The sequence below is a fragment of the Lupinus angustifolius genome, chromosome LG17 (assembly GCF_001865875.1).
Source record: "Lupinus angustifolius cultivar Tanjil chromosome LG17, LupAngTanjil_v1.0, whole genome shotgun sequence".
NCBI classification, from domain to species: domain Eukaryota; kingdom Viridiplantae; phylum Streptophyta; class Magnoliopsida; order Fabales; family Fabaceae; genus Lupinus; species Lupinus angustifolius.
The window spans coordinates 10,375,338-10,438,679 of NC_032025.1; the positions used below are offsets into that span (position 1 = coordinate 10,375,338).

General features: G+C 32.2%; 4 protein-coding genes and 1 long non-coding RNA gene across 7 annotated transcripts; 1 reads left to right on the plus strand and 4 right to left on the minus strand.

Annotated features, from left to right (window-relative positions):
* LOC109330545 (glycine cleavage system H protein 2, mitochondrial-like) lies at positions 9,094 to 12,276 on the plus strand. Of its 3 annotated transcripts, none has more exons than XM_019564770.1 (3): positions 9,094 to 9,258; positions 11,513 to 11,772; positions 11,961 to 12,276. In XM_019564770.1, the coding sequence occupies exons 1-3, from the start codon at positions 9,180 to 9,182 to the stop codon at positions 12,087 to 12,089; spliced, it is 468 nt and encodes a 155-aa protein (XP_019420315.1). In that variant the 5' UTR covers positions 9,094 to 9,179; the 3' UTR covers positions 12,090 to 12,276. The 3 variants fall into 3 exon arrangements, with proteins under 3 accessions (XP_019420315.1, XP_019420317.1, XP_019420316.1); XM_019564772.1 differs by lacking the exon at positions 9,094 to 9,258 and adding an exon at positions 10,951 to 10,975; XM_019564771.1 differs by lacking the exon at positions 9,094 to 9,258 and adding an exon at positions 11,233 to 11,305.
* LOC109331793 (DNA-directed RNA polymerases II, IV and V subunit 3-like) lies at positions 14,314 to 18,052 on the minus strand. The gene is made up of 3 exons (XM_019566511.1): positions 17,525 to 18,052; positions 16,452 to 16,689; positions 14,314 to 14,790 (listed from the first exon to the last, which is right to left on the minus strand). Exons 1-3 carry the CDS (start codon positions 17,977 to 17,979, stop codon positions 14,518 to 14,520), a joined length of 966 nt encoding a protein of 321 aa, XP_019422056.1. The 5' UTR covers positions 17,980 to 18,052; the 3' UTR covers positions 14,314 to 14,517.
* Positions 20,714 to 21,736, minus strand: LOC109331719. Its single transcript, XR_002105838.1, has 3 exons — positions 21,599 to 21,736; positions 21,099 to 21,192; positions 20,714 to 21,003 (listed from the first exon to the last, which is right to left on the minus strand). It is a non-coding gene; the product is annotated as an uncharacterized LOC109331719 (long non-coding RNA).
* On the minus strand, positions 23,530 to 28,160 carry LOC109331718 (probable arabinosyltransferase ARAD1). The gene is made up of 3 exons (XM_019566396.1): positions 27,223 to 28,160; positions 24,823 to 25,188; positions 23,530 to 23,912 (listed from the first exon to the last, which is right to left on the minus strand). The coding sequence occupies exons 1-3, from the start codon at positions 28,087 to 28,089 to the stop codon at positions 23,742 to 23,744; spliced, it is 1,404 nt and encodes a 467-aa protein (XP_019421941.1). The 5' UTR covers positions 28,090 to 28,160; the 3' UTR covers positions 23,530 to 23,741.
* Positions 29,499 to 31,411, minus strand: LOC109330613 (calcyclin-binding protein-like). The gene is made up of 5 exons (XM_019564862.1): positions 31,213 to 31,411; positions 30,595 to 30,735; positions 30,206 to 30,445; positions 29,910 to 29,969; positions 29,499 to 29,786 (listed from the first exon to the last, which is right to left on the minus strand). The coding sequence occupies exons 1-5, from the start codon at positions 31,321 to 31,323 to the stop codon at positions 29,682 to 29,684; spliced, it is 657 nt and encodes a 218-aa protein (XP_019420407.1). The 5' UTR covers positions 31,324 to 31,411; the 3' UTR covers positions 29,499 to 29,681.

Genomic DNA, 63,342 nt, shown 5'->3' on the forward strand with positions numbered 1-63,342 from the left:
CACTGCCCAAGGCCATTAACACCTACCACATGGTGCAAGGAACTAAGGAAATACGTCATAAGTCCCAGAGAGACGCCAAGCTACTCAAGATAAATCCATACGCCCAATAGGACAATCACCAGTTCATAAGCATCCATAACAGGCCTCACCCGATGCCCTGGCCAACTCAATCGACAACCTTTCAACCTCAGGGCGCCGAACCTCATGCGAACAGTCTGCCCTAGAGAAGGTACCGTCCTCCCACAAGCTCGCCCAACGAAGTCACCAACTGGGTCGCCAAAGCAGATCCCCCACCCAAATCAAAGGAAGCTCATATCAAGTCTCCCAGCATACTCGCTCAGCATCCTGACAGACTGGGGGCAAATGTTCCTACCCGACGAACTGAAGGGTCCCAAGCTTGGTCGTCGGGGTGGGCCCCACCCGTTGGGACCACCAGGGTTGACCCAAGGGACAGCATGCTTTCCGTACTCCACCAACCTACCTGCCAGCACATCAGACAGGTCACAGAACGGACACCCAACCAACCGCAGGCTAGAAGACAAGAATGGCACAGTGCACGATCCTAGCAGACCGCCTGACACGGGAAAAGCAACTCCCGACAACACCTTTGGTCGGCCACGCGTCGCACCACCAGCCAAGAGCTCAATGTCAGCTCTCCCTTCTATAAATAGGGACCTCCACCAACAGGAAGTATCTTAATCTCTTCACTCTCATATATTACTCATTCTATTGTTATTCCCTCTCTAGTTCATACACTGACTTGATCGTCGGAGAACCTTTTCAGGTACCTCCACCGGCGGGTCCAATTCTCCTACTTCCTCCTACTGCTTTGACGACTATCTTCTGCCCCTTCATCACCATCTGATCACCCATAGTCAGTATCTTTGTGTTCCAGTAAAGAACAATTATATAAGGCTACCCTTCCATTCCTTTAGTCAAATGCAGGACATTTCTCTTTAAAGCTAAATATTATGTAAAAAGTTGTCAATTATCTTGCTTTTTCCACGAGCTAAGTAGGTAAGTACCTTCAACTAAATCCCTTAGAGCTAATAGTGTATTTGTCCGCTATTGTGGATGCTCCCTCGGTAGTGTCGAATGCATTTCAGATATGGTTGCTCTTGTGAGGCACCATATGGACATCTTTCGAAGAATCATGTTTTGAATGGTCACATCAGGAAAACTAACAAGAACGTCAATGTTGCCGATGGTCGCAATAGCATTGTATGAACTTCTTTATTGGGAATCCTTCCTAATTGATGTGGAAGCAAAACTAATGAATTTTGGTAGATGAATCACTGAATAATTCAATGATGACTATTCCAAAGTCGTGGAATTACTCCTTGAGTCTTGAGATTATGAAGTCTAACGTAGAAAGTTGAAGTAGCACATTTTAAAGTATTTTGAAAAATATGACATCAATTAATCCTCCACTATGTCTTTATGATGGAGTCTTCCTCCCCTTCACTATATATATAGGGGACTTGTGAAGATGAGATACAACAAACAAGTGAGAAAAACATCATAGAGAGAAAGTGAGAGAGTTTATATCCACATAGTATGAGATTTGTTTTCCTAGTGAAATACTAGAGAGTTTGTATTTCCATCATTTTTGGGTGAGATTGAGTGTTATCTTCTTTGTAAGAGAGAGTCAAATATTGTAATCCTACTTTCTATAGTGGAGATATTTTTTAGACTAGGTCCCGTGGTTGTTTCCTTCTCACATTGAGGAGGTTTTTCCACGTTAAAATTATTGGTGTTATTGTTCTACTCTTCTTTAATTTCTTTATCCACTTGTCGCTTCTGCAAGTACCCATTTTGCATCACACAAAGGAGAAAATTTGGTTATGAATTTCCCAGTAATGGTATTAGAGCTCTCAGGTTCATTCGGGAAGCTTAGCCTGTATAGTCTAAGATGGAAGGAGCCGCTAATATCTCATTTGATGGAGATATGTTCAAGTTGATAGCTGACAACTATTCCTATTGGAAGCCCATGATGGAAGATCATTTATACTGCAAGGATATGCATGAGCCTATTTCTTACAAAGACAAGCCAAGAGATAAGGGTGACAAAGATTGGGAGGTTTCGAATCGAAAAGTTGTTGCAATGATTCAGAAGTATATTGATAGAAGTTTATTTGAGCATGTGTCTACATACACAAATGTTTATGAGTTGTGGTCGAAACTTGAATCTATGATTCAAAAGAAAACTTCTAGAAATAAAGCATATCTTGTTAGAAGGCTGGTGAAACTCAACTACAAAGATGGTCAGAGCATGATAGAGCACTTGAATTCATTCAAGGGTCTTGTCAATCAATTGACAAAGATGGATGATGAGTTGCAAGCATTTCTGCTACTAGTTCGTTACCTGAAAGTTGGGATACATTGGTGGTCACGCTCAACAACTCAGTCCATGATGGGAAGATCTCAATGGACACTGTTTCAGACAGTCTATTGAATGAAGAATCCAGAAGGAAAGAATAGAGTACATACTTCCACTCTGAAGCAAATATTGTGGAGAGACGTGGAAGAAGTGAAACTTATGGGAGGAATGAATCTCATGGAAGAAGCAAAAGTAAATTCAGAGGTCGCCCTCAATCTCGCATGATGTCAATAACATGCTATTATTGTAGTAAAGAAGGACATAAAAGATTTGAATGCAGGTCCTTAAAAAGAGACCATAAATCTGGAAATGTCCTTGAAGATGTAGTGGATCCAAGGAAAATGGCCATAAGTCTACCACAACCGTCGCCGCAGATGATGATGTTCTCTTTATTGGAGAAGACAATTACCTAAATGTTGCATATGGTGATTGACTTGGATCATTGGCTCCGGTGCTTCTGTCCATGTAAGTCTGCATGAAGGTTTCTTCTCAAACTACAAGAAAGGTGATTATGGTACTGTGAAAATGGGAAACCATGTTACTAGCAAAATTGCGGGAATTGGTATATTGTGCTGCTAACAGACACAAGAGGAAATCTTATACTGAAGGAGGTGAGACATGTCCCAGATATGCGTCTCAACCTTATCTCAACGGGTAAGTTGGATGATGCTGGTTTTGTAAGCCAATTTGGTGCTAGAAAATGGAAACTAGCATAAGGCAACCTTGTTATTGCTATAGGCTCAAAGGAAGGATCTTTGTACATTATGCAAGGAGGAATTTGTTCTGGAGAAGAAAATGTTGCTACCGACTCCAAAGATCTTGGGCATAGGCGATTGGAGCACATGAGTGAGAAGACACTTCAGATTCTCGCCAAAGACCACCTTCTAGGTATAAAAGGTCAAATTTTAGATTCATGTACTGATTGTCTTGTTGGTAAACAACATAGAGTCAATTTTCAGAGAACATACAATCCATCACGGAGAGATGAAGTACTTGAATTGGTGCATTCAGATGTTTGTGCACCACCTGAAAGATCTCTTAGAGGAGCCTACTACTTTGTCACATTCATAGACGATAACCCGAGAAGAGTATGGGTGTACTTGTTGAGAAGCAAAGATGAAGTACTATCAGTATTCAAATAGTTCCATGCACTAGTAGAACGTGAGACTGTGAATAAGTTGAAGTGTCTGAAAGCAAACAATGGTGGAGAGTATCATGGTCCATTTGAAGCCTATTGCAAGGCTTTTGGTATGAGACTGGAGAAGACACCACCAAAGACTCCTCAGTTGAATGGAGTAGCTGAGGGGATGAACCACACAATTGAAAAGAAGATCAGATGCATGTTGCACGATGCAAATCTCCCCAAGTCTTTCTGGGGTGAAGCAGTGAAGACTGCAGTGGATCTCATAAATCGAACACCTTCAAGACCCCTGAATGAAGAAATTCCAGAAGAAGTATGGTACAAGAAGAATACATACTTCAAGCACCTGAGAGTATTAGGATGCAGAGCCTTCATTCACATTCCAAAAGATGAGAGAAAGAAGTTGGATGCTTAGACCAAGGAGTGCATTTACCTTGGTCTCTAAAAGATGAATTTGGGTACAGACTGTGGGATCCAATAAACAAGAAAATTGTCAGAAGCAGAGATGTTGTGTTCTTTGAGAATCAGATGATCATAGATGTTCAGAAGAAAAGCTAGTGCAAGTCCAAAGTTTGCATTGATTCTGGGGGAGAGATTCCTCAACAAACAAATCCTGATCATCAGATAGATCCATATCAGATACATCAACAGGCAGATCCTACTCACACTGAACTTAACTAGATTAATGAAGAGTCAGATTATGATGAAGTGGTGGTTGACACACAAATGCATCAAGAATCCGAGCTAGTAGAGCATCAGATGCAAGTTGAATTAAGGCACTCCAGAAGAGGCAGAATACCTTCTTCAAAGTATCCTGAAGAATATTATATCACATTGACAGATAATGGTGAACCTGAAGACTTCCTAAAAGCTATGCAGACATATGATAAAGAGGATTGGATTAAAGACATGGAAGATGAGATAAACTCCTTACATGAGAACCATACTTATGATCTGGTGGAGTTGCCCAAAGGAAGAAAAACCTTGAAAAACAAATGGGTTTATAGGCTTAAAATTGAAGAAGGAAGCTCAAGACCAAGGTACAAAGCTCGGATTGTTGTGAAATGATGCAATCAGAAGAAATGAGATGATTTTAATGAGATATTCTCACCAGTGGTGAAGTATTCCTCCATAAGAGTAGCATTGGGTATAACAGCTAGCCTAGACTTAGAAGTTGAACAACTTGATGTCAAAATAACGAACTTTCTTATATGGAGACATCAAAGAAGAAATCTATATGGAACAACCATAAGATTATGAAAAACCAGGCAAGGAACATTTAGTGTGTCGTCTGAATAAGAGTTTATATGGTCTGAAACAAGCCCCGAGACAGTGGTACAAGAAGTTTGAATCCTTCATGACCAAATACAGTTTCAAGAAGACAATTGGTGATCATTGTGTATTCATTAAAAGGTATGAATATGGAAACTTTATTATCCTCCTCTTATATGTTGATTATATGTTAATCATTGGGCGTGACAAGACCAAGATTGTTGGTTTGAAGAATGCTTTAAGCAAGTCTTTTGCTATGAAAGACTTGGGTCCTGCAAAGCAGATCCTTGGAATAAGGATAATCAAAGATCGTTCCAAGAAGTTGTTATGGCTATCACAGGAGAAGTATATTGAGAAAGTTCTCAAGAGATTCAACATGGATAAGGAAAAGCATGTTAGTGTTCCACTTGCTGGACATTTCAAGTTAACAACAATGCAATGTCCAACTAGTGATGAATAAAGGAAAGAAATGAGCAAAATGCCTTATTCCTCTGTGGATAAGGAAAAGCATGTTAGTGTTCCACTTGCTGGACATTTCAAGTTAACAACAATGCAATGTCCAACTAGTGATGAATAAAGGAAAGAAATGAGCAAAATGCCTTATTCCTCTGTGGTAGGAAGCCTAATGTATGCTATTATTTGTACAAGACCAGATATTGCCCACACATTTGGAGTTGTGAGTCGGTTCTTGTCCAATTCCAACAAAGAGCATTTGAATACAGTAAAGTGGATATTGAGATATCTAAGGGGAACTACCAAAAGATGTTTATGCTTTGGTAATGAAGATCCTATGTTAGTTGGATACATAGATGCTGACATGGCTGGAGATGTAGATTCCAGAAAATCCACATCAAGTTACAAAGATGTGTTGCATTATCAACAATTAAAGTTGAATATATTGCAGCATCTGAAGCTGACAAGGAGATAAAATATATGAAAAACATCTTGCATGAGTTGGTCATGTTCAAGATAGATATGTTTTGGCACTGTGATAACCAAAGTGCAATTCACCTAGCTAAGAATCCTACGTTTTCGGACAAAGCACATTGATTATTGTTATCATTAGATACGAAATGCTTTGGAGGATGGTGAGTTGCAGTTAGAGAAAATTCATACATATAATAACTGGTCCGACATGATGACCAAGACAGTTTCACTCAAGAAGCTAACAGACTGTTACAGAGGTGCAGGACTGGTGATATCCATCAATTAATTCAGGAAGGGGGAGATTTGTTAGAAATCCTTCCTAATTGATGTGGAAGCAAGACCAATGAATCTTGGTAGATGAACCATTGAATAATTCAATGATGGTTATTCCAAGGTCTTGGAATTACTCCTTGAGTCTTGAGATTATGAAGTTTAACTTAGAAAGTTGGAGTAGCACTTTTCAAAGTGTCTTGAAAAATATGACATCAATTAATCCTCCATTATGTCTTTATGATGGAGCCTTCCTCCCCTTCACTATATATATAAGGGACTTGTGAGGAAGAGATACAACAAGCAAGTGAGAAAAATATCATAGAGAGAAAGTGAGAGAGTTTTTATCCACATAGTGTGAAATTTGGATTCCTAGTGAGATACTAGATATGTTGTATTTCCATCCTTTTTGGGAGAGATTGAGTGTTATCTTCTTTGTAAGAGAGAGTCAAATATTGTAATCCTACTTTCTATAGTGGAGATATTTTCTAGACTAGGTCTCGTGGTTATTTCCATCTCACATTGAGGAGGTTTTTCCACGTTAAAATTCTTGGTATTATTGTTCTACTTCTCTCTATTTTCTTTATCTATTTGTCGCTTCCGCAAGTGCCCATTTTGCATCACACAGAGGAGGGAAATTGGTTCTGAATTTCCCAATATTCTTACGATGAAAAGGAGGTTAATGAAGAGTATGGTGACATAAATTCAACATTTTCTATTCACTACTTTGTTGGTATTAATTTCATTGTGATGGAGATTAAGGTTATGGTCTTTTTCGTTTTTTTCGTATATTTTTTTAGGGCACATTATGGTTATTTTTGTTTGAGAGAACAAAAAAGGGAATGAGTGAAAGTTTTGCAATGGTAGTGCAATGGTAAAGAGTGTGTGAAGACAAGGAAAACTTGTCTCCTTTCAAATTCACCTATGTCATAATTTGTATCTTCGTAGTTTGAATTTCTAATTAGCCTTATCAAAGGTTGTAGAAAATACGAAGAAATTGATCTCCACTATGAAGATCATAAGCACTCCTCAATGATCTACCACAGGGATCAGATGAAACAGATCCATGCGAGAGAAGCTATGTAGTTGATACATAATCACTAGGGATGTTAATGTGTACGGGCGGACGCGAGCATTGCTTCCCCATTATCAAACCCCACAATATTTGAGGGTACTTACGCGGGTAGCGGACATTTGCGGGTACCCAAGGGTTTTTAATTTTAATTATATATTTTGTAATAATTAATATATAAAAATAATTATTACATGAATAATATGATAAATTTATAATCATAGTCAAATACGTGTAATTTATTATGAAATCATAATAAAGTATGTGATATATAATCTTAAAGGGCAAGGTTCAGAAGATGTTGCAACTGCAGTTTCGAATGCAGAAGAAAGAGGCGAGCGAGTAAACTGAAAGCTGAAATAAAGTCGGGAAAGGATCAGATGAAAGACATTTGATCGTTAAGGATGTGATCCAATGTCGGAGATGTTATAAATCTAGAGTAACTGGTGGCAATCTTCCGACTGGTGGAGAGCGGGTATTACATGTCGAATATATAGTATAGAAAACACTCATTACGTCGACAATTGATAGTGCTAGCACGGAACTAGCTTATCAACGCTGCTCTTACACTAGGAAGAGTCTCTAAGTTTATAAATTTGTGGATATCCACGGGGCATGTATCATAAAATTCATTTCCACCCGTAAGTTATTTTTGTAGGTATTTCTATGAGTACTCACATGTCGAGTTTTTTTGCCATATCTAATAATCATTCTTAATCTACACACCATAATATTTTAAATTTTATGTTAATCAAGAGTATTCACACCATATCAGTTGAAACATAATTTTTTTTTCCTATGTGACTACCATTCATAATAAGTATTGTTCATAGAAATTAAAAAATATTATATGACCTTGTATGATACTTAAAGATTCAACTAAGATTTACTCTAGTGAACCAACTTTCTACTCAAATAATGATATCTTAAATTTGGATTTAATATTTATGTATTATCATATAAAAGTTTATTATACTATTAAAGTATTATACAGTTTTCATTTCTATTACTTTTATTTAAGAATTAATAATAATTAATACATAATTGATGATTTCTCTACTCAAATAATGATATTTTAAGTTTATGGATTTAATTTTTATATATTATTTATGTAAAAGTTTGTTATACTATTATTAAGAGTAAATTATATCGACACCCCTGAGTTGTGGCAAAATTACACAAACTACCCTTCACTTTTCTACACCTACACAAATCCCCCTATTTTTTATACTTTCATTACACTAACCACCCCACATGAGAAATAAGTGTAATTTTTTAAACAAAAAATGTGATAAATGCAATTAAGTTAACAAAATATGGTATATTGTGAAGACAAGTCCAAATAATATATGAGTCGATACTTCTTTATTATTTTTGGTTTGTTATGATATGTATAAGCAATTTAAACAATACCTCTTTAAAATTGTTGATACATTTTATAACAAAAAATAATAAAGATACATTGATTTGTATATTATTTGGATTTTTCCTCAGAAATACCATATTTTGCTTAACATAATTGCATTTATCACATTTTTTTATTTAAAATATTATACTTATTTATCATGCGAGGGTAGTCAGTGTAATGAAAATATAAAAAACTACGGGAGATTTGTGTATGTGTAGATAAGTGGGGGTGATTTATACAATTTCATTAAAATATCAATATAATTAACTCTACTATTAAAATATTATATAGTTTTCATTTCTATTACTTTTATTAAGAATTAGTGATAATTAATACATAATTGATGATTTAGGGAGAGTGCATTTAACTATTACATTATCAATACACATATATTAAATTATAGATTTATATATAAATTCTATTTAAAATCAATTAAATTTATTTATGCTAAATCAAATTCTCACCAACTCGGGACTTCCACCTTTCTTTACTCCTGTGCATTTTCCCTATAGATTCGTTCTCACAAAAAACAACTGTAATTTACGTTACCACCAACATTAATAATTATTTTTCCTATTGATTTAAATCTAAAAAATGTTGAATATAAATAATAAAAAACGAAACTTTCACCAACCCTACACAAGTTCTGCTCAATAAAAAGCTCTGGAGCAAAACAAAGTGTTACTAAAACAGACCCAGAGAAAGAGTTATGGCTTGCAGACAATTGTGGGCTTCAAGAGCTGCTTCCTATCTCAGAATTTCTCTCTTCAACAGACCATTTTCTACGAGTAACCATTTTATTCCCTTCTTAATCTTATTCTCTATCTATGATCTCATAGTTTTTCATGTTTTATGTTTATGTTTTATTTTATTGATTATTTATAATCATGTTGTTTTCATATTATGATGTGGGTCTATTCTTGATCCATCTATTTATGATTAATCCTTCAATGTCTCTGGTATTGGTTATGGTCATGTTAATGGTGGTGGTAGGTTTTGAAGGGAGAAAGTGGCATCAGCAAAACCACCGTCACTAATGTCCAATATCAAATATTCTATGATTTCAAGTTTTAATGGGTTGCATTGGCATTGTAGTGGGTCCCGTTTGTTTGTATGGCTAGCCACGACGACAAGGGTAGGGACAAAATATTGGGTAGTGGCGTGAGGGTTTTGAACATTAACTATATTTAGATTAGCTGCAAAAAGTTAAGATTTTGAATAATGTGTTAGAGTTGAATCAGTCTTATAAAGATTTTGATATATTAAATCACAAAAAGAAAGTATGACATATTTCATTTAGGTTAAAAATATTTGTTTGTTAGTTCTGCAGAGGTTAGTGGGAAAATGGGATTGATTTTAAAATAGTCATTTGTTTTTTAATATTTTTTTAATTTTAAATAAGCTTCAAAATTCTCTAAAAACTGCATTTCCTTCGTTAAAATCACTTTTTCCTCATACTTTAATCAAGTTTTGAATCATGCTAGATTAAATGTGTATCTAAAATAATTTATGTGAACGATGTAGAATATATTCCCCAAAAGGCTAAACTTCTGCAATTGCATACATACATGAAATATGATATGGCCACCAGTCCACCACTTTGGTTTATTCCAGTTGTATTCGGAGTAAAACTATTCTCTGTCTTTAAACTGCTTGAACCACTTGTGCTGATAAAGTTGATACAAAATTGACACATTATTAATGCTCGTATATAAAATATGCTTAACATTTAAGCTGGATACTTGTGTAGAAGAATCTCTCTGCTGACTATGTCTAGGTTACACTCACAATTAAATAATGTTATAATGCTCTATCATGCATCATATTCATTGATAAAACATTAGTCTCTAAATCTTTTTATAATCCTTTCACTAATGATTTTTCTTGACCTTCTTCTACCTCCAGAGATTGGATTAACCTTCATTTAATCTTACTCTCCTTACTGGAGTTTCTAATGGTTTATACTAGACATGCCTAAACCATCTAAGGTGTGATTTTGTCATCTTTTCTATAATATAAAGTACCCTCACTTTGTTCCTAATGCATGCATTCTTAATCTTATCTTATCTAATTTATTCATTCATTCAATACAACATTCTCACCCTCATGCTTGGTTTGAATTCTTTATTGCTTATTTTGGTTTATAAACTTTTCTTTATAATCTAAGCTTGTTTGGTAACCAACTTGGTTTATAAAAAATTCCTATAAGCCTAGAAAAAGATAGATTTATTTATTTTTTTAGTTTATAATCTCATATATTATAATTTAGACAAAATAGAAAAATACAATCTATACCAAACACATGGTAGTCCCATAAAACATTGCGGTCTTATTATTGTGCGGTAAATTTTACCCTTAAGCTTGAGTCACACATTTATATGACACCAACATCTACTACACTCAGTCACTTTATCTACCCCGCTTCAATCTTATCATTTATATCTCCCTCAATTTCTTTGTTGTTTTGTATGGTTGACTCAAGATATGTAAATCTAATGACTTGTGGTATGATACGATCTCTAATATTTAACTCTAGAGTAGGGTTTGTATGCCTCTTTCTAAATTTACATTTCATATACTCTGTCATATTTCGACTTATATGAAAGATATCTACTTCCAAAGCTTGTGTCCACATTTATAGCTTCCTCTAACCGAGTCAGAGTAGTTTTGGCATGAATATGGCCTTTAGATTGTCCTAGTGTAGCTAACTTTTGAGCATCTGAAGTAGATATCCAAAGCAAGATAGAGATGGAAGAGGCTGTTATTCTTTTGATTATATGATTGATTTTTTCTTTTATTTAATCTATTTCTCTGTGATCTCTCTCACTCTACCATGTATGTATCAGTAAGGTTCTTCTAAAAGTATCTTGTTTTATCAAATTCTTATGCTGCACCTACAAGAGATCTCCTATTTGTCAAATGTTAACAATGATGCAAGAAAAAATTCCACTTGATTCATTTATTTGTTCAGAGATTTAGGAATAATGTCAATTATTGCCTTTTCTGATAAATCTGCCATTCCTTTCTCTGTTATACCTACAGTTTTGAAAGATCTGAAGTATGCTGATTCTCATGAGTGGGTCAAGGTGGACGGAAATTCTGCAACTGTTGGCATAACTGACCATGCCCAAGATCATTTAGGTGATGTTGTATATGTCGAATTGCCGGAAGTAGGAGCAACTGTAACACAAGGAGAAGGTTTTGGTGCAGTTGAAAGTGTGAAGGCTACTAGTGATATTAATTCTCCTGTTTCTGGAAAAGTGGTTGAAGTTAATGAAGAGCTTAGCAGCTCTCCTGCTTTGGTAAGTTTTATTGTCCAACTCTCAAAAGTTTTTACAACAAAGACAAGATAATGAAACTGTGTTTTCTGTGTATTTTTACAGTTTTTTGCTCCTTTTTACTACCCAAGTCTTGGACCACTAGGCTTGCATAATGTTTAAGTTTCATAGTGAATTTATTATATCAACTTGTGTTACTTTTGTTCTTATAGGTGAACTCAAGTCCTTACAAAGATGGGTGGATAATTAAAGTTGAATTGAGTGATAATGGTGAACTAAACAACTTGATGGATTCAGACAAGTACTCCAAGTTCTGTGAAGAAGAAGATTCCAATCACTGATATTGTTGCCAATTACGACCCATGATTTAGATAATGTTAAACTGGGAAGCTATGAATTGTTTGATTTCCTTTCTCATTTGGTCCATGGATATTGACTACTTTTATTTGTATTTCTCATGAGCTTCATATTTGTGGGATAATGATTTTCACTCTTTTGATTTTGAAGCTTTAAATGGATGATGTGGGAGATTTGACACCCAAAAAATAAATAAGATTTTCAAGTAGCCAATTTGATAGATGAATTTGAGTAACTTCTTGTTTGCAACTCTAACTACGATCTATCTGTAGTTGTCATGAATTTGAGATACAACAAGAGGTAGCTTCTGTGAATGACTGTATAGTTTTGGTGCATGTGATGTGTCACTTCAATTGTTGTGTGAAAACTGAAAAGTAGTGTTGTGAACGGTACTGGCTGGTCAAATCGGTTAGACCATGAATCACCAGACCCTTCAATTTCGTCCTCCTTCACCGTTTTGTTTGCTAGACAAGATTGTGCTGGATTAAACTTGGATTACCCCAGGACTGGTTATTATTATAAAGGCGGCTTAATATATTATGAGTGTTCCACGTAGTGAGTATAAGGGGAGTAGACGTATACCTTATCCTGGAATGAGACATATGTGACATCTTTGTCACTAAGATGTAGTATTACCATTCCGTTGAGACTAATCATAATAAGCTTATTATATCATAGACAAAATACTTTTGCTTCATAAGCTTCAATGTGATACTTCTAGTTCTGCTTTTCACGTTTGCTCATGTTTGTGGCCTTGTTTCATCAATTAATGTTTGCTACCAAGTTTGAAATCTTTCTGTCTTGGTGGTTGTTATTCTAATATTATAGCAAAGCTACGCTCACTTATTGTGTAATAATAAGTAAATTGAAGAACCATTATGAGAAAGAAAGGGTTACTAGTAAGAATCAAAACATAGAGGGAAAGAAGCTTTTTGACGAGCATAGTTCAAGTGAAGATGATGATTCTATTAATCAATGCGACCAAGATGCACAAGATGAAGAGGGACGTAAAAGGAGAACCATGAACATAGTCCTCTGGTAAATTCAATCAAATCATTATCCAAATTAAGGTCAATGGAAAGTAAAGGTCAAACAAAGACAAGGATTTATGTGATAGCTATAGAGAGTTATATATCTGCTTCAAGAACACCAAGGGCATCAAACAAATGTTGCTAAGCTGTAGCTTTATGGCATTTTTTAACACTGCCCTTTTTTCTTATTTAGGATCACTTAATATTAGTTATTACAATTATTAAGATTATGAATGCTTGTATATGATTCAACTTGATGGATTGTATATGCTAGTAAGCATTACAACAATCAATTCTAAATCTTATTAGATGAGCTTAGCTACATAGAACATAGATTGACAAACCAATGATATTCTAACATAAATCATGTTTATTGACAAAAGGTTGATATACAGATCTTTCCTAATTGTTTCGTCTTATGATATTTCATGGCCTCCCCCACCTCTAGAAATTGGACTAACCTCCATTTGTTCTACTCTCATTAATGAGGCTTCTAAATACATGTGAAACCACATAAGGCATGATTCTACCATTTTTTCTATAATAGGAGCTAGCCAAACTTTCAATCTAATACGTTCATTCATAATATCTTGTTTAATATTTCTACTCACCAAGAGTAATATTTTCATCTCTACTACTTTCATCTCTACTATGTTGAATTTATTCTTTTAATGACATATTACCATCCAACATTGTAACATTGTAAATTTTATAATTTTGTGGTAAAATTTTCACTTGCACAAGTCTAATACATGATCTCTTTCATTTTTGTTCCTCCATCAGGTAGATGCTTAACCACAGCACACTTGCTTGATTTTAACCCAGATTTTGCTTATGGAAAAGCAAACATAGATATGCATCAACTAAAACAATCACCGGTACCTATGTTTTTTTCTTTTCATTTTAGCTCTACAAAACATGTTTTATTTTATCAATGCCCAGTTTCATATAGGTTCTATTAACTGACAACTTCCACCAGTTCTAGCATTCCAAGCACTCACAAATAAAACCACCATTAAACACATTGTAAGTGGTGAAAATAAGCAGTTAGTCTCAATCACTAATGCTTTTCTATTTCTACCCTTTGCCACAGATGACAAAGATGCTTTTCTACCCTTATCTACTTAATAGTTGATGGAATGAAAGCATAACTGCTTCAAGTGTAAACATAAACATAACAAGAAAAAGAAAATAGATTACATTACATGGTAGCACTGTTTAACTGGCTTAAACTTGAAAGATAGTTTATATAAAAGGGATCATAATGATAATTAGCATCTTTGGTTCAATGAGGAAGCACATGCTGGCAGCTATTCAGTTAAACACAGCATGCAACAAACAAGTTCAGGAAAACAAGAGTAAATTCCTTATATCGACTTCATCATCCCCCACGCAAATGCGCACCTAGCTCACCAAACTGATCATCAGCCTCCACTGTATCTTCGGATAGCCGCACAGCATCCAGCTTCGTCTTGAGAATTTCTATGGCATTTAGTAGTAACTGAGAAGCTTTAACAGCACCAGTAGATTCGACTGTGAATATGAAGCTATCCTGTTTTGCATTGATTTCTACAAGCCCAGGTTTGCCCATTGCTTCTGCTTTCTTAATCACCTCATCATCATAGGTATATGCCTCAGGGTCAACCACTGTAACCTGATAAAAAGCTAAAATCTTAGCCACAATAAATGACCTCAAGACAAACAACCAAAGGATTGCAAACTTGTTTTAATAAGGATTAAATATGCTTTTTGGTCCATGCAGATTTACCAAATTTTGGTTTTAGTCCTTGTAATTTTACTTTTTTGTTTTATATTCCTAAATTTTGATTTTAGTTCCTAATGATAATGTAGCTAACACTCACACATGACACATGCCATATCAATAGATGACATGACCAATTGTGGTGTTGATGCATCACTAACGGAGTAACAGGGACTAAAACAAAAAATGATCAACTAAAGTAGAGACTTAAAACAAAAAAATAAATTCTATGACTAGAACCAAATTTTCCTATATTTGCAGGGGCTAAAAACATATTTAAGCCTTTTAATAATAATGCACAATACACCAAGAAGGATTCATAGTAGCAAATAACAAACAGAATCTTCAAATGTTTTTTTTATTTGATATAAGAAATATATTAAGACGGAACTGGGTATTCAGTAACATATCAACAATTGACAAAGACAAAAATGTATACAGCACAAAGTGGTTGAAATAGTTGAATAAATAAGACATCAATTTCAATAGCTTAATGCTTTGAAAAAAGTCTGAAAGTGTATCATATCTTCTCCAGAATCCAGATAATGCTCCTGGAGATGCTACAACAATCAGTTATGCTATAGCTGTATCACAAATCTTGATACCAACATCTTATTTAAAAAATTTGTTCAAAATCTTTTCAGGAATCAAGTTTGTTCACCTTCCAGAATGACACTGCATGAAGTTGCTCAATTTCCATAAGTTTTGAGTGAATAATTTTTCTATTACCCAGCCTCGACATTGGAAGTGATGGAAGCAACTTAAAACAAATCCCCTCTCATTCTGAAGGATTAATGGCAAAAGGAAGAAGAACAAATTGAGGGATGAATGAGGGCAAGATCAATGTTCATTTGAACAAAATCCTTACTGCTAAATGAACTTGAATTCTTACAGAAAAGTTATCATGTTAATGCTTATACTCCGGAGGGCAAATATATTATTTTCGAGATGGCAGCTAGCTTCATCAAAATATGGAGAATAATGGTCCCTCAGTCGCTGTGTATGCCTTCAATATGTGGTTCTGTAAGCTTACATTAGAGGTTGTCCCCATAAACAATTGAAAAAACAGTCTTGAAGTTGACTAACAAGCAAATTTTACTCTCAGGAAGCACCATGCAATCATTCCATACATCAAATAACAGGTGTTTATCATTGAATGCAGAAAAAAAATAAGCACGTCTAATTATACTTTCTTCCCTACTTCAACACAAACGGTCAGAGATAGTGATGCAGAAAAGTAATTGTTATCCAGCATACTTATCCTACCTAATTCTATATTCCCCATTCTATCTAGCCCTAAAATCTAAACAAGCCGCATCAGACAGTACATAGTGTACAAGACAAGTACACTATCACAGATTGCTCTGAAACAATTAGTGAGGTACCGAAAGTGCATGTCTTGAGATAATTTCAGAAAAGGAATATAAGCGACAAAACAAAGATTAAGCACCAGATAATTATCAGATAGATAACAGAAATACTAGCAGTAGTGTTGAAATTAGTGCAAAGTGCATAACCAAAATTTAAAGAAAACAAATCAGAAAAAACTCAACCTGTTGAGTAACGACGTCAATGTCAAACACATGGGTAGGACTACTTTCAACCCATTCTTTTTTCTCCTCAAGTGTCAGGGACTCCATCAAATCCTCGTTTATGTGGATTTCTGGTTCATACATGAAAGTGACAGTTGCCGCAGGCGACCATTTAGCATGATCTTTACCAATACCCTTCCTAGCTATTGCTCTAAGCTTCAGCTCTTGTCCTCTCCTTAACTTCACAATTATAATCCCCCTGAATTGGATACAACTCAAATTACAGAATTCTACTATGAAACCAAAAACTCACACTGCCATAGCATTCAGAAACACAACAAATATCAAAGAATGCCCAGTTTAAAACGAAGAAGAGCCATCTAAATTAGATTTAAAAAAACAATTATTTTGCCCAAAAATTGAGAGTGAGCCTTTGTGCAATGATAAGGTTGTTGCTACCATGTGACATGGATGTCACGGCCTCACAGGTTCAATAACCTCTCCCCTTGCAGGATAAGACTGCATATATCTACCATCGTCGTACCAACACCAGGTGGGTGCTTCGTACACTGAGCCGCCCTCTCTAGCCCCCAAAAACTAAACACTTACTCTGAGATTTAAACCAAAAATTATCTTGCCCTAAAATCCCAACAATTTATACTGTCACAGCATAAAGGAAAACAACAAACAAAATGCAAAATTGGATTGCCTAGTCCAGAAAAACAAATACCCAGTTTAAAATTTATATTGTCATATCATTAACGTAAACCAACAATATTTATGCCAGAATACCCATTAGAAAAGGGAGGAAGACTAATACCCATTTTGAAACAAGAAATACCCAGATGAAACTTGAAAACAAAGAACACTCATTTAAATAAATAAAAAAACAAATAACCAGATGAAAATGAAGGAAACATATAAAGGAAACAAAAATAAATTAAAACTCAAGCTTTAAGCCAGAAACAAATACCCAGTTGAAAACGAAAAAGACCCATTTAAATGAAATAGAAAGAAAAATAAAATACCCAGTTGAAAACAGAAACCCCTCTTAACGAAACCCTAAAAAAAGAACAAAAAAAAAAAAGAAATACCTATTAGTAATAGCATCAGAAGATTGAATAAGAGAAGAATCATTAAAATCAACCGGAGTAACAGTATGATCAGAACTTATGAGATCCTTGCTCGTCACATCTAGTGTCTGATCAGTCATACACTTCACTCTCAGATGAAACTCAACGGAACAAAACTCGCATTGTCCATCACCATCACACGCGTCACAGTCACGCGAGAATCGCATCGACATTGCTCTCTCACTCGTCAGAGGAATCAACCCTAACCGGTGCGCTAGGAACTCGTCGTTCAGCACCGACGAGTTAGTTTCGATTTCGACCAGGTCGATGGCGATTGTGGGTACTTCGGCGATCATCACGCGCCGGAGCGCGTTGGCGATGCTGGCATCGGTGTCGCGGAGCTCGAATTTGGCGTAGTCGTCTTTGAGTTCACGGATTTTGACTCTGGGCATGCGCGCGTATGATACACCTTCCATCGCTCTCTCACTGTTAACTCTCTGATAGTTATTCTAAACCTTAGAGAAGAAGAATAGAGATTTTGTAAAACCTCAACTTTGTACTTTTAGGGATAACATGGTCATTTAATTTTATTTGCAATTTGGACCTTTTGAAACATTATCGTTTAGTCCCAAAATTTGTTACTATTTATCTCTAGTTGAGTTCTTCAACTTATTAATCATTTATAATTTGGGAGTCCATGAAGTTCAATCACATATTTTGAACTTAAAAAATTATAATTGTAGACCAAGTAGTATATAGTATTTTTTAGGGTTTTTATATGTTTATAGGTTAATAAAATTACATTGGAATACAATAATAAAAAAGAAGTTGTTTGATGTTAAGTATATAAAATTGGACCCTTAGTATTGTCCTCTAACATGGTGGTAATATCTATAGTTTTGGCCCAATAAGAATAATTTTGACCCTTGTTGGGAAATATAAGTTATGATAAGTATATCCTATTTTTTTATTTAATTAAAAGTTCAAACTAGCATTACTCAATCCTTGGAGTGTTTGTGGTCCATTTAGAATAGTTTTTAGCAAAAAAAATGATACAATTTAAACACATAATTAATATGTGATATGTTTCGGTCTGGTTTGTTTATATTAAGATGTCCGATTTAATCTGGTCCAAATATTATATGCAGTTTTGGCTCAGTTTGCATCAGTTTTTTTTTATAAAATATCGAAATTGCACTTATATTCAAAACTCATAAAAATGACTAAATATTAAGCATAAAACAATAATAAAATATTGCTCAACAATATTAAAACAACGTTGCGATGTATGCAACAATAGTATAAGTAAATAACATCATAAAATAGTAATAAACAATAAGACAATAATAATAAAAACAAAAATGATAACAACAACAACAACAAGACATCAACAATAACAAGACAACAAAATGATAATATATCAATAACAATAATATGAACACTTGTAACATAATTTTAACATTTAGAGTGTTCTACTGTGATTAATAACAATAATATTTTCACAACGATAAAACACCTAATCAAAATCAATACTTGAATCATCTTCATTTGGTTGTGAGATTGGTTTAAGTTCTAAAAAATGTATCAAATATAATCAATATAATTTAAAACATAGCAACATATATATGTGTTATAGAATATAACAAATAAAATATGAGGAGAGATTCACTAGAGTAAGTTTTTTATACTTATTTTACATCTTGATCACCAATTCTAGGAAAATTCAATGATTTGAATTAATGGGTAGATCTAAACCATTAAATTTCTCTAGAATTGATGACTAAGATGAGTAGTAAGTTTAAAAAACTTACTTTTGGAGTACGTGGTTCTCACTCATAAAATATAGGTAAATTTTGGAGTTGTGACTTAAGATTAAGTTTGGAAGACACTTAAAAGCATTACACACTTAACTTCACATACTAATTCGGTCTGGATTAGTTTGGATCCAAGAGGTGAAACCAAAATCCGGACCAGATCAATGAGTCTTTAAAAAATAAGTCCAACATGATCCAAACACATTCTGTTTAGTTTATTTTGGATCGATTTTTGATTTTATTTTTGGACTGGACTGGATTTGAATACCCCTAGTCAATGCTAACTTTAGGTATATTAAACGAAATTTATTTTAATATGTGCAATCATAATATAATTGGTTATAATTAAGCCTATGTTATTATAAGACAAATTAGTACTATAAGAACATTGTTTAAATGTTCAAGAAATAAATGGTTTGAATTGAAAATGATCTTCTAAAGATAGTCACTAAATAATTCATCAAAATTTTAAATGATCACTACATTAGTCTTTCTAGAAACTTATTTGATGGTCACATGCATATTTTGAAAATTAAAATTTACAATCGTCAGATAATTATTTGAACTTTAGAGACTTATTTGATGACTATTTTTTATGAGTGTCTCAAAGTCAATTTTCTCAATGAATATCATGTATTAACATTCAAGAAATAAATGGTTTGAATTGAATATGAGTAAAACATAAATCATATTCTTCAAAAAATTACAATAGTGAGTGAGTTGGTCTTCGAAATGAGTCCTACTCCTTTCCAACAATATATATATATATATAGTAAAAACAAAATTTCAATGGTACAAATTTTTACGTTTTTTTTAAATTAAATAATTTTAAGAACTAACTTTCTCACATTCTCAATATTAGAGAGTCCAATAATAGAGGATAATCTATTTCCTTCCAAAGATAATCACTAAATAATTCATCAAAAATTTAAATGATCACCATATTAGTCTTTCTAGAAACTTATTTGGTGGTCAGGGGCATCTTTTGAAAATTAAAATTTACATCACATGGTAATTATTTAAACTTTAGAGACTTATTTGATGACTATTTTTTATGAGGGTCTCAAAGTCAATTTTCTAAATGAATATCACGTTTTAGTCAATTGAAAATCTGAACTTTGGATTTGGCGTGCCCTTATTGCATTGATTTATAGCATAGAAGTGCAGTTTTACTTATTTGAGTAGAATTTTATGATTGGGGAATTAAATTAATAATTTATCAAAGGGTTGCTATCACTTGCCTCTTAGAAAATTATAACAAGTGTAATGTAAAGGTTTTTGAAACTCCAAGTGTTAAGGTTAGATAAAACTCTATGATCTTTTTTCTCTCTTCCTTTTATTAAATTGTGTTTTTGAAAGAAACTCAGAATGGGAAGGAAGACAAAATAACACATTATCAATACAATAATAGTCACTCTTCAATGAATTTCAGAAAGCAATGATAGCTGCATAAATATGACTAGCATATAGAGAGTTGAGAGGGTAAATAGATTATGAGTGTTTAAATTCAGTACTATATTTGTTACACACTATAAAACACTACACCAATGAAATATTCCCCATAAGTATTCCACTGAAAACACTAGCTTCAGAAGCAAGTGGCTCCAATCTTAGAATGGATAAATTAATAAGCATATACCAACTCGGAATTATACAAGGTGATCAGATGTTTAGCATATATGATGCCTGCATGATTAGAAACCAAAATCAAAATCAATCAGCAGATATAACAAACCTATGTCACCTAATCTTATGTAAGAGTTAGCAACACATCAACTAACCTTAGAGTCTCTTTTGTGCCGCGGCGTATTTTACAACCAATGGTTGAGAGTCCAAGGCGCTGGTGAGCCTCATAGCAGTGACAGCCAGAAAAACCTGCAAACCAAAAGCAACATGTTGTGTTTCCATTGTAAGAACGCATGGATGGATCTTGGAACCAAATTAATCCTCTTTCTGATTCTAATTTTAACTTTTTAACACAAATCTTTTCTTATCCACTATATCTAAACAATGGATCAAAAATGAAGTTCTTTAAGTATTTGTCCTGCTCTTCGCAATAAAAACACGAAAATGGATTACTTTGTATACCCCAACTATGACGACTACAGAAAAGGAGAATGGGATGGCTGAAAAACAATATGCATTTTATATTCTTATTGGAGCAAGGTACAACAAGTACTTGAGATTTTTCCTAGTAAGTTTCCATGAAAGAAATAGATATTCCAACCATATGAGTACATTGAATTATTAGATTTCATGCATAATACAGAAAAGTGCATACCATAATAGACTCCATCGACCTCGAGAATATCAATCTGTATCACTTAAAAGGAACTCAAATCAGTAGCTGAGCATAGTGTTTTGGTGAATCAGAAATTTTCTTAATGAACAAAAGAGACTTGTAAGTTTTACATGCATAAACCACAAACTGAATCACTTTTTTGTACCATTTTCTAGCTGAACGTGACTTAAATGATATTTTTATGATATAAACTTTAAAAGCAAATGAATTCTATATAAGTTAAAGTAAGATGAAGAGTAAGTTTAGCAAGAAAGGAACAAATTTTATAATAAATGTAAAGATTGAAGATTATATCATATTACAAGTGGCTTGATTTAAGTATTTTGGATCAATCATATAAAATTATACGTGAAATTAAGGAAGATATGAACTTTATCATTTAAGTGGGTTGGATAAAATGGTGGGGTGCTTTTTTTATTACCATTTGTGATAAAGGTACTACTCACAAATGACATGAAGACCTGTTGCAAAAGGGGAAAGAGAGATTACTTGGTTTATAGGTTATTTCTCAAGAAGTTAAAATCATATTTTTAAGAACTGTAAAATATTCCCCTCCGTTACTTAATTAGTTACTCTGAAGTTTGTAAGTCATTGAATGGTTCTACAGTATATCAGAATATCGTTCAAGTATTTTTGTTTATATTTTTTATTGCTTTATCATTTAAATTGGTAAGAGGTCCATTCTTTGGCCAAACGTTGAAATCAGGGGGTGAATATGGAATGGGTTTGAAACGTCTTTACTCAAGAGGTGAGAGTTTCTTACTTGAAAATGGTAGAAGCCAACATCCAAACCAACTTAGAGAAATACAAAATGGATGGGAGAAAATGAGAACGCATTTTGACGTGTGACGCTTTCACAGATGTTACCAATTTATTAGTTTGTCCAAGTGGGACAATATAATTAAAACTTGTTGACACTAGCAAGGATGGTAAACAAATTGTGCATCTAATCTTTTGTGGCAATAGAGATGTTAGAGTATAAGAGAATAAAAAGGTAATTTAGATCATGTTTTGAACTCTGCCATGAATTAATCTTCCAAGATATCATGATAGTGAGAAATTTAAATAATAATAGGTTGTTTCATGATTTGAATTTATGATCTTCAAGTTAGAAGAAAAACAATCTTGCTCGCACCACAACCTTCATCTATAGGCATACATAATTCCTCATCACCTATTCACAATTCTGAAAATTGGCCTTCCACTTCATTTTCTGTACCCCAATTTGAAAACCGTGATGATATAAATGGTATCGATAACTATAATGAGGTTGTACCTATTTCATTCAATCTTATTATTTAGAGCCACCTTTCCCTCTGTCACTTTAAACCATCCAAATCAAATTTGAACTGCCCCAGTGAACTTTTGGGGGGTCACGAATGCCAAATATCTCAATATGTGACTGTAACTGCTTTGACAGGCTCCATACGATTTAAGCAAGTTTTAAACATAACCATATAAGTTACTTGCATGATATATAAAATTACCAAGACAGTTTACCTCCATATCGTGAGCTAAAAATTCAGTTATCTTACAAAGTTTTCCTATCATGTTTCATTGAAATGTAGCAAGCAATAAGGTAAACTGTCAAATGATTTCAGCGCGGACACATCAAATGGTTTAAACTTTAAACACAAAAAAAGAACCATAAAAATGAACATGTTAAAAATTAAAAATAATCATGACTTTATTCTCTATACTGTACATGGTACAGCTCAGACTTTCCTTCTAAGCCTGGTCTCAATGCATAAATTTATCAGCCGTGTGGTTTCTACAAGGTACATCTTACCCTGTGGTAAGTGGTAAGTGGTAAGTGGTAAGTGGCAAGTAACAAGTACTTAAAAGATATACACAGCCTCCAGTGGCAAGATGAATAAATTAAATGTTTTATCTCCTCTGCCTAGGAAATGTCCAGACCAAACTGAGCCATAGTCATAGAAGAGAATTCGGGTAACGCTTACGCCATTAACCGTGTAGCACTTTAGTTACAACATTGGTCATTAATGCAAGAGACATTGATGACCAATATAGCTAAAGTGTTACACATATCGGAGAGAACACCTATGAATTTTTCTTCATAAAATGGTCAAACCTGTCCGTGTGAGTGAATTTCTATAAGTTCTCATCTCAGGGTAGTCTGGTTTACACATATGCAAGAGCAGTCAGGCTCCTTCCTAACCAGCCTTTTATCACGGTTGATCATTAGTTTAATCAAAGGTAGTTTTTTTGAAACTTGGCGCCAAATCTCATTAACTGTCCCATCCTGTTCATCATATTCAAAGTATCGCTTCACCTGAAACCAGGTAAGCACAGTTAATCCCTGACTTAACAAAAGTATAAAAACCAGGAAAAAAAACTACAAATTAAAGTTGAGAATATAGAAGATAAAATAAAGTAATATAGAGGTTAAAAGTTTAGCTATTGAATAAGAGCTACATATTTGGTCTTTGTATCACTTTTACTTAAGCAGGTAGAAGGAAGCATTAATGCATAAAACGAAAGTCACCGAGAATACAAGCATTCCATGTGTCCATATTAGTCGCATACAGGGCTAATCAATTAGAATCTGCCGAACTTATTCAAGTTTGCTACTGAGATTTTATTTAGCAAATCATCAAAGTGCCAATTAACATGGTCGTGGGCCTCATTGAGGAATAATATTACATGTACTCAAGAGCTTATTATTCAAGGACTAAAAGCTCAGCGAAGGGGAGCGAGTTTATTAACATGGTTTACACAAAGAACACACTCCAATCAAACTTCACATATTGGAAGTATAAGTGTCATAACAGAAAATCAATGAGAAACTAGCACATTCTTGCTCATGAAAACAATGGTTAATATTTAGTTAGAACTTAGAAGTCCAAAAATGCAATAAAAACAACCATGCCTTTCCAACAATACTATACTGTTTGTAAGAAAAGACCAAAAAAACTAAAAAGGAAAAGAAACAACACTGTTGGCTTTTACTAACCAAGTCAATCAGTTTCTACCAATTCTCTTATTTTATGCATTACTACTATCATACTTTCTGTCAGTAATCACAGCTCAAACTTTCAATTACTATTTCTCAATATATTTTTTGAGCCATATGGAAACTTCATATTAGATACCAGCAAAAATTGCAATAGGTAAGTGGAAAATATTATAGTAATAACACCAATAGATTTTATAGGAAAATAACTCAAGGCATCAGTACTAACCTCTTTCAGTTCTTTCTGATATTCCAGGATCCTATCTGGAGTAACTGCTCTCAACTTCGACACCAAATATCCCGGCTTTATAGCAGAAGCAGTTTCTACAAACACAGATATCTTTCTATAGTCAATCGTATCTTCAAAAGGCAACTCGATACTATCACTGACAATCACTGGAATGCACAAGCTAACTATAGCATCAAACAGTCGGCAGGCTGATGGAGTATCTCCTGCAGGATGTAAACAGAACTTTGATGTATGCATTCCTTGTGAAGCTGCTCGTCTACTCTCTCTGGATTGTGCTCCATGCTTTACAACGACATCTTTTTCATTTTCTAGAATTTGAAAGAGTGTATCACGAACCTTCCCTCCCTGTAAAACAGGTGAGACATAAAGAAATCAATATAACAATAAGCCATGTGCATCAATGAAGCCCAAACAGAGGGTCTTGTTATTTAAGCATATACAAAGAAAATAACACTATCACAGCATAATGTGCAAATGTTTTGATGAGAATACATACAGGAAACTGATTATATACTCTGACCCTAAATATGAACACCACAAAGTAGAAAGCTAACCAGGCGAAGTATAAGCCAGTTTAATCACTGCCGGTACTATTGCTACAACAATAACTATAGAAGTCTTTCACACTGGGCGGGGTCAGTTACATGGAAGAAACAACAACATCCAAGACTTCAAAAAGGCCATTTAATTATAAATTCTTTTGAATTGATTCACCTTTTTCTCTGCTTTTACATTTGTATGGTTAATACAGAGACTACAGAGGTAAAGACAGAAACTGTAAGCTATGTCAAGTAGGATTTGGATCCAAATCCATATAAATATTGTTGCATCGAATGTACCACTCTTCAATTTGCTTCTTACAAGTAGACCCGTAAATCAAAGGTAAAAGACAATTTCAAAGGTAACAAGGAGAGAAATATCATCCTGATCTACTATATCGAACTCAGGCCAAAATTAAAAATGAAGTATTAGCCTTTATTTGCCATTTTGATTTCAGTATTGCCTCAAACAACATTCTTTAAAGTGATTCTTCTGATGTAAATATAGCAAGAGAATTCAAATTTCATATTATTCGAAATATCAAAAAGAATAATTCATCACTTCTGGATTCATAGAAAGATAATGCATCATACATATATACCCTCCTTTGAGGTCTCAAAATCAACTCAATTCTCAAAAATCATCAATGATAAATGCCAGATTAATTTCGAGCATCAAATATATAGTCACATACAGAATAATAGTAGTACTAAGAATAGTAACCATAATATATTGCATTACCTCTTTGCGATACCGATTTCCCATGAAAAACAATAATGTCCCACGCTTATCTACGCTGACGTCACCCTGATACGATCGAATACGGGATTGTGCTCCATGCTTTACAACGACATCTTTTTCATTTTCTAGAATTTGAAAGAGTGTATCACGAACCTTCCCTCCCTGTAAAACAGGTGAGACATAAAGAAATCAATATAACAATAAGCCATGTGCATCAATGAAGCCCAAACAGAGGGTCTTGTTATTTAAGCATATACAAAGAAAATAACACTATCACAGCATAATGTGCAAATGTTTTGATGAGAATACATACAGGAAACTGATTATATACTCTGACCCTAAATATGAACACCACAAAGTAGAAAGCTAACCAGGCGAAGTATAAGCCAGTTTAATCACTGCCGGTACTATTGCTACAACAATAACTATAGAAGTCTTTCACACTGGGCGGGGTCAGTTACATGGAAGAAACAACAACATCCAAGACTTCAAAAAGGCCATTTAATTATAAATTCTTTTGAATTGATTCACCTTTTTCTCTGCTTTTACATTTGTATGGTTAATACAGAGACTACAGAGGTAAAGACAGAAACTGTAAGCTATGTCAAGTAGGATTTGGATCCAAATCCATATAAATATTGTTGCATCGAATGTACCACTCTTCAATTTGCTTCTTACAAGTAGACCCGTAAATCAAAGGTAAAAGACAATTTCAAAGGTAACAAGGAGAGAAATATCATCCTGATCTACTATATCGAACTCAGGCCAAAATTAAAAATGAAGTATTAGCCTTTATTTGCCATTTTGATTTCAGTATTGCCTCAAACAACATTCTTTAAAGTGATTCTTCTGATGTAAATATAGCAAGAGAATTCAAATTTCATATTATTCGAAATATCAAAAAGAATAATTCATCACTTCTGGATTCATAGAAAGATAATGCATCATACATATATACCCTCCTTTGAGGTCTCAAAATCAACTCAATTCTCAAAAATCATCAATGATAAATGCCAGATTAATTTCGAGCATCAAATATATAGTCACATACAGAATAATAGTAGTACTAAGAATAGTAACCATAATATATTGCATTACCTCTTTGCGATACCGATTTCCCATGAAAAACAATAATGTCCCACGCTTATCTACGCTGACGTCACCCTGATACGATCGAATACGATGCGAATACGGTACAACTACGTCCTTCACAAGTGATCCCTGATCAGGTCGAACACGTCCAAAATCTGAAACGAGCAACACTGAATTCTTAACATGATCAATGACCCGATACATTGCATTCGGATCTGAAGCCACAATCACATGGTCTCTTCCATTGTTCCTCTTCCAATACTCCTGCCCCTTCAGCCACTCCACCAGCGCCTCCTGGTTCTTCTCATCGCTATAAACCGGAGCCTTCTCTTGAACCGAACCGGGCGCTCGAACCGGGTTCACGATCAAGCTGAGCGAAGAAAAGAACGGCACGAAGAACAAATCAGCTTCATCAGGATCAGAAACCCTAACGATTGGAGACCCCACGCGCTCGGATTCGGGTCGGGATAGATCCGAAAAGAGGTACCATTCCGACATGTGCTGGTGGCCAGGGTACTTGAGCGATGACAAGTCACCGGCATCGCGTGATGCGCCACGCGCCAAGGAGTGGTGGTGGATTATGCCGTAGGTGAACCTGGTGGGGAGATCGTAGAGGTAGACTTTGACGGCATGATTTTTTGCGGTGGCGGTGGTGGTGGCGTGGAGGGTGGGGTTGAGGAACGCGTTGAAGAGAGCGTAGAGGGCGATGATGAGGAAGAGTATGGGAAGGAATTGTTTGAGGAAGGGTTTTCGAATGGTAGCGTGGAAGAGCGCGTGAGAATTGGTGAGGAAAGTGGGTTTGGGTTTTCTGGCTTTGGCCTTCTTTGCTCCTCCTCCTTCGTCCATGGTGGGTTTGAGGTGCAAAGGAGGCATCGCCACCTTGTGAAGCTTTGAAATGAAATATATATACGAGGAGCAATTTCTTTTTCTTCCTATTCTTATGGATGAAAGAAATTCAATTTTGCGATAAATATGATGTGATTCTTTCACCTAAAAATTAAATTGATTTTATTATTCATTATGAATCATAATTGTGAATAAAATTAATGGTTAATGGATACACATTATAAGAGTTTCACTCAATTTATTAACCCTATAAGGAAATTGCCTCTACCCTTAGCAACATGAATTATTATGTTTGTATTATCATTTTCATCCATATATAAATTATTCTCTTACATAAGAAATATACACATGTAATCTTATAACTTTCTAATATATTATTAACTGATAATTTTTATTGAAATTAAAATTTAATTGCAAATAACAAAGGTTATAAAAAGGGCGTGATTATAAACATTTTCCCATTCATACTTTTCATTTAACATTTAAAAACACAACATTATTCAAGGAAATCTCAGTATTAATTATATATAAATCTGACTTAATTATTCTCTAAGTTTTAGTGAAATTATATAAACCAACCTTCATTTTTATACACCTACACAAACCCCTAATTTTTATACTTTTATTATACTAAGCATCCCTGCATAAAAAATAAATATAATTTTTTAAATAAAAAATGTAATAAATGCAATTAAGTAAAACAAAATATGATATATCATGGAGAAAAATCCAAATAATATACAAATCAATGTATCTTTACTATTTTTGGTTACAAAATGTATCAACAATTCTAAAAATATATTATTTAAATCACATTTATATTATATCGTAACGAATCAAAAATAATAAAAAGGTATCAACTCATATAATATTTGACTTGTCTCCACAATATATCATCTTTGTTTAACTTAATTGTTTTATTACAGTTTTTGTTTAAAAGATTACACTTAATTTTCATACAAGGATAGTCAGTGTAATGAAAATATAAAAATCAGAGAGTTTACATAGATATAAAAAAATGAAAAGTAATTTATATAATTTTATAAAACTCGGAAAGATAGTATAATTTACTCTAATAATTTCTCACTCCTCAGTAATGGCAGAGTCACTCCCCTTGCATTAGTCCCTTGTAAGCAATCTTCACGAGATTCCATACAAACGGCTAAATCTGGTGGCCCACTTTTTTTTATGCTATTTCATGTAAAATGAGATATAATTGACCAGAAAAATATTTAATAATTATAATTTTAACTTAAATAAATTTTTCAACCAATCAAAAGTGATAGTATACGAAGTGACATAAAAAAATGGGACAACATATGTACTCCCAATTCAAACACGTGTTAAGACCCTTTATTTTTAGAACAAAGAGGATCTTTCCCCAAAAAAATCATGTGGCTTATATAAAACTAGAAGAATTAAAAACCGAACAGAGATTCAATCAAAAACTGGCAAAGATAACGACAGTCTATTAGGAATCAGAATTTTGGCAACAATAGCTGCAAACTACTCGAATAAAAAGTTCCATCAACATATAGGCCAAGCATTCACTTTATAATAACATGAAATCATTCATTCTCTAGAAACAGGGACTGAACATTTACACCACTTCTCTAAGCTCAACGGTAGCTACTCAAAGGGTCAGTTGTTTTCCCAGATCTAGCATCAGTCCATGCTTTTGCAATTGTTTTTTTCATCTCTTCATCACCTTCCTCATACATATTCTGCAATACACATCACAAACAAAGTAAGGTCAATTTGAAAATTCCTATATATAGATAATAATATGTATAGAATTAAAACAGAATATAGTTTCAGCTAAATAAAGATTAAAAAATAGAATTAACCTTCATCAAGCCCATGATTCCTGCCATTGGGTCTTTCTCTTTATCTAAACTTGGCTTCACCTGTAACATCAATACGAACATTATTAATTTATCACATTCAATATGAACGTTTTAGATTTCTACTTAGTGACCAAGAGGTTATGGATTTAACTCCTAAAAAAAGACTCTCGGTTTGCAGAGTAAGACCATATACATTTACCCTCCCAGAACCCAGAGGGAGCCTGTGCATTAAGCCACCCTTTTATCACATTGAATAGGGAAAGAAAGTCTCATCATGCTCATAGCATTTCCACTACCTTGTCTTCTTTGAAGTGCAAATCCAACCAGTTTCCTTTGGAAGCCTTGATCAATATGATGACTACCCTTTTCGGCTTGACCAAAATTTTACATTTCTCAGGTACAATCTCCTTGTTCAATTTCGGTATTGCACATCGGTAATTCTTCCCTTGAACATCATGGAACTTAACATCAAATGAAATTGGCTTGAACTCAGACTCAATCTTACTCTCATCAACTCCCTCCCAAGACACATATATCTGTCATATCAGCATACAAAAGAAACATCGTCAAAATCATATAATGTTGAAACATATAACCTTAACTTCGTAAAAATACCATTGGCATATCATGCCTAACGAACTTTGGCACAATGGCAAGTATTTTCAAGAATTAAATAGTCTTTTACCTTAACCTTGTCACTATCCTGATCCCAACTGAATGATGCAAGTGTAGCATATTTCAGTGCAGGTGCATTTGTCACCCTTGTTCCAGTTGAAATTGGTGCTGGAATCTGTGGTGCTCGTGCAGAAGATGCATCTGATGATAACTGCAAATTACATCCAAATTAATCAAGATTAAGCAATGGTGCAACACGATTGGCAAATAAATAGAATACCAAAAGGCCTCAAAATTCTAATATAGTTTAAATATTATGGTATACAATCAATATCATCAACTATTCATATATATTACTTTTTTTAAATGATTTAACTCTTCCCCCCTTACTCTTACTGCATACATTTTTTTCTCAATTTAAATTACTATCAAGAATACACAATCTGGATACTTAACCATAAATGGAATATAGTTAATATACGGTTTTCTAGATATTTTATCATAAAATGAAACGAATAACATATCTCCTTCAATCTCATACTAAGTTGGATGGAATCGAACATAAAAATATAATATCATTCCATTTTAACCTTTAATTTACACAAACACCAAAGATGCATTCATTTCTTTCAACTCAAACCAATGACAAGATTATAAATGGAGGAGAACTACGATGTGAGAAACTAACCTTCTCCAAAATGCGAATCTCAGAGGAGAGGAGAGAGAGGGTTCTAGGTCTTTTGGCTATGCCTTCTAAATGACGAAGCTCTTCCAAATCCAATGCTAAGTTATCCGCCATTTCTGTTTTCACTAAATCGCGCTGAAGAATAGAGCAGATAAAATTACCACTTTAGTTATGTTCTGAATATGATGGTGGCTCTGTAAAATGCACGTTGCAATGTAGCGGCAAGTTGGGGCTATCACTATTTTTAGCCAGGGTTTTCCTTCTATTATTACTTGATCATGGAAGATTTTAGAGTTTAGAGAAATTTTTACTTTCTTCCTTTCATTAGTTGGGCCTAAGATATTAGACTTATCAAAACCTAACAAGGAAATTCATGATTTTACATGGATTTCTAATGGGAAAAAGTATTATTATATTATATATAAAAGGATAAAAATATTTTATCACATTATTGTTAGCTCAAACTGCTCAAACTATTTTTAAATTAGATAATGCTTAATTTTATCTAGATGGGTTCAAGTAACCTGTTTTTTTTTATATTTTATTTTTTCTAACATAATTGAACTATATAAAATTAAAGTAAATTACACTGACATCCTCTGGGTTTTAGTGAAATTACACAAACTACCCCTTACTTTTTTACACCTACACAACCCTCCCCTACTTTTTATACTTTCATTGCACTGACCACCCTGCATAAAAAATAAGTGTAATGTTTTAAACAAAAAATGTGATAAACGCAATTAAGTTAAACAAAACATGATATATTGTGGAGACAAGTCCAAATAATATATGAGTCAATATTTCATTATTATTTTTGGTTCGTTACACTATATTATAAGAGCGATTTAAAAAATATTTCTTTAGAATTGTTGATGCATTTTGTAACAAAAAATAATAAATATACATTGATTTGTATATTATTTAGACTTGTCTACACAATATATCATGTTTTGTTTAACTTAATTGCATTTATCACATTTTTTGTTTAAAAGATTACACTTATTTCTTATGCAATGGTGGTTAGTGTAATGAAAGTAGAAAAACTAGGGGAAGTTTGTGTAAGTGTAGAAAAGTGAGGGATGGTTTGTGTAATTTCATTAAAACTCATAGGATGTCAGTGTAATTTACTCGTAAAATTATAATAAGAATATATAATAATTATTATTGTTATGAACTTTGAACAAAAAAATAGAATAATATCTACCACTTAAATATTTATAAATTATAATAATGTTATCAATTTAAATATAACATTATTCCTATAAGATAAGATGTGCTATAACTCATGCATTGGACATCATAAATATGCTTCCAACACCTCTCTTGCATCACAACTCACCTTATATCATTTTGCACTATTGTCTCCCTAAATTTATACAATTTAAGAGTGTTTGTTTCTTTGTATTTTCCAATTCATGGCCTATACACAACCAAACTTGACCCAAGAGCTTCTAAATGTATCTTTGGGTTATTAGGCATGGACTGAAGTTTTTTCCGTTGAACCTATCCACCAAAAGTTATTACATTCTAGAAATGTTCCATTTTATGAATATATTGTCCCTTATACCAACAAGAGTCTTGTTCTATCCAATACCTACTTTAGGGATGACAATGGGCACGGGCGGGCACGGGTAGTAGCAACCCGCTACCAATTTTAAAATAGGAGAGCATTACCCATACCCGTCTGTACCCATACGTGTACCCGTGTGCGGGTATTTGTGGGTATTTTTGGGTACCCGCGAATAGAACAGATACCCGCAGGTTTCCTATATTATAATAGAATTTTTAATTTTTTACTTCTATATTCAAATGAGATGAAACTTAATTACTTTTGTACCTTTTGATTGAATATTTGACAAAAATGCTAAATTTGTTGATGTTTTCTATTTGTGAGAATTTTTGTTCTCATTTCCTTAACAAAAAGTATATATTTTCTTTGTAAAACATGTGTGTTTCTGCGCATGTAATAATATTTGTAGGGTGTTTCACCACCAAACTCAATAAAATATATAAACAAAATAAAAGGAAAAAATGTACATATTGTAATGAATGTTATAATAACGTACTTTTTATTTTAATTAAATATAATATATTAATCATATAAATAACGGGTACCCATGGGCACGGGTACCATAATACCCGTACCCGCCTGTATGTACTACGAGTATTTTTTAAAACTCGTTTATAATACCTGCGGGTACCCTTTGTGACCCGTGCCCGTACGGGTTTTACATGTGGGTACCCACGGGTACGGGTTTTTTTTGTCATCCCTAACCTACTTCTACCATTCTTTCATATGATGACATCATTCACATTTCCTTTCTCAAAAAAATTATTCACCAATATCTCTTCTACACAAGACTATACTACATACAAACAAGCAATTCAATATCAACGTTGGAAGAATGCTATGTAGGCTGAACTGTTAGATCTTGTTATGAACAACACTTAGATCCTGACTGATTTACCTAAGATGAATGTTTTTATAGGTTTCAAATAGTTTTATAAGATTAAATATAAGGCAAATGACAATGTGGAAAGATACAAGTCACATTTGGTTGCAAAAGGATACATCTAAAGAGTGGACTATCCACAAACCTTTTCACTAGTTTCAAAGATAGGTACTGACGCAGTTCTCTTGTGTTTGCCTCTATGTACAGTTGGATACTTCACCAACTTGATGTCAATAATGCATTTCTAAATACTTATATTCAGGAGGAAGTATACATGGTCTTACCCTTGGCCTTACTCATACTTCTCATACTCAAGTTTGCAGATTGCAAAGATCACTTTATAATCTTAAGCAAGCTAATAGTTAATGGTTTGCAAAATTACTCGCACTCTTGATCAAAATTAGATAATTGCAATCCAAACATGACTATTCATTATTCACCAAATCCATTCCAACATCTTTCACCACTTTATTAGTTTATATTGATAATATCATTTTGACTGCTACCAAACTCTAAAAAATGAAACTTATTGGTCCTTTTTATTTTACAATGAAAATCAAAGACCTTAGTGGCTTAAAATATTTTCTTAGTTTTGAGTTAGCTCAAAGAAAATTTGGTATTGTAATGAAGTAAAGGAAATATGCTTTGGAATTGATTTCAGATGTTGGTCTCTTGATTCAAAACCAGCTAGCACCCTAGTGGATTATAATATCAAAATTATGAATTCAGGGTCTTATCTTTATGATATCTCTCCTTATTGTCGCCTAATATATAGCCATAGGGATGTTCTATATCTCACCAATACTAGACTAGATATCATCTTTGTTTGTTTAGCAATACACCCAATTCATGAGTATACTATTTGTTATGTTATTTTAACTAATAGATGTAGTTAATAGTCGACACTCGTAGGAAATTTGCATATTATAGTTAGTTTACATTTACTTAGTTTAGCAATGTATATAATGTAATTTTGAAAAACCATTTATACAATTCTCCATTTTTTATTCTCTCTCAGTTCCTCCCATTTAGTGTTCTACATGTTTCTTCTTTCTTACTTTGGAGTAATTGAACGAATACGAGAATTGAATTACACAATGTTTCAGATGTCGGTTTTTTATTGTATGTGGGCTGATAATAACAATGGCTTCGAGTTGATGAGTTAGCGTTCATGCAGGTGGATCCTAATAGGTCATGATATAAAGATGAGCCATTTATTCTAGTATCACAAGCTCAACAAGTATTCTATATTAGTGACTCAGCTGATATGAAATGGTTCATTGTTCTTTTAACTGACAAAATAACCGTCAATAATATTGATGACAAAAAATATGAGGATATTGATGAAGATTATCCATTTTTGGGACATATCAGTGGCATGAAAGTGGACGAACTATGGATGATGATTTATATACAAGAGATGATCACGATGAAGAGTTTTAGGTGAATCAATATGTTTCTCCAAACAAGGATGATCTTACAAGCCAAAAACAATCAAAGAAAATGAAAAAGTATATGGAAATAGTCTTTGTATAATTATAGTTTAACTTTAATTGTTTGTAATTTGTATAATTTTGTTTCTTTGTAATTTACGTAATTTTTTTATTTGTAATTATGTATTTTGTCAAAACATAATTGACATGTTATTGTTCGTATTCTATTTATGTTAATACAACAAACTTCTCGTCTGTATTAATGTGTGTTGTTTAGAATGTATAAATGTTATGTTGTTGAGAATGTATGTTCTGTTAATAAATGTATATGCATGTATTAATTTATACAAATCAGCAATGAATTATAGGGGAAGTCTTGACATGCGTTGTTGTAAAGGATTAATACAACAACGTTTTTTATAGACAGCATTGTTGTACATGCTTAATATAACAGCGCAATGTGTGTGTTGCGTTGTTGTATTAAGGTGTTGTTTGAGAATATTTATGAATTATACAACAACGTTATTCTGATAATGTGTTGTTATATATATGCACTATAACAAGGCAACAATAAGCGCTGTTAATAATACCTATAAAATGTGTTGTTTATGTAAGACCTATTTGACAACACTTTGTAAACGATGCGTTGTTGTATTTATGCACTATATGATGGCGCTTTTTTTGTGATGCGATGTGGTATATATTCAATACAACAACGTTTGAGAAGCTATGTTAATGATGACAATATACTACTGCGGTCAAACAGAAAACAATGTTATACATCTAAAATACGCGTTGTTGAATTACAACTCTGGCATAGTATATAGCCATAGGGATGTTCTATATCTCACCAATACTAGACTAGATATCATCTTTGTTTGTTCAGCAATGGACCCAATTCATGAGTATACTATTTGTTATGTTATTTTAACTAATAGATTTAGTTAATAGCTGACACTCGCGGGGAATTTGCATATTATAGTTAGTTTACATTTACTTAGTTTAACAACGTATAAAATATAATTGAGAAAACTACTTACACAATTCTCCATTTTTTATTCTCTCAGTTCCTCTCATTTAGTGTTCTACATATTTCTTCTTTCTTAGTTGAAATTTAATTTGTTTTCTTCTTCATTGTAACTTGAATTCTTTGAGCTAGAACTAGAAATGAGTCGAACCAACATTCAGCTCAATAAGGATTTGTTTGACTTGAAATTTGACTCAAGTTTGAAACGGCCTATGTTTCCAGTTTGAATTAGGTCCAGTTCAAGTTCGCAAAGTGTTTGATTCGGCTGGTTAACTCGAATTGATTTAATTAGTACGTTGAAGAGTTCATGATCTTTAGTTCAACCTTTAGCTCGATTGATTCAACTCGTCAATTTGAATGATGATTATTTATTTAACATATATACAATAAAAGGAACCCCATTGGTACCTATGAATTATTTACATCAAACGTACCACTAGATTCAGTAGGAAGGGTATATAATTTGAATTTAGATTATATATCCCACTTTTTATGTCTTATTATGTTCTAACTCAATTGAAAATTGATATATACTTCAAAAGAAAAATCATAAAATCAAAAATAAATATTTTATATTATTTAATAGGATTTTATATAGAAGATCTGGTTCATATAATTAATGCAATTGAACTAAAGATACATCAACATACACAACTTACTACTACTTATTAAATGAGTTAAATCCAAAACGTCATGCTCAAAAACTATACCAATTCCTTCTAACTTTAAAAGAACAACTTTAATTTCTCGTGCTTTATTCTATAGAGTCTCTATCATGATTTTAAGTTGAATTTATTTGTTTCTCAGTGCATGGTTTTCCTACATTTCATCATCATGCAAGTTCACTTCTATTATTATATAACAAAAAAAACTTCTATGAATATATGTTAACACCTTATGCAAAGTTTTTCTCCTAGGAACACATGTCAATACCTCATGCAAAGTTTTCCCTCCAAAAGTTCATTAAGGCTATGTTTGGTTGGGGTGAAAAGGGGAGGAAAGAAAGTGGGAGGAATGAAAGAGAAAGGAAAAGAGTTTTTTTCATTGTTTGGTTGCATTGAAAAGAAAGAAGGAAAGAAAAAAATTGGTGGGGCCATGTGTTATGTTTTCTCTCCATTATTGAGAGAAAAACATGTAGAAAAAATTGTACCAGAATCGATTGTCACAAAGTTGCAGTGTTATTAAAACCGTACCGGTTATTAAACCAATCAGGGTACTGGTACAGTGGTTCAACCGGTAGTTTAGTAATTAAACTGCATGCCGGTTAAACCGGACATACCTACTTATATTTATATATATATATATAAACTTATAACAAAAAATTTCACATAGGTAGATACTCAAAATTATAATTCATATTTATAATCTACTCAGAATTCATATAAACAAACAACTTTAAGTCTTTAACAAATTCAAAGTCTAAATTACAATCCAAAAGTATCACTTAACAACTGCAAAATATAAATAAATGACAGAAGTTCATAACTCACTCTACAAAACAAATAAATTTAGAATTTTAACATTTAACACCAAGGAGTCAAAGTTGTATCATATCGATATTATATTTTTGCATCAAATCCTATCTTTAGATAGAACTCCAAGATTACACAAATGTCACTGAGATTGCACACAAATGTTAGGAACCAAAATGTGTAATCTAAGTATGCATTGGAAGCATGTGCCTTGAAGTGTTGAAGAAGGGTTGGAAAGATGGGTCACCTTGTAATGGGTTTTTAAGTTTTTATTTTAGAAAAAAATATATGTATAAACCGGCCGATTTAGTGAAATACCGGCCGGTTTACCGGTTTTGATACTTGGTCAGTTCAATATCTGTACCGTACCGGTTAGGAGACCGGTTCATCGGTTTTCCGGTTGAACCGGCCGGTGCGGTTCGGTTTTTACATCATTGCAAAGTTATCTTAAATCATGTTCCAAACCAATGACGATGAAATAAAAACAGAAAAAAAATAAGAAATATTAATTTTTTTAATTCACATTGCATGTTTTCATTGGTTTAAGAAATAATTTGGGACATACTTTGAGATATCATCTCTTTGATAGTACAAATAAAATATCATTATTAATAATAATTTTATTATTTTCTCTTTACTTTCTTTCCATTTTCTATCATACCAAACAATTAAAAAATTATCACATTTTCTACCCATTTTCTTCTCTCAAGTTTTTCTTCCTCAACTTTTCTTTCCTTGACTTTTCTTCTCTAAACCAAACACAGTGTAACTCTTACTATACAACCTTATTAAATATTGGCTTAAAAGAAAAAGAGAATAATGTGGCAAAAAAAGTGGCTATGGTGAAATATTCTTGTGGCCAAGTAAAATGAATGGATATAGTGAAACCTTTTTTGTAGCCAATGAGAAGAAGAGGTTGTGGTGAAGCATCTTTGATTTTGGCCATATAATCCTCAAGGCTTTGACTATAAATAAGAATGCCCCAAGCCATTGTAAGGCACGCCAATATTCTAGCCTTAGTGCATATTCTCTCTTCTTCTCTTGTTCTAATATTGTGAGGAATATTTTAGTGTTTAAAATATACTTGAGTGAGAGTGATATTGGGTGTACTTGGGTTTTGGGAAGTGAGTGAAACACTTGAGTGAACTTATAATTCTCTTTTATCATAATGGTAATATAAATGTTGCTCTTCAACCGTGGAAGTAGGCAAATTGCTGAACCACGTTAATTTTTCGGTGGCATTTTCTCTATTATATTTTCTCCATGAGTCTTCCGCTACAACAAACCTTACACACAACATCAAAACTATCATATACTATTTGTTTAAAACTCATTAAATAAATATTAAAGGAGATATAAAATGTTGTTGTGCATTTTCCTCAGGTTGTCTCTTCCTTTCTCAACCGATTTACCATCTTCAACTCTCAAACTCACCTTCAACTATGATTTTTTTTATTCTTCTCACATATATGATTTTTTATTCTATTAATTTCTGTACTTGTTGGTAGATATATTTTATACTATTTCTCAAATTATGTTCAACAAATTTATGATCTTCAACTCTCAAACCAACTTAGAGGTATGATTTTATTTTTATAGTCTTTCAAAAAAAAATCATTTGTGGTAGATATAATTTCTTCATCATATAAATTTCATATATTTTATTCGACAGATCTATCATCTTCGACTCTCAAACTTCCTCACAAGTATGAGTTTATATTCTTTTAATTATTGTCTTTGTTGGTATATATACTTTATACTATTTCAAATTTTCATTTCATATGTATGATTTTTTATTCTTTTAATTTATGTTTTTGTTGGTAGCCGGTATATATACATTGTACTATTTCTCAAATTGTGATCAACAAATTTATCATCTTCAACTCTTAAAACAAACTCATAGATATGATTTTATTCTTATATTCTTTCAATTTTTTCTTCATTTGTGGTAGATATAACTTCTTCATCATATAAATTTTACATTTTTTATTTAACAAATCTATCATCTTTTACTCTCATACTCTCTCACATGTATGATTTTTTATTCTTTTGATTATTGTCTTTGTTGATATATATATTAGAGATTGCAATTACTATGTGAGTGTACAAGAATTATGGGCTCATCATGTTATTTGTTTCAACATTTATAGAAGAAAAACTCATCTCCTAGAATATAATGATTAGAGGTTACCATTACTTATGAGTGTATTAAAATAATGTCTTTATTTTTTTTATGAGTTTGTTGTAATTCATTTTTAATGTAAAATTATTCTGGATTTTTGGCATTTTCATATATGGACAATAATAATGTTGTAATTTTTTGTATTTATAATACGTTTAAATTATTTGCGATTTCCCAATTTTATGCTATTCTTATTATGACATAAATTTGCAGAAATATAACTAATAATTGCTGATCATGAATACTTAGTGATTTTATTTATAACTAATGAAGAAATAATATAGTCAACCATTATAACAGTTTTTGAATATATATTAATTACTAGAATATGAATAATTATTACCTATTAAATGACACTAATGAATTTACCCTTAAATAATATAATGGATGAGATCCTTATTTTTTGAATATATATTACTTAATATCATTATATTATTTAAATATAAAAATCAATTATATTTATAAAAAAAGAAATCAATTGTGAGTATATTCTTATATTATATTAATAATGGCTGACGAATCTGGTGGAAAATTGGAAATTATTACGTTCGTTACAGTTGGGGCAGTAAATATGAATTTAATGAGTGAGAAAAAATGCCAAGTATTTTGTTCAAGGGTAATTATAGTTTCAATATTAATGAATTAAATTGGGAGATGTTAATCTGTTTTCCTCATTGGCCAACGACCGAAAGACTAATTCGGTTTCAACTTTAATGCGACCCACAAGATTAAAAATCTAGACAACCAAAAACATGTTACCAATGAGGATATTATTAGCATTAATAACAATAACTATATTTCTCATAATAATTCTATTATCAATTCTCGTGGGAGCAAGAGCATGCCATTAATGACATCATGATTGAAGGAAATGACCACTCTTATTCCATCAAAGCTATTCCAAGTAACAAATTTCATTAAAGTTATTTCATATTTTGAAATTACTAAAGAATGTATTATTAGCATTAATAACAATAATTTTAATTCTCATAATACTTCTATTATTGATTTTTGTTGGAACAGAAAGTATGACATTATTGACATTATGATTGAAATAATGAGCCACAATATCAAATTAATATAATAATAGTTTTATTTTTATTAAAGTTACTGAAAAATATGTCATTGATTTGATTTTATTGTGCTTATGTAATTGATTCTTCTACCTCTTTTTTATTAAAAGAAATATTAAGATATACAAAGTTGTGTGCATTATAATGCATATTTGATTTATATTTTGTTTAAATTATTTTTTATTCTTTAATTTTAGGCAACACTCATTATAAATATATTTTGTCCAGGGTTTAATGTTTTCTTCTACTACTGCAATGTTACTTTTACAATATTAAGATAGTAATGATAGGGTTTATAACATAAATAGAATATTTAAAGATATTATAATAAGAAGATTAAAAATCATAACAATTTTTGAATATATATTAGTTTAACATATGAGAATATAATGGATGAGAATTTGCAAAATATTTAATTAATATCATCATATTATTTAATTAAAATATAACGCTTGTAAATATATTCAGAGAAAATATTAGTACTTTATTAGGAATATATAAAATTAACAAATCAATCATGAGAATATTTTTATGATTTTGATTAAAATTACCATAAAAAAATATCCGTCAAATCCTAACTTAATATGTTTTTCAAATAGATTAGAAAAATTATCACATCATAATAGCTCATCAAATCATTCGTATAAAAAATAAGATATAACAATAGTAGTAAAATTAATACACAAGGATTTGAAACATTATTAGTATATTTCAAAGTACAAATTAATAGAGGTACACATAAGATCAATTATAAAATCAAGAAATTGTATATAAATCAAATACTATAAAATCATGAGTCACAATTTGAAATTAATATAATAATAGTCTTATTTTTATTAATTTTTTGAAAAACTATGTCCTTGATTTCATTTTATTGTGATTACATAATTGATTCTTTTACCTCTATTTTCTTAAAAGCTATCATAAGATTTATAAAGTTGTATACATTATAACGTATTATAAATATATTTTATTCCGAGTTTAGTGTTTGCTTTTAATGTTGCAATGTTACTTTTATAATATTAAGATATTAATAATGATAAATATAACATAAATAGAATATTAAAAATGTTAAAAATTATAACAATTTTTAAATATATATTAGTATAACATATGAGAATATAACGAATGAGAATTTTCAATTTTTTTAATTACTATCATTATATTATTTAAGTAAAAGATAACAATTGTAGATATATTCTTGAAAAATATATGTATTTTAATTATGAATATATAAGAATAACAAATCAATTATTAGACTTTTTATTATTATTTTGATTAAAACTATCTGAAAAAATATCCTTCCAAATCCTAACTTAATGTGTTTTTCAAATAGACTACAAAAGTTATCTCATCCTAATAGCTCATCAAATCATTTGGTATAACAAATAAGATAAAACAATAGGAGTAAAATTAATACATAAAGATTTGAAACATTATTAGTATATTTGAAACTACAAATTAAGGTAAACAATAATGCATTGTTAATACATTGAGTTATCCACAACATATGAATTTAATAATGCATATGAATAAACTTAATTCAAATATGTTTATTATAAAAATTACAGATTTAATAGGAAAATATGTATTTTAAAATATTACAGTTGTATAGAAAAATATATTTTCTAAATAATATAAATGAATCTTTAATTTATGAGTTATTTTCATACAATGATTATTAGCTAAAACGTAATCAAATAAATAACATTTAATTATACTATATTTGAAAGTTAAAAATATATTCAAATATTTATACACAATGAACATTAATCTAAAATAAAACATAAGCATTCAAGAGATATGTCAAAAAATCTTTATGACTTTATATAATACTTATAAACGTAATCACAAAAAATATGATGCAAGAAGAAGTCATTATATTTATTTATATATAGAACATAGAGGTAAAATATTATCCAATACAATTTAAATTTTATTTATTTAGTTATTTTAGAATCAAATACTTTCTATAATCATACTTTCAACAAATCAATGTTTATAGAAATGCATATATAAATGTTATTATTCTACATATACCCTCAAAAACCAATATTAATATTGCAACTATATGAATGCAAACAAAATATAATAGTTCAATACATGATTTATTAGCGTTATAAAATATATGTACATTATTTGTGCATTATGCATAAACAAAGAAGCAACCTGTGCAAGTGCACGTGTACACTGCTAGTTAATATTTGTATTATAAATCCCATACTATCTATAGATATATACTGCTTAGTATATGATAAGTGACGAGAAGTGTCTTGTCTATTTCATTCTACGAGAGATGATTCAAATACTTGTCGGGTTATTTATCTTATTACTAATAAGTTTTGAGATAAAACCTTAATATAGTATAGTCATAGTTTAACTTCTTCTTGGTTTCATAGATCGTAAGATATTTTTAGTCATGGGTCAATGATAACTACTTGATTAATCTGACAAGCTTACATGAAGAACGCATATTAAAAAATAAATCTCATATCGTCTATCTAATTCTTGTACGCATGATTTTAATATATATTAGATTAAGTCCCGCTAACTTCCATTGTCTAGCGCTTCAATTACAACATTGCCGTGGAAGTAGAAATTCAGATTTAATGAGTTAAAAATTTATTGTATTTGGTAGAAAGTAACCATTTATTCAATATCTACCACAAATTAATCAATCAACAAGGAAGGCTATCATTGCAAAGTTGTATGAATGTAACCATTATCGGTTAACATTAATAGAGCCTTTATTTAGGGCAGGTGATATTATTTATAGAATTGTGCTTTCCAACCAACTTTGTATCTCGTGGGGCCTTTATTTTGGTTAGAGGTTCCTTATTAAGGACCAAAAGAAGGGGTGAGAATATAGTGATTAGTCAGCAAGTAACAAGACATACAGCGTAAGAGTAGGGTGTTGGAAGCAATAAACTAAGTTCTTTTTTTAATGTAAGTTGGACGACAAAGAGAGATTAGAGGTAGTTGCATTATCACTGCCTCATTAACTCACATTATTATTGATGCTCTATAATGGCTCCGAGGTCCATACAAACATTCATTTCATGGGGAAACTCCATTCATAAATAAGATAAGATGATAACATTTAAATATTTAACCTTTTGATTAACCTAGAAATTTAACGTGACCTTATCCCACTAAAACATTGTTGGTAATAAGATGATAAACTCAACAAAAAAAAAATCTTAAGGATTAAAAAAAGAAGCAAGTTTCTATTTCCTCGCATCCCTATTATAAGACATTAGTTAAAAAAATTTGTATAAAATGTTTTTACTATCTTTTGCTTATATTATTTTTTCCACCTTACTATCTTTAAAATTAACGAGGCTGTAGTTTTAAATAGTATAATATTTTAAAACCTTTAAAGAAAGTGGGTAAGTTTAACTAATAGTCTTGATTTGTGTAATTTATTATTCAAAAGTACCTTATAATAAGAACAATAGTAGAATATTAATAATTAATGAGTTCAATACATCTCTTTTCAATTTCAATTTACTTAATAAATTGTTTTATAATATAAAATTGCTTTTTTTCAACCCCTTAACTAATTTTATCTTCATTTCGTATTTTTTAGTATATTTTTTTAAAATCTATTGTTATTTTATAATTTCAAGGTTAAGACAAACTTTTTTTCAGTTATATCTATATATGTATTCGATAATTATCAATTTTCTTTTATTGATTATTCTTCTCTGAGAAATAAATGGATATATTTTAGTCAAAATGCAACAGTTATTAGTAATTTTTTACTTTGTCTGTTAACCAATGATATAAAAATTGTATCACACCAGTCGGTTAGATCGGAAAATCGATGAACCGGATCCGTAACCGGTACTGTACGTATGTTGAATCAATCAAGTATTAAAACTGATCAAAATCGGTAAAAACCGGTCATAATCAGTCAAAACTGGTGAACCGACCGGAATTTGACTAAACCGGTCGGTTTATACACATTTTTTTTTAAAAAAACTTAAAAACTTAAAAATTCATTACACGGTAACCCATTTTTCCAACATTTATTCAACACTTCAAGACACATGTTTCCAAGGCATACGTAGATTACACCTTTTGGTTCATAACATTTGTGCGTAATCGCAATGACATTTGTGTAATCTTAGAGTCAACTGTCTGAAAGTCGAATTTGGTGCAAAAATGAAACTTCAATATGAAACAACTTTGACTCGTTGGTGTTAAATGTCAAAACTCTAAATTTATTTGTTTTGTATGGTGAGTTGTGAACTTGTGTCATTTATTTATATTTTGCATTTGTTAAGTGATACTTTGAGATTGTTATATGTTTTGCAATTTATATTTTAAATTTGTTATAGACTTAAAATTGTTTGTTTATATGAATTTTGAGTAAAGAATTATAAATTTGAGTATCTATTTATTTGAATTTTTGTTGTTGTAGGTTTATATATATATAAATATAAACAAATATGTCTGGTTTAACCAACATGCAATTTAATTAGTTGTTGATGCGGAAGACACATGGAGAAAATATAATAGAGAAAATGACACTGAGAAATTAACGTGGTTCAACAATTTGCCTACGTCCATGGTTGAAGAGCAACAATGATATTATCACTATGATAAAAGAGAATTACAAGTACACTCAAGTGTTTCACTCACTTCCCAAAACCCAAGTACACCCAATATCACTCTCTCTCAAGTATATCTTAAACACTAAAATTCTCACAATATCAGAACAAGAGAAGAAGAGAAAATATGCACTAAAGCTAGAATATTGGTGTGTCTTACAATGGCTTGGAGCATTCCTATTTATAGCCAAAGCCTTGAGGATTGTATGGCCAAAAACATAGATGCTTCACCACAAACTCTTCTTCTCATTGGCTTCAAAAAAGGTTACACTATAGCCACTCATTTTACTTGGCCACAAGAAGGTTTCACCATAGCCACTTCTTTTGCCAAATCATTCTCTTTTTCTTTTAAGCTAATATTTAATAAATCTCCACATTGGCTAAAAGACTATCATAACTATTTTCATGTTGCTCTTCTTCATGCCCACTAGAGATTCTGGATATCAATCAAGTTCAGACAATGTCTGAACTTCATTGTTGGAACTGGCTTTGCCATCATGTCAGCAGGATTATTTGCACTGGGTATTTTCTCCACTTTAACAATTCCTTTCTTAATGATATCTCTGATAAAGTGCATCCGAACATCAATATGTTTAGTTCTTTCATGATACATTGGATTTTTTGTGAGATGTATAGCACTTTGACTATCACAGTAGATGGTTGTTTCTTCTAGTTGTATACCCAACTCTTCAATTAGACCTTTCTCCCAAATGGCTTCCTTTACAGCTTCTGTTACTGCGATGTACTCCGCTTCAGTTGTAGATAAAGCAACAATTGATTGTAGTGTTGCTTTCCAACTAACAGTACAACCACACAGTGTAAAAACATATCCAGTGAGTGATCTTCGCTTATCCAAATCTCCGGCATAATCTGAGTCAACATATACGATGACCTTACTTCCAACACCTTTGACTTTTCCATACAATAAGCCAATATCCATGGTACCCTTTAGGTAGCGCATAATCCACTTCACAGCCTTCCAGTGAACTTTACCAGGACTTGCCATATACCTACTTACCACACTTACTGCTTGTGCAATATCTGGTCTAGTGCATATCATGGCATACATAAGACTGCCAACTGCACTAGCATAATGTACACTTGACATCTCCTCATTTCCACTCTCAGTTTGTGGACACAAGGCCATTGAAAGTTTGAAATGAGACGCCAATGGAGTAGTGACTGGTTTAGCATTTTGCATGCCAAATCGTTCCAACACTTTCTCAATATACTTCTTTTGTGATAGAAAGAGCGTCCCTTCTTTTCTATCTCTCTGAATCTCCATTCCTAGAATTTTCCTTCCAGCTCCTAAGTCCTTCATTTCAAACTCTGAGCTCAATTGAGCTTTTAAGCTTTTTATTTCTGACATGTTCTTACATGCGATCAACATGTCATCAACATAAAGAAGGAGATAGATAAATGACTTATTTGCCAGCTTCTTGTAGTAGACACAACTATCATGCTCACTTCTACAATAGCCATTTTCGAGCATGAAGGTGTCAAACCGTCGATACCACTGTCTAGAAGATTGTTTTAAGCCATATAAGGATTTCTTCAGTAAGCAAACATGATCTTCCTTCCCTTGAACTTCAAATCCTTCAGGTTGTTTCATATAGATTTGTTCCTCCAACTCACCATGCAAGAATGCTGTTTTGACATCTAGTTGCTCAAGTTCCATATCAAATTGAGCTACAATGGCAAGTAGGATGCGAATAGAGCTATGTTTTACCACAGGGGAGAAAACTTCATTGAAATCAATTCCTTCTCTTTGTGTAAAACCTTTGGCCACTAATCGCGCTTTGAATCTTGCATCTTCAACTCCAGGAATTCCTTCCTTCTTCTTGAAGACCCATTTGCATCCAACAACCTTTTGAGACTTTGGTCGGTTCTTAAGAACCCAAGTATGATTCTTATGAAGAGACTCAATTTCCTCCATCATGGCAGAAATCCATTTGGAAGCTTCTTTATTGTTGATAGCTTCTTCATATGATTGTGGCTCACAATTGCTGATATCATCAGCAACATTTAGAGCATAAGACACCAGATCAGCATAACCATATTTCTCAGGAGGTTTTATATGTCTCCTTTGTTTATCCCTAGCCAACTGATAATGTTGCAGTTGAGAAACATCACTACTAGTAGATGCATCATTGACTTCTTCTGCTTGATCAAATGTATTTTCCTTTGTTGGCTCCACCTCAAACTCCACCATCTCCGAGATACTAGGGTCTTTGTTTTCACTTGAAGACTCTTAATGAGGCTTTAGCATTTCAGCTTCATTAAAAGTAACATCCCTACTGATAATACATTTTCTTTTCTCTGGCCACCACAACTTATATCCTTTTACACCATCAGGATATCCAAGAAAAATGCATTTCAATGCTCTTGCATCAAGTTTTCCTTCTTTGTTATGAGCATATGCAGGGCAACCAAATATCCTCAAATTATCATAATTTGCAGGAACACCCGACCACATCTCTTCTGGAGTTTTAAAGTCAATAGCCGTTGATGGACATCTGTTGATCAAGTAACAAGCTGTATTGACAGCTTCCGCCCAGAATTGTTTTGGCAATCCAGCATTTGACAACATACACCTTGTCCTTTCAAGTAAGGTTCTGTTCATCCGTTCTGCAAGTCCATTTTGTTGAGGAGTGTGCCTCACAGTATAATGTCTGACAATACCATGATCCTTGCAAAAGTTTCCGAATTCTCTGCTACAAAACTCTAGGCCATTGTCAGTTCTCAGTCGCTTGATCTTCCTCCCAGTTTGCTTTTCGATCAAGGTTTTCCACTGCTTGAACTTCACAAATGCTTCACTTTTGTGTTTCAAAATGAAGATCCAAACCTTCCTTGAATAATCATCAATGAAAGTTAGCATATATCTCCTACCACCATGAGAAGGTACTTGGGAAGGACCCCACAAGTCAGAATGTACATAATCCAACGTGCCTTTTGTTCGATGAACTGCATTGTTGAATTTTATTCGACATTGCTTCCCAAAAATGCAATGTTCACAGAAGTCTACCTTCCCGACTTGTTGACCACATAGCAATCCTTGCTTGGCCAACTCGGCTAGACCTTTTTCACTAACATGACCCATTCTTAGATGCCACAATTTGGTGACATCATAATCACTTGTTGATGAGACAGCAGCAACACCCGTGATTGTGTTTCCTTGTAGCATGTAGAGACTATTCTCTTTCTTTTCTTTCATTACAATCATAGCGCATTTAGATATTCTTATAGCTCCACCTTCACCTTTGTAGCTATAACCTTTTGAATCTAGTGTTCCCAAGGAAATCAGATTTTTCTTCAATTCTGGAACATGCCTTACATCTGTCAACGTCCTTACGATTCCAACGAACATCTTGATTCTAATTGAGCCGACGCTAATGACCTTGCAGGGAGCATTATTTCCCAAAAGGACCTTGCACCCATCTAAGGGTTGGTAAGTTGAAAACCAATCCTTAATGGGACACATGTGATATGAGCATCCAGAATCAAGTACCCATTCATCTTTTGAATCGTGCTCTGAGACTATTAGTGCATCTGCACTATCATAGTCATTTGCTACAGCTGCATCTCCATATTCATAAATCTTTTCCTTGCCTTTGCGCTCTGGACAATTCTTTCTTATATGCCCTTCCTTGTGACAATGAAAGCATTTATACTTTCTAGATTTCGCTTTAGACTTGGACCTAGATTTCCCTCTTTCACCAAATTGATTTCGCCTCTCTGTTCTTCCTCTGGCAAAAAGACTATCACCTGAGCCTTCAGATCTCGAATCTGATACTCTTTTCTTCAGTTCTTTTGAGTGCAACGCCGCCTTTACTTCGTCTAAGGTCAGATCTTCTCGACCATACATCATGGTGTCGATGAAGTGCTCATAAGAACTTGGAAGGGAACATAGTAGAAGAATTGCTTGGTCTTCATCTTCAATTTTAACATCAATATTCTTTAGATCAAGAATAATTTTGTTAAATTCATCCAGATGATTTTTTATGGGTTTTCCTTCTTACATTTGAAGAGTATATATTCTTTTCTTCAAATACAGCCTATTAGTGAGTGACTTCGTCATATACAGGCTTTTCAGCTTCAACCATAATGAAGCAGCTGTAGTTTCATCTGACACTTCTCGTAGAACTTCATCTCCCAAGCACAACAAAATTCCACTATGTGCTTTTTCCAAGTTTTCATCCTTCTCGTCCTCGGTCATACTCTGTGGTAACTTGTTTCTACCTTCCAAGGCTTTTCCCAAGCCTTGATGAACTAGTAGAGCCTTCATCTTCAATCGCCATAGGTTGAAATCATTTTCTCCATTAAATTTCTCCAAATCAAATTTAGCACTCGCCATGATAACCGTATACCAGAACAGTATCGTAGTCCGTGAACATACACCAGGAAAGCTCCCAGGAAAGAGAGGTGGGTCTTAACAGACACGCTTAAATACCAGGTCTTTCCTAAGACAGAACTTTCCTAGACATGCACTTTCACACTATTATACATTTCCAGTAACAAGAACAATTCTTTTCTGGTGTGTAAGATCAGACAATGCTGCAAACACAGAGCATACTAAGAATTTTCTTTTAGATCGTACGGCTTAGCATGCAAGAGCTCTACGAGCTCTGATACCAGTTTGTTGATGCGAAAGACAAATGGAGAAAATATAATAGAGAAAATGACACCGAGAAATTAACGTGGTTCAGCAATTTGCCTACGTCCATGGTTGAAGAGCAACAATGATATTATCACTATGATAAAAGAGAATTACAAGTTCACTCAAGTGTTTCACTCACTTCCCAAAACCCAAGTACACCCAATATCACACTCTCTCAAGTATATCTTAAATACTAAAATATTCCTCACAATATTAGAACAAGAGAGAATATGCACTAAAGCTAGAATATTAGTGTATCTTACAATGACTTGGAGCATTCCTATTTATAGTCAAAGCCTTGAGGATTGTATGGCAAAAAACATAGATGCTTCACCACAACCTCTTCTTCTCATTGTCTACAAAAAATGTTACACTATAGCCACTCATTTTACTTGGCCACAAGAAGGTTTCACCATAGCCACTTCTTTTGCTATATCATTCTCTTTTTCTTTTAAGCCAATATTTAATATTAGTGAATTATCGGTTGATCTACTGTACCATTATACTAATACTCTGACCAGTTTGATAATTAATACGGTTTTAACAAATAGTGTTACCCTTGAAAAAAATGCAATAGATGGATAATCTAATAGAAATGTTTAACATTGTCCAAAGTCCAAACACCATTCTGAAGATTGATCAGAAACTTAATTAGTATTTTGGATAAATATCTAGCCATTTCTACAGCCATTATTCGGCTGCATTTTGTGGGACCCAGTTAACTAATTCCGAGGAAGTTTCTATACCTTATTATATATCTCACACCTTGATATCATGGACTTGTTTTGTCCATATGTGACAGTTTTTGTCATATATTTAGAGCACATGTAAAAAAATTAAAATAGGTTGTTCATAAAAAGCCTTTAATATTGTAAGAGATTTTCTAATGTGTCAAGTGTATATTTTAACAATCAAAAACTAGATTTTCTATTGAGAAATTATGCATTTATAATTTTAAGAAGTGGTATATTTAGTTTTCTCGTAAAAAATTGTTTTTTAAATTGCTAAAAGTGTGTCTTTGGAGGGAACCTCCTTAGCAAAAATTATTTTTAAAACTTCACTTTTATTTAACTTAATATAAAGTAATTTTTTTTGAAAGCTTTGTTGGATGGAGTTAGAGATAGTAACAGAGCAAGACATATTTAGATAGTATTTACATGTTCATATACTTCCACCTATTTGTGGATACCTATATGAGTAATGGATATCTAAGATTATCTAACGTGTTTTGAACTTAATTTTATATTATATATTCTATAATGATATATATGATAAAATTGTTATTGTAGTTTAATCATTGAAATTTATTATTAAAAAATTAAAAGATAAATTATGTATAATGTTAATAAAAAAATATAGTACCATGGAACGTTTATAAAAAAATTAACTGACAGTGATTATATTATTATTATTATTATTAACGTATGGTTATTTCTGTAACCGTGTAAAATTAATGAGGCATGGAAGAAAGTGATTTCTCACCAATACACAAGGTTGAAGGATGTTTGTAGGTTTATCGATCAACTGAACAAAGGCCAGTATTGTATTTTCCTTTCAACGGGTGCATCTTTATTATTTTATGAAAGCGAGGCTTCATAGTTCATACAATATCTTATGTATTTATTTAAGATTTACAGTATCCTATAACCTGAGAAAGCGTGTTGGGACATTGAAACAGGAATCTTGTTTGAGAAAAAGTGGTGCATTTAAGTCAAAAACATATGGGACTTCTAGGAATAATCAATCAATTAAAGCCTACACAGTCTCACACCATCAATTACGCACTACATATACACCACAGAAAATCATGTTTACTTGTATATCACCCAAAAAAAATAAAACATGTCATGTGTCATGCCCGTAGAGAAAACAATTTGAAGGTAATATCTATGTACTTTATCCATCATTTATTTGTATTAATTTTTTTGAAGAATCAATTATAATTAAATAAGAATAATAGATAATGTATTGATAATATATCAAACTCATACATTACAATTACATATATATTTTTCTCAAAAAGAATGTAGAGTATTAGTTAATTATGAATAGCCTCTTACCATGGTGCGTGTGTGTTTGAATCCTCTTACAATGAATGTATTTTTACTATAAGTACATTTAGAAAACTATTTTTGAGCCATGAGTTGGGTAAATGAATTAAGCTATTTGCAAATCATTAAACGCTCAAACAAAGTTTGAACTTGAAGGCAACTTAGGTCATCGCTAGGATGAGGTTTGATTATTTAAATGAGTTTATTTAAAGTTTTATAAGTGTGATAATAAGAGTTGGTCATAAGTCATAACTGGTACGTATATCTATTATTAGATCTAATATTGGTAGAATTAAAATTATTTGATTCGGTCCAATGTCACGATAGGCCTCATATCTTTATAAATATTTATATATTACCAACTCTATCCAAATTAGTTAGCTATTATATGTATATGTGTATATATTATATGAATGATAATTCTATTTCAGATAAATAATACTGAGAATCTTATTTATTTTAATTTTTTTGTAACATGCGAATGGAGATGTTGTGAATTACTTATGTAATATTTTATGATATGTGAAAATCATATTATACTATATTTTGTATTTTTATGTCTTTTTTCGGTGTATAAATACGAGATATGTGTTATAAGTTATAACTTTAAACACTAATTAAATGATTGAGGTTGCAATCTCATACTTAAAACCCTGAACTTGTATCATGTCGATCATGACATGCAAATGATTCCTACTAATTAAGATGCTTGGCCTATTCTTTTCCCTTTTCGGTGCAGAAGGCAAGGCAAATAGCGCAGTAAATGCAGTTTCAGTGATCTGACCTAACTATGTATCTATAAGATATTCTGGAGTTCTAACTTAACCTCTGAATCCAATACTTTGGCTTTATGTCACATTTTTAGTCATGTTTAGATGTGAGTCTTTCTACTTGTTATTGGTTTATATGTTTTTTTATAAAGTTTAATATCTATTAAGTGAATGATGATTAACATATAAATATAAATATAAATGATATCGACAATTCAATATATTTAAATATTAAACTCTTTCTTATAATTTAATATTTTAGCTAAATCGAGTTTAGTTTATGATGGAAAAAGTATATAAATGAAATATCAAAATTATATTTAATTTTTTTTCAGTTTATAATTTATATCAAACATGTAGTACATGACATCGGTGCATTGTTTCAGCAGCAGCTGGAAGCTTTGAGTGACACTGCATGTAAGTAAATTATGGTGTACTGTGTACTTATTTGCTAGCTGTGCATCACATTCATCAAATTAAAGGTTCAGTAATATTGTGTGGCTATGACATAAGCCAGAAGAAGAGTAGATGAATGAATTAAAACTTGCCAATTAATTCACATGCTGCTTCTGGCTGTTTTGAACAGAAAGGATACAGAAAAGGAAAGGAAAATTCATTCATCACTTCACTGCAAAAGAAATGAGAGCATTAACATTAGCCTCTTCATTTTTCTCTCACCCTTCATCTAATTCCTCTCCATTTGCTACATATGTAGCCCTCATTAAAACATTATCCCCCCACTACTGAAAAGGCTAAGGCTATGCTCTCATTCATCCTAACTACAAAATGTAAGATATAGTAAAAGATAAAGGATACAAAGAGAAAGAAAAAACATAATTAATGAACACAAAGTTATGCACTAGAATTTAACATAAAAAAATTAAACCACCTACCATGGATGGAAGAGTACTACACTACTTAATTATGAAGAGGGTTTGGACCAGTGTGAATTATTCTTTTATCATCTCCATAAAGAGTGTTATTTTGGTCACCATTATTTGTGCTCACAAACCGTGCTTGAGTAGTAGTAGTAGTAGTGCTTGATGATGGTGATGCATGAAACATTGTCTTCCTTAAACTATGTTCACCATTAATTGTAAGGTTTCTTCTGCTACTGCTCCTGTTACTGTTTTCATTGTGAATGGACAAAAACAAGCTTATAAGAGCAAAAACTAAGATTACCCAGAAGAAGAAAATTGCAGCTTTAGCCCAATAAAGCCTTCTAGTTTCTCTTGTCCTTTCCTTTTCTCTGAAACCTATCATTGCAGTTTGCTGTTGAAATCACACAGAAAGTGTAGCAGCTTCAGAAGGCCACCATGAAAGTGAACAAAAAAGAAATCTCTCTTTGACTCTAAACACAAAGCACAGAGAGTAAAAAAACAGAAGTGTGTAGGGTTTAGGATAGTTTTAGGATATGGATTAAGATGTAGAGAGAGAGAGAGAGGCCAAAAGAAAACTAAAAGTTTGGGGTCTTTCCTTGTCTTATGGGTCTAGTCACATGATCGTGACCCTTGATTCCTGGAAGGTTCTTACAATTATAAAATTTCACTTCTGAGTCCTTTTTTCTTTGGACTTTGCACCTTTTACTCATACACTATTTCTATATCTGGCTGGCTCACTGCTTTGGTTTTTTACTTTGAATTTTGGCATCTAATTTGTTTTTATTTTCACATATACTTTTATATAAATCCTACTAGGTTTTGGTTACAAATATATATATATATATCGTTCCAGTTTGTGTTTGCTTGGTAAGGGTGTGGGACTGTTCAGTATTAAAAGCCGCTGTCTCCGGAACATTCAAATTTAGAGGCATCGGTATACAAACTCTGCATCTTTGTACTGTTTTTCTCATCCTTTAGAGAGTTTTTAGCATATTCAAAATATTTGCTTCTTTTCCTTGATTAATTTGCACATATAATTTTCCATAACGTGTTAAGTATAAGTATAATATAATATTATTGTGAGATTTTAATGTCGGAATACCATTGCTAATTACTTATTATTTGATTGTAGAGTTGTTTTGACATACAAACTTCACAAAGGTTTTTCACCTAAAAAACTTCACAAAGGTTTGGACTAGTATTAATCATTATTGACAATAGATTTGGACCCAGAAATTTCAATTATTGCAATGATAACATATTTGATACTGTTATTTATTTCATTTTTCTTCTTTTGAACTTATGATTCTGTTTTTACCATATGGAAGGAGGACCAGTAGGTACAGGGATCATTTATTTTAATTGTATCTTATTTTATTTCTTGGACTAATTATATATTATAATATTAATAAAAGAATATTTTTAAAAACAAAAAATATCATTCTGATTAATTTGAGACAAAGAATGAAATACAATCTAGGATATGTGATTTATATCCTATCATGGGATATGTTGATGTGCTTATTTATTTACTCCAAGAAAAATACTATTTTATCCCTAGCAGAGTGTTATGGTATGTATCACTTGTATCATGTCCTCTATCTCCACTGTAATCCCATCACTGCCACACAGTTTCCTTCACATCTTCACCATCATTGCAGTTTCACCATCCATCTCTTTCAGTTAACATGTTTTTGAAGTTTTTCTAACTCAAAACAATATCGTATTAATAAAGGATTTTGATATAAAAAATACAAGTCATCCGGTGATGTCTCAAACTTGCCAACATCTACTGATTATGTTAGTAGTTAATGATATAAGTAGGTTAAACTGTTAATGTTAACTAGTGGAGATGGAAGTAATAATAATGTGATTTCATGTTAAAATTGTTGAGACTAAATTGGTAATTTAAAATTATTAGTGATTAAGTTGACAAAGGCCAAAAAACATGAGAGAGCAAAACGAGTATTTACTCTAAAAAATAAGCAGACTAAACAACCAACAAGCCTAAAAGTTGTGCTTATGAGTATTAAAATAGATGTGTTTTTTGTTTTAGATCAATTAATTTAAGTCAGTTAATTAGGTTTATCTTTCACCGTATTCTCTCCCTTTCACAATTCATTGAGAAAATAATGAGAAATATTTACTATTTTTCCTTTTTTGATATTCAAGATTTTCTTTCTCATTTATGCATTCTTTCATATTTCTTAATTCATCTAGAAGTTTTATCCATGACTTATACCACATTTTAACATAGTATCAGTGCAATAATTATTGTTTTGATGACTTTCGCTTATACTTCTCTTCCAAGATTCATCAAAAATTCAACAAAGAATCATCTTTTGGCTCCCACCATCAATTAAGGTCTCTATTAAAAAAAAATCTTACAAGTGGTATTAGAGCCACTTTCATATCATATCATTGGGAAATAAGGATATGGTTGAATTATCTTTTTAGAAATTCAATGTTTTATAAATGAGTCTATGTTAAAATGGAACTTTGTTATTCCAAGACTTCCAAATATTGCTATTCAATTTTTGGTTGTAAGTTCTATGAGAATAAGAACCACATAAATGTAAGAACAAGTAACAAATTCATTTACTGTTTTAATTGTTGCTTGATTATGTGATGTAAATTTTGCATGAATTATTCTTTGTGGGCAATAAATGTAATGTATGCATAGTTGAAATATGCACTAATAACCATTAGTGCCAACAATTCACCACAGGTGAATGTAATTCATGATAAGGTCTTCGGTTCTATATATTAAGGTGGCATTTTGTTGGAATTATTTTTTTGAAACGTTTAAACCACATTTTAGTTGGCAAAACCAGTTGATTATAAAGTTGCAAAGGTTGCTGACTTAGTTAAAATATTTTCAGAGGAAGTGTTGACACTCTGTGATGTTTTAGAATTTAAATTATTAAAACTTTAAAATAAGGATAATTTAAAAATGGACGTGTCGCCACTATATGCCTTGCACAATGTTCAAATCCAAAGGTGACCACTGTTTGGTTTATTTATTTTTTAAATAACTTGGGAATAGTTCATTTACAAATGAAATGTTTTTGATTCCCTAGAAGGTTGTATAACTTCAGAATATGAATTTATGGAACAGTAATTTATCACCTTATTTACGTTTTATTCTAAAATATAAAACTGTATTCGTTACTTTGTGTAATGGTTGGGTGTTACTGTTTTAGTGTAAAGGTCTCTGGTTGAACATTTTTTGAGTAAATTGTTTAGGTACTTAATGTTTGAAGAGGTACACTATAAATAAATTTGTGGTTGTCAAAACAGTACAAAAGTTAACCATGGGTTGCACTGTTTGGGGATGTTCATGTTAAAGTCCTATTCTCGGGTTCCATAATCAATACCCACTAGATGCATGATTTTACTATTTTATCAAAGTTTGTTTATTAAAACAACTGTTCACTAGTCTAGTGAATAAAATGCAACACCCTTTCGTGAAGGGTTCCCTGTTCGGACGTAGGGTTATTACGTGACTGGACAGGAGCCTTACCATTAGGTTACAGGTGTAACATGATAATTCAGTCTCCAAAATATATATTTATATGTTTTATGTAAGTAAGATATATTTTGAATTCAGTGTTTTGGATATCTTTTGTACTATAGAATTGTTGGACATTTTAATTGAACCAAGAAGTCACCAAAGTGACATTTCTTGTGTAGATTATTCATAATAATTATTAAATATCAGTGTGTATATGTACCCGCTAATATTAATTGGCCCAAAGGAAAATTATTATTTGGCCGGATTATATATACACATATGATGATAAACATATGATATTTATAAGGTTGCGTATGCCAATAGTAAATCAGTCCAAAGAAGAGTTTATTATTTGACACACATTATAATTAATGTTTGACCATTACAACAAGAGTACCATTAGTTGGCAATGGAATATCAAGCCAATTGTATGTTTGCAGTTTTATGCGAATAGTGATCGGCTCAAAGGAAGATTGTTATTTGACCAAAATTATAAATGTACTTGTGGTAATAAATATGTGATAACCATACAGTTTTCCGTTGAATAGTAAGTCGGTCCAAAGAAAGACTTATTGTTTGACAGAACTGATTATCAATATTTGATTACTACATTCAGCGTACCACTTACAAGTTAATATTTTTGTCCAAAAACCGAATATTAATGTTGTACTAGGTAATTGTGGTGTGCCCCACCATTATTTGAATCTAAGATTTAAAGTTAACTCTGAGTTTAATTGCAAGAATTATTGCAATTTGTTTTGTTTTTTCTATTGAATTCTCTGCTTTTATAATGTTTGTACATACCTATTCTATGGTCTTCCTAAATTGTACTAACTTTAAGAATTAAGGAGAGAACATTGTGTTTGTTCTCGAATTAGAAAGGAACAACTCATTAATTTTAAGGAAGTTCCATTAAGGATAAATGGAACTATGAGGTATGAAAGTGTTCAAATAACATGAGTCTTATTTTTATTAGGTATACAATTTCATGAACATTCATGGGTGTAATGTTTTAGGAATGAATTTTAAAGTTAAAGATATATAGTAGATTTCTTATGCATCGGCTAAGTGAATCTAATGTATATATAAAGTTGTACACATCAGGATATTGTGTACTTTGTTAGAATGCAGATGTTTAAGGAATCCAAAAACCAATAATTGGAAGACAACCAATTAGGTTATTAAGTACTTATAAAGAACAAAGAAATTATGTTCTCACATACACAAAGTGATTCAGTTAGAGATCATTATGTATTGTTATTTAGTCTTGTTAGATGTCAATACAGTTGAAAATCTATATCTATCTATTTGGTGGATGATGAGCTATTTCGGAAAGTGCTAAGCAGACACTTATAGTTCATCTATTGTGGTAGCGATTTTCATATCTTATTATGAGACATCTAATTATGAGATATGACTATACATTTGTTACTTGGTTGCTAATTTGGATATATTAAAAGACCATTAAAGTTATACTGTGACAAAAGGTTAGCATTGCTATATCTAGTTTAAGAAAACAGTTCAGAGTGGTCTAATGTCTATAGAGCACATTGACACAAACTCCAAGTTGCAGACATGCTCACTAAATGTTTATAATCTAATGTCTTTCACAAGTACATTGCTCATACGAATAATGTATTACTTGAGGATATTTCGGTTCAATGGGAGTTTGTATGTGGGTGTTTTTCGGCTTAGATATAAAGATCAATAAAGTTTTTCTGCAGAATAAAGTTTATGGTTCAGTTTCACTCTAAAATTTATTTATGGGATCTGACTAAAGTAAATGAGGACTAGTTGAAAATTGACATGTATAGATCACATTCATGTGATTTTCATGCTACACATTTCATGATTGATCTAATGCCATTTAGTTGTTTTAATATTGTTGATCATTGATTGGTTTAGTTATGATTGATATAAAGAAAACCACTTTGATTCTATATATTAATATAATTGATGGATGAAATAATGATATATTTAAGGTTTATATTGACATATTTTTTAGCTCATAAAGTCTAACACAATTTGTAAAGTTACATATGTGACTAGTGGGAGATTGTAAGGAATTTTGGGTCACACATGTAATGTTTAAATGTGTTTAGGGTCATTATTTTAAGTAGCCAAATTAAAGTGATTTACTTCAAGTAAGGTATATGGCTATAGACATAATTGTCATGGAAATTATTGTGTAGATACCTAAAGTCTTATTTCTATTTTTATGATGGGCAAAAATAAGAAATAAGAAAATTGAAAATACATCACCCGTAATGAAAGGGAATGCTTGTCTTATAAATAGAGGTTATGGTCCCCAATTGTAGACCACAAAAAAAAAACAACACAACAACACAAATAATATGAACCACAACATATCAAGTTATTCTCTTCATCCCATTAGAGGAGAAACTAAGGCTAAAAATGGTCTACAATTTGAAGGCCAAAGAACCTACATGTTCTACTATGAAAATGTGTTTGCATACAAGGACAATAAATATGGACTTGATAGAAACATGATGAAAGATTCTATAAAGTTCACTTCACTATATTCTCTATAAATATAGTAAGGTACGCTTTGCTCTAGTTTTATCTATACATCTTCTCGATGATTTGACATAAAAGATCTCGGATATATATGATGATAGTGTTCATCATCTTTAGTATTTAGTATTCATATTTAAGTATAAAGTCTCCCACCAATTAAAGTCTATATATTAAAGAGTTTTGCTACATCTAATTGTAAAGAAGTTTGATGTTGCAATTTCTCTTCATCAACATCATCACAATGCATCATCTTCTTCTGTGGTGGCTGAGAAATCCAAAAGGTACTTGCATCATCTTCTCAGACCCCATCATCAACAAGAAGAGTCACAAGATTACTAAGTCGCCTAGGCTTCTCCAACAACAATAGCAGCATATAGTACATATAACATTTTGTATTGAGTCTAATATTGAGATGACTACAATGTTTACATCATTTCTCTTCAAGTCTTTATTCTTCCTTTTGTTAACTTCCACTCTTTTAACATGAAGATCTGCATGCTTGGTGATGCTTCGACATAAAAAAAAGGGGCTGGATTACATGGATGTGGAAGCACTAAAAAATGGCTTAAAAAAACAAGAAACTCATCAAGAATCTAGCCAAGAAGTGTCATGCCTTTCTTACATCTGAAGCTATCATCAAACAAATTTATCGTCTACTGGGCCCGATTTAAACAAGACAGGTAAAATTCCAACATTGGTCACTGATCAGGAATCCTTGGAATCAAAAGTTAATGAAAGCAAAACAATGGTGAAGTTTCAACTTAAAAAAAGTTCCTTGTATGGATGTTGTTGTTGGAAATTGTGCAATGGATGAAAAGCAGAACTTCCAAAATGTACAACTTAGTCTCAATTTCCTTGTCTCCTTATTGAAGAAAAAAAAGAATTAAGGCAACATTTTTCAGGTTTGGATGAGGGCATTTTCAGGTTGGAAGATGGCATTTTTAGTGCCACGTTCACAATAATATTTGTTTCTTTCAATTAATTTTTTTCATCCTTTATCAATTACAACAAGAATAACTTCAAATTATTTTCTTACTCTTCATTTGTTACCCATAATCATCTCTTTTCTTTAATACTTTTTTTCTTTACATCTCTCTCATTAAACATACAACATTATAGTGTGTGATTTTTCTTCATTGAAACAATATATTAAGATCAAGATTAAGATCCACTTTTCTCTCTTTTTCGTCCATTATAGTTGGTTTGGTTGGTTAAACTTCTGTCAAAAAAGATGATTAAGCTTTGGATGAAGTTGCTTCTACATATGGTGGTTAAGTGTCAGTATTTTGTTCATATTCTGATTTCAAGACTGGGAGATAATGATTGACTCACCAGCTAGAGCAGGTATTAGAGTATATCATGTGTTCAATAGAATCATTTCAAGCTTGGAATGCTTGATACATTCCAGCTTATCGGGGGATGTTAAAATAGATGTGTTTTCTGTTTTAGATCAATTAGTTTAAGTCATTTAGTTAGGTTTATCTTTCACTATATAAACTCTTGTATGCTTTCACTTTCATAATTCATTGAGAAAACAATGAGAAACATATACTCTTTATTCTTTAAGATTTTATTTCCCATTCGTGCATTCTTTCATACTTCTTGATTCATCAAGAAGTTTCATCCATAACTCATACCACATTTTAACAATGAGACAAGAACAACACAATCACATCCAACGTACAAGTTCTAATGTTTTCATCCGAATATGCTCGGTCATAGTGAAAATGGACCATGGTATAAGCCGAACTTTAACAGCAAACTGTTGTTCAAATTTTAGACTAGACTCCTTCCCATTAGGATTTTTTTTTGCTGCCTTAAGTTAGATTTTGCTAGCACACCCGAAACAAAATGAAGATCAAAACCTTAGAAGAAGTAGTAGGGTTACTAAAACCCCCACCTATCTCAAAGATTATCATTGTGCCTTATTGAACAAGACTAGTATTCCTACATCTCTTAATAGATATCCTTTATCCTCTTCTGTTAGCTATGACAGACTTTCTCATAATCATAAATCTAGAATTCTCTCTTTAACCACAAACATTGAGTCAAAGACCTACTCTCAGGACATTAAATTCCCTCAATGGCACAATGTTGTTAACAAATAATTGTCTACCCTGCAACAAAATAACATTTGGATTATAACCAATCTACCTAAGGATAAGTCTGTTATATGATGTAAACGGGTGTTTAAAGTCAAATATAAGGCTAATGGAAGCATTGAGAGACATAAGACTAGATTAGTTGCTAAGAGATATACTCAAACTAAGGGGGTATATTATCTTGAAACCTTTTCACATGTTATAAAAATCTCCACTATTATGCTTGTTATAGCTTTGGCTTCCCCACCTAATCCACACATTAAACAATTACACATTCCCAATGCTTTCCTACATGGAGAACTACATGACCATACCCCCTAGCCTATCTAATGCTCAAACTAATAAAGTATGCAAACTTCAGAAATCTATATATGGCCTTAAACAGGCCAGTAGGCAATGATTTGCCAAGATTTCCAACTTTCTTGTCAAGCATGGCTACCATAAGTCTAGGAATGACCATTCACTATTCATTAAATGGTCCTCCAAATCCTAATCATTGATGTCTTAGTTTACGTGAATGATATCATCTTTACCGGTAAGGACATTGATGAGATTAATAACCTCAAACAAATCCTAAATAAAACCTTTAAATCCAAAGACCTAGGTGACTTAAAGTACTTCCTTGGTTTTGAAATTGCTAGGAGAAAAGCTGAGATTTCCATGAACCAAAGAAGGTATGCCTTAGAGATTCTTTCTAATGCAGGGATGATTGGATGCAAGCCATCCATTACCCCTATGATCCCCAATGTCCATGTTTACCAAGACAACAATAATCATTTTGATGACCCCCTTCTTATAGGAGATTAATTGGAAAATTAATATACTTGACCAACACTAGGCCTGACATCACCTTTTGTGTCAACCAATTAGCTCAATTTATGGTTTGTCCTACTACTCTACATTACACTACTGCCATGAAAATTTTGAGATCTCTCAAAGGGTCTCTTGCTCTTGGATTAATTTTCTCTGCTAACCATGTTGCGCAACTAAAGGCCTATGTAACACCGCAAGTTTTACGATTTTGAATTATAAGATTTTATTAATATTTTTATTAATTATATATTCGAAAATGAATTTCTGGGAATTTTCGGTAAAGAATTAGACGAAACTCTAGTTGAGTTTTAGTCTTGTAATTTTATTTCCTATTTTATGGTAAATTTTGGTAATTTTAGGAGTCAGTCAGTTCTGAACCACTGTCGGGGCCGAAATCTACTTGGTACGGCTCAAAAAGTGGTTTTTGAGTTACGTAACTCGGAATCGAATGCCGATCACATCGTTGGCTTCATAATTTCATTTAGAGTCAATATAGACCCTGAATACACCTATACCTATTTTCTAAATATTTTTCATTCGGAATGCCG

Coding starts and splice junctions, on each gene's coding strand:
- LOC109330545 (XM_019564770.1), top strand. CDS start 9,180: ATGGCTTGCAGACAATTGTGGGCTTCAAGAGCTGCTTCCTATCTCAGA. Junction 9,259..11,512: donor CAACAGACCATTTTCTACGA/GTAACCATTTTA, acceptor TTATACCTACAG/TTTTGAAAGATCTGAAGTAT. Junction 11,773..11,960: donor TTAGCAGCTCTCCTGCTTTG/GTAAGTTTTATT, acceptor TTGTTCTTATAG/GTGAACTCAAGTCCTTACAA.
- LOC109330613 (XM_019564862.1), bottom strand. CDS start 31,323: ATGGCGGATAACTTAGCATTGGATTTGGAAGAGCTTCGTCATTTAGAA. Junction 29,970..30,205: donor TGCACTTCAAAGAAGACAAG/GTAGTGGAAATG, acceptor TTGATGTTACAG/GTGAAGCCAAGTTTAGATAA. Junction 29,787..29,909: donor GAATCATGGGCTTGATGAAG/GTTAATTCTATT, acceptor TGTGTATTGCAG/AATATGTATGAGGAAGGTGA.
- LOC109331793 (XM_019566511.1), bottom strand. CDS start 17,979: ATGGAAGGTGTATCATACGCGCGCATGCCCAGAGTCAAAATCCGTGAA. Junction 16,690..17,524: donor TCTGATGCTATTACTAATAG/GTATTTCTTTTT, acceptor TATCCAATTCAG/GGGGATTATAATTGTGAAGT. Junction 14,791..16,451: donor TTGACGTCGTTACTCAACAG/GTTGAGTTTTTT, acceptor GCTTTTTATCAG/GTTACAGTGGTTGACCCTGA.
- LOC109331718 (XM_019566396.1), bottom strand. CDS start 28,089: ATGCCTCCTTTGCACCTCAAACCCACCATGGACGAAGGAGGAGGAGCA. Junction 25,189..27,222: donor GAAATCGGTATCGCAAAGAG/GTAATGCAATAT, acceptor CCTGTTTTACAG/GGAGGGAAGGTTCGTGATAC. Junction 23,913..24,822: donor ATCAGAAAGAACTGAAAGAG/GTTAGTACTGAT, acceptor ACCTGGTTTCAG/GTGAAGCGATACTTTGAATA.